The sequence below is a fragment of the Impatiens glandulifera genome, chromosome 7 (genome assembly GCF_907164915.1).
Source record: "Impatiens glandulifera chromosome 7, dImpGla2.1, whole genome shotgun sequence".
NCBI classification, from domain to species: Eukaryota; Viridiplantae; Streptophyta; class Magnoliopsida; order Ericales; family Balsaminaceae; genus Impatiens; species Impatiens glandulifera.
The window spans coordinates 3,381,556-3,453,644 of record NC_061868.1 but is presented as its reverse complement, the minus strand read 5'-3'; the positions used below and the strand labels follow the sequence as shown (position 1 = coordinate 3,453,644).

The 72,089-nt window shown below is 30.4% G+C and overlaps 4 protein-coding genes and 1 non-coding gene across 5 annotated transcripts in view; 2 read left to right on the top strand and 3 right to left on the bottom strand.

Annotated features, from left to right (window-relative positions):
- Positions 1-749: 749 nt before the first annotated feature.
- TRNAK-CUU lies at positions 750-822 on the bottom strand. The gene has a single exon. It is a non-coding gene; the product is annotated as a tRNA-Lys (tRNA).
- A 14,773-nt stretch (positions 823-15,595) lies between these two features.
- Positions 15,596-16,825, top strand: LOC124910258 (uncharacterized serine-rich protein C215.13-like). The gene is made up of 2 exons (XM_047450883.1): positions 15,596-16,081; positions 16,349-16,825. Exons 1-2 carry the CDS (start codon positions 15,771-15,773, stop codon positions 16,647-16,649), a joined length of 612 nt encoding a protein of 203 aa, XP_047306839.1. The 5' UTR covers positions 15,596-15,770; the 3' UTR covers positions 16,650-16,825.
- Positions 16,826-19,595: 2,770 nt separating this feature from the next.
- On the bottom strand, positions 19,596-21,182 carry LOC124944958 (protein IQ-domain 26-like). Its single transcript, XM_047485307.1, has 3 exons — positions 20,853-21,182; positions 20,365-20,574; positions 19,596-20,298 (listed from the first exon to the last, which is right to left on the bottom strand). The coding sequence occupies exons 1-3, from the start codon at positions 21,180-21,182 to the stop codon at positions 19,786-19,788; spliced, it is 1,053 nt and encodes a 350-aa protein (XP_047341263.1). The 3' UTR covers positions 19,596-19,785.
- A 25,454-nt stretch (positions 21,183-46,636) lies between these two features.
- On the bottom strand, positions 46,637-48,681 carry LOC124945618 (auxin-responsive protein IAA26-like). The gene is made up of 5 exons (XM_047486080.1): positions 47,831-48,681; positions 47,414-47,685; positions 47,163-47,319; positions 47,012-47,079; positions 46,637-46,928 (listed from the first exon to the last, which is right to left on the bottom strand). Exons 1-5 carry the CDS (start codon positions 48,244-48,246, stop codon positions 46,879-46,881), a joined length of 963 nt encoding a protein of 320 aa, XP_047342036.1. The 5' UTR covers positions 48,247-48,681; the 3' UTR covers positions 46,637-46,878.
- A 19,383-nt stretch (positions 48,682-68,064) lies between these two features.
- The window catches only part of LOC124946121 (lysM domain receptor-like kinase 3), a 4,588-nt gene continuing 563 nt past the window's right edge, over positions 68,065-72,089 (top strand). Inside the window, exons 1-9 of the mRNA XM_047486686.1 lie at positions 68,065-68,785; positions 68,870-68,956; positions 70,562-70,846; positions 70,912-71,057; positions 71,145-71,234; positions 71,322-71,427; positions 71,509-71,660; positions 71,744-71,841; positions 71,917-72,058. Of these exons, the coding sequence (XP_047342642.1) occupies positions 68,185-68,785; positions 68,870-68,956; positions 70,562-70,846; positions 70,912-71,057; positions 71,145-71,234; positions 71,322-71,427; positions 71,509-71,660; positions 71,744-71,841; positions 71,917-72,058 (1,707 nt within the window). The 5' untranslated portion in view covers positions 68,065-68,184. The remainder of the gene's footprint in view (positions 68,786-68,869; positions 68,957-70,561; positions 70,847-70,911; positions 71,058-71,144; positions 71,235-71,321; positions 71,428-71,508; positions 71,661-71,743; positions 71,842-71,916; positions 72,059-72,089) is intronic.

Sequence of the window (72,089 nt, the reverse complement as noted above, 5' to 3'; positions counted from 1 at the left end):
CAAACAAGACTAATAACATTTTTTTAATATAAAAGACTAGTATAACACCTTGTATTTATTATTTTCACTTCATTTAAGACTATCAAAATAAGAATTGAACTCGTTAATATCGAATTTATCTTAATATCTTAAAAACTATTATTATGACCTAACATCGAATTTATCTCCGGTTCTTGAAGCACCAAGAAGTAATTCCTTTTAACTTGAACCATGTTCTAGCATGGGTCGTCAAAAATCAAGATCATAAGATCTTTTATGGATGGGAGAAAGAAAAAAAAGATTTATATGAACTAAAATAAATATAGAAGAATAGAGATTAAAAAATAAAATGTTAAGCTTTTGTTCTTTTTCACAAAAAAAAAAAAATAATTCCTTTTAACTTGAACCATGTTCTAACTGTGTCAAAAATTAAGATTATAAGATCTTTTATGGATGGGAGAAAGAAAAAAAGGATTTGTATGAGCTAAAACAAATATAGAAGAATAGAGATTAAAAAATAGAATGTTAAGTTTTTGTTTTTTCTCAAAAATAATGATATATTTTAAAGTAAATGTAGACCTCAAGTAAATGTTGAATGATGTGTCACTAATTAGAGAATATAAGATCTTCCATGGGAGAAAGGAAAAAAGATTGGCCCATGAGGAAAGAAAGCCCAAATTGGAGGTAGAAGCTATATTGGCCCATTACCAAATATAAATATTTATCAATAAAATGTATTTAGTTTAAAATTAATCTTTTTAAAAAAACAACGCCCACCGAGGGGCTCGAACCCTCGACCACAAGGTTAAGAGCCTTGCGCTCTACCAACTGAGCTAGACGGGCTTGTTGAAAGGATTTGTAGAATGTCTAAATTTACATTTTTAAATATTCTACTTTTGGAACCTTTACCTTAATTCACTAGTTATTTAGTCTAGATAATAAAGTGATTAAATTGTGTTTACAAAAAAAAAAAAATCAAATTGCATTCATGTCAAAATAGTTATATTTAATTGTAACATTTATAAGGTGTATGACTAACCACGAAGTTGTTATCTTCAATCGAGTGATTAATTTAAACAAAAAAAACAAGAAATTTTATTGCGTTCTACAAAATTGAAGACTAATCTTCTACTTATTTTTATTTTTTTTTCCAATTAATAGTTTTGTTATAAATCATGCTTAGTTTACGAGCAATTAGCGAGACTCAAAGGTAGTTGATAGAATATTTTACTTCTTTAAGGCGTCACTAATGTACAAAGATTCTATTTTTTTTTTTTTAATACTAAGGTTCTTTCATTTCTTGATTAGTTCTAACAAAGCAAACTTGACTTTTATCTTAATTTATTTAAAGAACAATGATGTTAGTTAGCAAACAAGTTAAGTACTTTTAGGTGGTGGAGAATGAGTCATAATCAACCGTAATTCCGAATAAAAAGATTATCAATCGAATCAATATATAAAATTTTACATAAAAACATTAATAAAAGGTAAGGGGAGATAAAATCATCTTGTCTTAATTGTTTGAACTTTATATAATTTTAACTTTATAACAAACATAAATAATTCATTGTTTAACTTAAAGAGAAATTTTGTAGACAATTTTGTAAGTCTTAAGAAAACACAATAAGTAATTGTCAATTATAATGGAAGGCTTTTAAACTTATTCCCATTATGGCATATCCTCACAATTTTAATAAAACATAAATAGTAACATTAGTTTCCATTGAGAATTGTATACTATATATATATAGTCAACAATGGAAATGCACCCAAAAAATAATATATAGGTTACAATAACTTTTGACTTTCATTATAATAGTTTAATACAAGATAGAATAACCCACAATAGTCTTACATAAACAATCATATAGAAACAATTAGTTATATACATTAAATTTATGCCAATGGAATCTTATCGGAGTATCGTGTTCTGATTTTCGTTAAGTCTTTATTTTGAAATTGTTCTTTGGCCTCTTTTGACCGCAAAGGTTGTTAAAACAATGTTCACATTGACCTAACATATGGTCACTACCAACCCTTGATTTCAATTTATAAAAAAAAAATGAATAAAATTGGGTTTGGGTGAGATGATTTTTTGTTGTTTAAAAATTCTATGAGATAGATGCCTTAGGGGTGAGTCTATCATAACACATGGATTAGATTGGCTTGACTGGTCTTGCATAACGCGTTTTTCTGATTTTTTTTTTAAGAATTTCATATTGATATAACAATAAATAAGGTGCACCAATTAAAATAGAAAGAGTTGTCACTTTCATTAAGAAAAGAAGAAACATAAAAAAGAGTTGAGTCTAACATGATAACATTTATTTCAAATAAACAATGAGAGGTTGTAATTAATCTTACAAAACTTTTTCATTACTTGTTTGTTTAGCTTATTTAGAGTTACATCAAAGTTTTTTATATGTATTAGGTTATATGTTTATCTTGTCAAAGGTTTCTTTATTGATTTAGACTTTCATGATTGCACTCAATGTATTTCTATCTAGATGTTTCTCCATTTTTCGCCTCATACCATGCCCACTGTTTTCGGTCGGTTTGGATAAGCAATTTACATATACAAAAAGCTTTCTTTTTATATAAAAAAAAATGATAATGCTATTCCAATGTAATTGATTTATCCTTAATTTATAGCAAAATACATTAGTATTGAAGCAACAAATAAGTACCCTTTTTGCATCCAATTGAAAATAATAGAAAATAAAGCATAAAGGGTATGTGGGGACAATGACCTAACAAGCAAAAAGAGAGGTGTATAGATGGAGACTAATAGGTATGGGGCTCATATTCATCAATTTAATACTATAATATATATGTATATATATGTATAGACCTTATCTTGTCCCTTTCTTTTCTTTTCTCTTCTCTTTCTCATGATCAAAACAAAAGTCAAAGAAATGGAAAACCAGATGGGCTAGGCTAATAGATAAGATAACGTGGAATCCAAAGATAAGGCACTAAAATAAACCCCATATAGTACATGCAATGAATTAAGAAAACCCTAATGGGGTCCCCCTATACATGATAACCTCAACCATGCCACATATGTTCTATACTCCAATTCTTATCTATTTCATTGCAATATAAATCTAACCATTTTAGAAAAATAAAGAAATTATCCCTCCAAGATCGTCCAAAAGATCAACAATCGATGCACCTCACTGAAACAGTTGGTTTGTCATTTTGAATCTCCGTCAATGTTGTAATAAAAAACTTTAAAATATTTGATCGGACGAGTTTTGTTGTTCAACCGTCTTGTATTAAGGTTTATTACAATACTATTAATTAAAATTTTCTAAATTTTAAAATCATATGTGTTTTACCAGATTGCAACAACTATATATTAAAAGAAAGATGTCCTAAATTCAATGACTTCTAGTAGCTCACCACCTTATCTATATATAAAAGTAATTAGTAATTTATTAGCGTTTTAAATTCTTGTTGTTTTAAAGAAAAAGTTATTTTTTGATTATTTATAGTAATACGCAAGAGTTGTGAAAATTATGGAGAAACATTAATGGATAAAGATAATTTGTCACGAATTAATCACATGAACGAAAACAAAAATAACCAGTCATTTGAAACAAAAGTAGTAAGTGATAAAAAAAAAATCATTATATTATTAATACTAAATTTAATTCTTATTATAAACATAACAAATTATATAATATATATATTAGGTGGCAGAAAAAAGAAAAAGGAAATAATAAAAAGCGATTAGAATAGAGAAAAGTGGGAAGACATTAATGTCCATAAATCAGTACACATGATCTTATCCGATTGATTGTTTTTAATTAATTAATTAGCATATATATAGTTTCATGAAACACGTGGCGCCATTTTGACTGGTCACTAATGATAATACTATTAATTTTTATGTTAGAATTTTTTTTAATCATATTATTATTATTATTTTATTTTAAAAGAAATCATTATGGAGAGTATAAATCTCAAAACACATTTTCCACCACTGGTGAAAAAAGGGTCAAAACCGAGAGTTAAAACTCTCGGTTTTGACCCTATAACTTTCGGTGAAGACACCTTACCGAAGGTTTTAGTAACCCTCGCCATCCCTCGCTATTGACACTCTCGGGACTTCCATAAAGAGAAAAACCGAGAGTTATATGAAAACTTTCGTATTTTTCTCTTTTTGAAAAAACCGAGGGTTTTACAAGAACTTTCGGTTTTTCTCTTTTTGGAAAAACCGAGGGTTTTATACAAACCTTTCGGTTTTTCTCTGTGTGGAAAAACCGAGGGTTTTGCAAAGAACTTTCGGTTTTACCCGAAGAGGAAAACCGAGAGTTATATACAAAACTTTCGGTTTTCCTCTTCGGTTAAAACCGAAAGTTTTGTAAATAACTCTCGGTTTTCCTCTTCTTGTAAAACCGAGAGTTCTTTGCAAAACCCTCGGTTTTCTCCTTTTCAAGAAAACCGAAAGTTATATGAAAACTCTCGGTTTTACCCGAATAGGAAAACCGAAAGTTTTGTGAATAACTCTCGGTTTTCCTCTTAAGGATAAAAACCGAGGGTTTGTCATATAACTCTCGGTTTTCTCATTGGCTTAAAACCGAGAGGTTTCTAATATCTCTCGTTTTTTTCAAAAAGAGAAAAACCGAGAGATTTCAATATTACTTTCGGTTTTTTCCCCTAAATTTTTAAAAATGTGCGGATTATTTTGCTCGCAACCAAAACATAACCAAAACCTGTTCAGCCAAACCAATATATTAATGATAAAAGAAATGCAGCATACATTAAACGATCACATTAATTGATCGTGAACATTACAAAATTCGAAACCAAACAAATATTCCGAACAATCTGTTATAAGTTCAACTACTATAATGAAAACATGTTCATAATCGAAACAACCTTAGCTTGTGGGGGGAGGAGGTGGTTGTTGCCTCATATATAATTCGATTCTCTCCATTCTCGCGTTCATCTCTGACTTCTCCCTCTCCATTTTTTCGGTAATCTCTGACTTCTCCCTCTCCATTTTTTCGGTAATCTCTAACTTCTCCCTCTCCATTCTTTCCACAATTTCTTGCTTTTCCAATTGCATTTCATCCATTTTCCGCCTTCTTTCTTCATCTCTCTTCTCCAGTTCCTCCAGCTTGAGCTTCATTATTTGATTATCTTCTAACAATCGCTCATTGTTTCGCTGTGAACTGTTTCCACTACGACGATCCTCACGAAAGTGTGTGGGTCGGACGCCTGATCCCATTCCGAAGACGACCCCGTGTTTTTGTTGTCCGAACACCCTCTCCGTCAATTCAAAATCAGATATTCCCGGTTCGTTACTAACAACCTCCTCCATCTCAGCCTGCACAATTAAAATAAAATCTCATTTCTATAATAAAAAAACTAGGCATATTCAATTCACTTACAATTTTCTCTTGCACGTGTTCGTCCGGGACGGGTGTTGGGTTTTCTTGTGTCGGTTTTGGTGTACGGGTCCTCTTGAATACTTCAATTACAGACGGTTGCCGTCCCATTTCAATCGCCTGTTGAAATAAATGATTTATATAATTAATAACAATCTTTATATTAAGTTATTACAAATAATGTACTTACCAACTCGTCTTCAATTTGTGCAAACGGTCTACTTCCCATTCGATGTGGGAATTTCAGATTCTTCCGATTCTTCATATTTGTAGTACTGTGTCTCTGTATTTGAAATAACAAATGAAGTTAGATTAATTAATATCAACTCTTATTTGAATTATGAAACCGTACCTTAAACGTTTCTGTGAAGAAATGGTTGCGACACACAAACTCCCAATCATCTCGATCGTAGTCCGGTGGAGGATTAGCCAGTACCGCCGCCTCGTCTCCTTTGTGGACGCGGATATAATTCTTGTTCAAATCCGACCGCCATCTATCCCATATCTGATTGGCGTGTCCCAACCCCCTCGTTCGAAAAGAGTCAATGTCACCATTAGTCGCTTCGAACGGATCCTGAAAAAAATAACATCCAAATGTGAAAAATAATTATTTCATGACGTAATGTATAATCAAGTAATAATTATTAACCTTGATAGCAGTCCACAGTGAATCCAATTGGTCTGCACTTAAAGCCTTCCACTTGAGAAGACGGTGTGAGACGGCTGCGGGGCTCCGGATAATCGACCCCACATGTCTAGACCACAGTGTCCTTCCCACGTCTGTACCGCCTGGCCTCCCATCCTTCTCTCTAAACGTTAGAGGGATCCTCGTCCCCGCTAGCCTCTTAGACAGCGCAATATTCTTGTTCTTCCCCCGTCTCTTGCGGGCAGAAGATTCTTCGAAATTATCAAAATCTTAATTAAATATGTCAATCAATTGAAACACTAACTAATTTGTAAACGAAATACCTGTCGATGATGGGTCTGGAGTGCTCCCGTGCTCCTCCTCGTCATCCTGCTCCTCGATAGGCTCCTCAAGACCCTCGTCTTCAGCCTCATCGGTAGGCAGGTTATCAGCAGCGAATGTGCTCTCTATATACTCTGCGATGTCATCAATATCGTCTTCAGACTCGTATGTTCGGGGAGGCGCAGTAGCTATCGGGACCACAGGAATCGGTGGTTGGTCTCTCGAAGACGATCCTCGTTGCTTTAACGCCTCGGATTGGGCAAGTAGGTTTTGGTAACTCTTATCCAATTTCTTGGGTGTCTTCCTCATACTCTTCCAAACTGTTTTAGGACCTTCAGACATTCTTAATTCACACCATTAATAAAAATGAGTGAATACTTGAAATAAAGTAGTAATAAAAATGAATATAAAGTTAAAAACATAATTAAATCTACCTAATTAATTAATATGAACTATATGTTTGTAAACCGCGGTTTTATTTTTGTCACAATCTTCCAACCGGGTCGGGCTGACATATCAGGGGCGTAGAATACTTGTTTTGCTTGACTCGCCAATATATACGGGTCTTGACTTTGCGTTTTCAAAATTCGGTTTACATTTACACTTACGAAGCCATATTTATCCACTTTCACTCCTAGTTCCCCCGAGTGTGTATCAAACCACTTACATTTGAATAAAACAACTCGTTTGTGAGAATAATATTGTAATTCGATTATATCCGTCAAAACTCCGTAGTATGACATAGTTTCAGAACCGTTGTACCCCTCAACAACCACCCCACTATTTTGAGTTGTCAAACCTTCGTCGTGTTTTTCTGTACAGAATTTGAATCCGTTTACTTTACACCAAACATACATAGACGAGTACATACTTGGACCTTCTCCTAAGATCTTGAGGTCTCTTGATATGTCGTTCATTTCTGTTAAATGGGCGACCTATATATGTATCCGAAATATAGTTGTTAATATGAATAAAAAGAGTTAGGATATATGGTTTGTAATTTACTCACTCGATGTTTGAAATATGCGGCAAACGTTTCTCCACTTGACTCGTTGTTATAATCTCTGCAAATAGATCGAATGCTAATTAGTAACACTCTTTAATGCTAATTAGTAACAGCAACTTTGAAACTTACATGTAAAAAGGTTCTGCTTCGGGACAATTTTTCAAAATGTAAGAATGGGCTGTCACTCGATCTATATAATCCAAGTTGTATACTTTTCCGTTGGATAGGTCTTCCAATAATGCAAATATTGAAATCCCCGAGATTTCAGGTTGTGCATTTTCTTGATCTTGTTCCTCCATATACCTGGCACATAAGCTAATACTTTCGTTAACAAGATAGCTCTCGCTTATAGAGGCTTCGGGGTGGTTATTATTCCGCAAATATCTTTTCATTGTACCCATGTAATGTTCAAAGGGATACATCCATCGATACTGAACAGGTCCTCCAAGCAAAGCCTCAAATGACAAGTGAACCGGGAGATGCATCATGATGTCGAAGATTGACGGCGGAAAAATCATTTCAAATTTGCAAAGTGTCAATGTAATATCCATGTACAATTGTTCCATGTCCTCTTGAATCAACTCTTTGAAGCACAACAACCGAAAGAAACGAGACAGATTTACTAACGCATCATACACATACTCTGGAAGCATTCCACGAGTTGCTAAAGGAATTAGATATTCCAACAAGATGTGACAATCGTGACTCTTTAATCCCGAAAGTTTTTTCTCTTCCAAATTTACACAACCCCCGATATTTGAGCAAAACCCATCAGGCAACTTGAGATCTTTCAAGAAGTTACAAAGACGTATTTTATTCTCGGATGTCAAACTGAAAGGCGCTTCTGGATAATGAACAACTCCTTCATCATTTATAGGATGTAACCATGATTTTATGCCCAAGAGTTCTAAGTCTTTACGAGCTTTAGGACCATCCTTAGTCTTCTCTTTCACATTCATTATTGTTCCCAGCACGCTATCACAGATATTTTTCTCAATATGCATCACATCCAAATTATGTCTCAATAATAGCGATTTCCAATAAGGTAGACGGAAGAAAATGCTAAGTTTGTTCCAATTGTCGCCCCGCGTTTCATGATATATCTTGGTTCTCTTGCTCATATCCGCACTAAGAATAATGTCTTCTAGGTCTCGTGCTTGCTCATAACTTTCTTGGCCCGTTAACAATCTAGGGGGATCCCTATAATCAGTTCGACCATCAAACGACTCTTTATCCCTTCTGTATTTGTGCTTCGGTGGAAGGAAACGTCTATGACCCAAGTAACATTGTTTGGAACCATGGACCAATCGAAGGGATACCGTGTCGTTGTTACAACAAGGACAAGCAAATTTACCTTTCGTACTCCAGCCTGATAAATTCGCGTATGCGGGAAAGTCGTTAATGGTCCACAACAACGCCGCTCGCATGTTAAAGTATTGCGAGGTGTGTGCATCAAACGTTTTCACACCTGTTTGCCACAGTTCATGCAACTCATCGATCAATGGCTGGAGAAATATGTCAATTGCATCTCCCGGACTCTTTGGACCCGGAATTAACATAGATAAAATGAAATTGCTAGAATCCATGCAAGTCGTGGGTGACACATTATAAGGGACGAGAATTACCGGCCAAACACTGTATGATTTTTTCCCATTTGCAAATGGTTGAAATCCATCGCTTGATAAACCAAGTCTTACGTTTCGTGATTCTGAAGCAAAATCTGTATAATTTTCATCAAACGTCTTCCAAGTTAAGGAATCAGCGGGGTGTCTCAACGTATCACTGTCAACTCTTCCTTCTTTATGCCATCTCATCATTGGAGCCGTTTTTGAGGACATGTATAGTCTTTGCAGTCTTGGTATTAAAGGGAAATATCTCAACACCTTTTTTGGAATGAATTTCCCGTTTTGCTTCTCCCGAACTGTCCCACTTGTTTGGTCGACTTTCCATCTTGAAAGACCGCAAACTCTGCAAGAATCTTCATTTATGTCGTCCTTCCAAAATAGCATACAGTTGTTCTTACATGCGTCTATCTTGTCATATTTTAGCCCGATATCAGTAATGAATTTTTTACTTTCGTAGTACGAGTTTGGCAATTGAGCGTCAATCGGTAATATGTAGTCTTTAAGCAGACGCAGCAACATATCGAACGAAGAATTCGTCCATTGACATACATTTTTTATGTGAAGTAGTTTCAGTAGTGCCGATGATTTCGTTATTCGAGCACCTTCATACAATGGCCGTTTGCAATCATCTAGCAATTTATAAAATCTATGCGCATCTTCGACTGGTTCATCGTTATCCGGGCCGTCATTAACGTTGGGGAACATATCGTTTATAAATTCGTGCATATAACGTTCTTCGTTGACCTCTTCATTAACTGTATTATTCATCTCCGGTCTCGCATCGTTGAATTCCGGCACGGCATCCTCCGACTGATCATCGTCGTCATCATCATCGTAGTCATCGGCATCTTCATCGACATCTTCATTAACCACTTGAGTAGTACGTCTCTTTTCTCCATGAAAATACCAATACTCATAATGAATATTTATTCCATAAACGATGAGGTGAGTCTTGACTTCGTCTATTTCCATAAACGGCGTGTTCAAGCATTTCACGCAGGGACATTTCACGGTTTGTCGGGATGTATTCCTAACAGCATACTCGAGGAATTTGTCAACACCTTCCTCGTAATCTGGATGATCTCGACGTAAGGTCATCCAGCTTTTATCGGGTACTTCCATATTTCTAATAAAATGGAAAACAACCCGCATTATTAATTACTTAAATTTGTCTAAATTAATTAGGCGTACATAATGTTAACATAATTTCTAACTAATCTATCATTATCCAACCAAAATTCCACATAAACAAACAATAATAAAACCTAACATAAATCTAACTTAAATCTAACATACATATATTCTAACATTATTTCATTCATACACATTTCAAAACAATAAATTATAATTCAACACGTTAATTTCATACACATTTCAAACCTAATCTAACATAATCTAACATAAATCAAACATATTACCTAATCTAACATACTTCAAATCAAACATGAAAATCTAACATAAATCTAACATGAAACTAACCTAATCATATAATAAACCAACAAGAACTAACCTTGCACAAACAGAGCGACGAACAAGATCAGTGGATGTAGATCGACGGGCGGGCAGCGGCCGACTGAAATTCCCAATCCAAACCTAATAACAATAACCAACATTAATATAACCAAATTTTAATGAATCAAATCAAAATAACCTAATGTATAACATATCATTACTTAATCTAACCAACATTCAAACAAACAAACAATCAAACCAATCAAACCAACAAACAATAAAACCAAATCACAACAAAACCAAAACCTAAATCAAACATCAATTAAACCTAAATCAAAACTCAAATATTTAACCCAAATCAAAGCAACCAAAATCAAACCAATAACACAATCCAATACAATTTCTAAACTTTTTTAACAAAAATATAAACCTAATCTAACAATAATCCAACATAATCTAAGCAAAAACAAAATCCAACAACCAATTTGAAAAACCTAATCCAAATCCCAATCCAAAACCAAATCTAAAAATCCACTTCAAACAAATTCAATCCAAATCATACAAATTCCCAAAAAACCCAATTCTAAATTCAATCCAAATCATACAAATTCCAATCAAATCCAATTCAATTCTGATTTCATTCCAATTCTAACAAAATAAACCTAATCTAACCAAATATAACCAAATATAACCAAAATCAACATCAATATATGATTTAACCTAATGAAAATCATAAATTCCAACATCAATAAATTCCAACATCAATTTTGATTTCATTCCAATAACATAAATCAAAATCATATAACCTAATATATAACTTAATCTAACCTAAATCAAAATCATATAACCTAATGAAATTAGAACTGTGTACAATAAATCTAACCTAATAAACCTAAACAAAATAAACCTAATATAAAAATCTAACCTTCAATGGTGTTCTTCAGGCGGAGGCGGAGGTGCAGCGGCGGCAGATACGCAGTCGGATGGACGGAGGCGTCTTCTTCTTGGAGTCTTCTTCAGGCGGAGGCGTCGTCGTCTTGGAGGCTTCGTCTCGGCGTCGGCGGCGACTGGGCGGCGTGGTCTTGGCGGTTTCAATCGGGGAGGGCGGACGGCTGGCGGAAAAGAAAACGGGAAGAGAGAGATCGGGCAGAGCGGAAAAGAAAAGAGGCTAGGGCTTTTTAATTTTAAATATATCATTTCCGAAAGTTTTATATAAAACTTTCGGTTTTGATTAATGTCATTTCCGAAGGTTTTATATAAAACCTTCGGTTTTAATAAGGGTAATTTCCGAAAGTTTTATATATAACTTTCGGTTTTGATAACGTTCATTTCCGAAAGTTTTATATAAAACTTTCGGTTTTGGTGGTTAATTCCGAAAGTTATATGCTTAACTTTCGGTTTTATAATTTTACAAATTGTTAAATTATTTGGTTTCTCAATTTCTAATAACCATGAACAACATTAATTTAACACATTTGATATCCATAAAACATTTTGCAATCCTTATGATCAAACATTACACAAATACATAGGATAATCAAACATAAACATTCATATACACTTCTATATATAATCAAACACATTCATAAACATTTTAACATTAAAGACAATCTAAATTTTTAAAATAAAAACACACACTTGATTATATTACTTAGGAGTCTAAATTGGAAGGTAGAAAACCAATTAATTTAACAATTTTGTGAAATGATAATTCCGAAAGTTATATAATTAACTTTCGGAAATATCCATCAAAACCGAAGGGTTTATATAAAACCCTCGTTCTTGAGAAATGTAAAACCCGAAAGTTTATATAAAACTTTCGGTTTTGATGGTTATTTCCGAAAGTTAATTATATAACTTTCGGAATTAGCACTTGACAAATTGTTAAATTCTTTGGTTTTTCACCTTCTAATGACCTTTAACAACATTAATTTAACACATTTGATGTCTTTAAAATATTGCAAAATCCATATGATCAAACATTACATACATTCATAAGATAATCAAACATGAACATTCATATAGACTTCTCTATAATAATCAAACACAATCATAAATATTTGAACATGAAACACAATATAAATTTTCAAAATACAACACAAAAATGATTATATTAGTTAGAAGTTAAGATTAGTGGGTTAAAAACAAAATAATATAACAAACTCGTTAGTGTTAAAACCGAAAGTTATTTGAAAACCTTCGGTTTTTACCCGTAAAAACCGAAGGTTTATTTGAAAACCTTCGGTGTTAACCCTTCCCCATACTTAGAAAAAAATCTGATTTTTTTAATGTAAGGACAAAACCGAAGGTTTATTTGAAAACCTTCGGTTTTAACCCTTCCCCATACTTAGAAAAAATTCTGATTTTTTTAATGTAAGGTAAAAACCGAAGGTTTATTTGAAAACCTTCGGGTTTAACCCTTCCCCATACTTAGAAAAAAATCTGGGACAAAACCGAAGGTTTATTTGAAAACCTTCGGTTTTAACCCTTCCCCATACTTAGAAAAAAATCTGATTTTTTTAATGTAAGGACAAAACCGAAGGTTTATTTGAAAACCTTCGGTTTTTACCTTTCCCCATACTTAGAAAAAAATCTGATTTTTTTAATGTAGGGTAAAAACCGAAGGTTTATTTGAAAACCTTCGGTTTTAACACTTCCCCATACTTAGAAAAAAATCTGATTTTTTTAATGTAAGGTAAAAACCGAAGGTTTATTTGAAAACCTTCGGTTTTAACCCTTCCCCATACTTAGAAAAAAATCTGATTTTTTTAATGTAGGGACAAAACCGAAGGTTTATTTGAAAACCTTCGGTTTTTACCCTTCCCCATACTTAGAAAAAAATCTGATTTTTTTAATGTAGGGTCAAAACCGAAGGTTTATTTGAAAACCTTCGGTTTTTACCTTTCCCCATACTTAGAAAAAAATCTGATTTTTTTAATGTAGGGTCAAAACCGAAGGTTTATTTGAAAACCTTCGGTTTTTACCCTTCCCCATACTTAGAAAAAAATCTGATTTTTTTAATGTAGGGTCAAAACCGAAGGTTTATTTGAAAACCTTCGGTTTTTACCTTTCCCCATACTTAGAAAAAAATCTGATTTTTTTAATGTAGGGTCAAAACCGAAGGTTTATTTGAAAACCTTCGGTTTTTACGAAAACAAAATGGGTCAAAACCGAAGGTTTTCAAATAAACTTTCGGTTTTGGCGATGCGATTTTTTTTAAAAAAAAATATGAAAAGTCAACAAAACATAATTATTTAATAAAACATATTAAACCAAACCAAATAAACATAATAACAATAATTCATAAATATTAAAACATAACTGTCATAAACCCATAATAAATCCATAATAAATCAACAAATTAATTATTAGATGGGGTGGAAGGAGGGGGTGGTTCATTTAGTCGACTCCTCAACAAGACAAGTTCCTGTTCGAGATTCTCTAATCTCTGAGACATTTCGGCCCGGTCCGCTTTGATTTCACTGAGCAAACGACCTCTTTCGGCATCCCTTAGTCGAATTTGTTCCATTTCCAGCGTCATCTTTCTGACCTCTTCCTCACGTGCCGCAATTTCTGATTGTCTTATCAGATTCTGGTAACACGGATGCAGTTTCTCCGGTGTACGTCGAAGTCTCTTCCATGTCGAATCATCACCCATATCCTAAATGCATTTCAGATATATGTATATATATATATTCATCAAACAAAAAATCGTAAACTAACATAAATCTAGATCTACAATATATATATACAAACTTAAGAAAAATCTAAATCTTACAATAAACAAAACAAAAAAACTAAATCAAAAAAATTACCTGAAGAGAGGAGAAGAACCCGCGGCTTGGAGGAGAGGCAGGCGGCGGCGGAGGCGGAAGAGAGAGAAAGGAGAAAAGCGGAATGAAAAAGAGAAGGGTTAGGGTTTGTATTTATAGAGGTTGAGGCCGAAGGTTTTATAAAACTTTCGGTTTTGATATTCGTCAAAACCGAGGGTTTATTAAAGACCCTTCGGAAAAAACCATTTCAAAATTTATTTTTTTTTTAAATGAGCAAAACCGAAGGTTCTTTGTACAACTTTCGGAACTGAAATTTTCAAAAAAGGCAAAACCGAAGGGTCTTTGAATAACCTTCGCAATTAAAAAACCAAGGGATTTCAAAACCGAAGGTTTTTCCTAAAACCTTCGCAAATAACCCACACCCAACACTTAGAATTTTTTTGGGTTTTTTGGGAAGGTAAAAACCGAAAGTTCTTTGTAGAACTCTCGGTAATAATTTATAACCCCGAAGGTTTTACACCCCCCTCGGAATCTATTTTTAATACCGAAGGATTTGTTCCTCTCGGGAGTATTTAGGAGAGGTTTACAAAACCTTCGGGAAAAACCGTCGGTAAAGGTCCTTTTTTTACTAGTGCACATTACATTCAATATTTTCTAAATTTGTATAAAAAAATAATAAACAAAAAGAAAATGTTTGAATATCAATAATCTAATATGTCCTAATAAATTAAACAAGCAAATCTACAATTTCCCTTCTCAATTTAATCATTTTAATTATAAAATAGTCAAATAATACATATTTCTAAAAAACAAAATTGAAAGTCTTTGAATTTGGAATATTGACCCTCTAGCGATAATTAGTGTCCAAATATATTTTCATGAATGAATGAGACTCGTTCTAATGTTATACTAAATAATTTTTTCTACTAAGAATTTACGTTTTTAATTGAGGTGTGAGAGTTACTATTGTATTAATTGAGTTCAGAATCAAGATTAAAGCAGAAAAAATGAATAGAGACTTAAACTTAATAAATAAAAATAAGGGAAAATTTATGCATAATATAAACTTTTTATATTAAAAATCATTAATCTTTTATAAGTTTAAAAAAAATTGATACATAAAAGTTGAGTACTTAAATAATTATTTTTAATTAGGTTAAGTCTAGTACAATTCATTGTATATAATTAAGTGACAAAAGTGATTAGTGATAAAAGTGATTCATAAGACACTAAATCGACTCGATTCAAACTAAAAAAAACTTTAAATAAACTAAAAAACAGAACAAGTTAAAGAGTGTCATACTAATTTATTATGAAAAATAAATTATAATTTAAAAATAAAATAATAATAATTAAATTGAAATTGAAATTGAACTCAATCCTAATCCACACATAGAAGAGAGAGAAATGCAAAGAAAACTTGGGTAGTTATCAATGCATGTGTTATATATTCCCCTCATTTGACACCCCACACGTTTTATTCTCATATCCATCCATCTATCCATATTTAATTACATGTTTCATCTTTCTTCTTAGCATCTTCCAAATCAACAATTAATAGAGATCATCATGGGTAAAGCCTCAAAGCTTCGTATAGATCTTCCTCTACTAGACTCATCAAAGGATAATCATGTATATTTCAACAACATACACATACAAGATCTCGATAATGATATATCTACCATCAACACCACATCATCTTCGTCGTCGTCGTCATCATCATCGAGCGCCCTCGATGAAGATTCATCATCGTTCTCCGCCTCATCATCGTTGTCTACATCATCCGACATGGCTGACATGGCCGACGACGCATCTTCACCGTTGATCTCGGGGCAATCTTTGTATAATTTGTCGGACATCATGGCTCAATTACCCATCAAGTAAGTGTCTTTGATTTTCTAAAGTTTCATCAAGATTTTTGATCTTGTATCACATAGATGGCCTTCTTTTTTTATACCCTTTTGATTGATTGAACTAACAAACAAAATTGAATACAAATTTCCAAACTATTTGTTTGTATGATGACATAAATAGTGAAGGATTTTAGAAAATATTGAAACCTTATGTTTGTAAATTAATCATCAACTATAATTCAAGTATGTATGTGAGCTAATTATAATGTTTGGAATTTTATTATTCTTTTGCAGGAAAGGGTTATCAAAGTATTATGATGGGAAGTCACAATCATATAGCTCTTTATCAAAAGTTACAAGTTTAGAAGATCTAATGAAGAAAAACCCTCATGGAAGGAAACCAATGAAGGGATCTAAGAGCTATGGAGGTTGTCTAGATTCATTCAAATCTCATACTCTTCCGAAACCAACTATATCGAAGAGATCGTCGAGAAATAGGTTGTCAAGTTCATCTTTTCCGCCTAAAAGAGGTAGCTTGCTAAATAATTGCAAGCCTCCACTGGCTCCTCATCTTCAAAATAGCTTAAGATGTTAATTTTGTGAAGACTTGAAAGTAGAAAAAATATATAGAAATCTATGTACATAGAGAGGTATATGAATATAACATTTTCTTTGATTTTAGGAAAGTATTTTATTATGCAAATGGGTACATAGCTGTTGGATCTTATGTATTTGGTATGTCATTAATTTTGTACTCACTAGTTTGTCTTACAACATTGCTAATATATGTGTACTTGAATTAATAAACTAAAACTTTTAGATTCAATTTTCACTTAAAAACGATCGTATTGAAATGAGGTCACGATGAGCTCGTCACCCGAAATAAAAAAAAAAAAAGAAATAGCATTTCATCATTTGAAATCCAAATTCATTATCTTGGATGAATTACTTGATCAAATCTTGGAAGGATAAGGATGGAACACATAAAATCACATGTTTGGTTGGATCCTTAATTTGGTGAAGCCCTCAACTAGACCTAATATATGTTTTTTTAATTTAGATGTTTTTTCAAGAAGATTCAACATATTCATTATCACATTCTTCAACTTCTTTATTTTTAATTTTTTTGTTGGTGATAAGATGACAATCTAAAACTCTGTTATTTTGTTATGGTGTAAAGACCATGGTGCTAAGGGTTGTGTTAGTTTTTTTTTTTTATCAAAAATAAAAACTAAAAACTATATCTTCAAAGAAAAAAAAATGATTTTATTTTTGTCTTTATATTTAGTGTGAAAAGTAAATAGCATTGGATTGGATTAAATTAATTTAGTATAAATTGTTTTGTCAATTTTATATTACTTTTTATTTGGTTTATTTATTTATTTTACTTTTAAGAGCTTGTTTGATGCTGGGTTATTTGGAAATTGTTTTATGAAAAATAGGTTATTTAGGCTTTAATGAGTTGATTATATAATATCTTTTTATATTTAAAATTTAAACTTTATAATATTTTGGTTAATAAATTTAATAATTAAATAATTTTAAAATATGTAAGAATAATTTTTAATAATTGAAAAAAAACAATATCATACAAAGCCCTAATCAAGAGAAATCACAATTTATTTATTTTGGACTTTGGAAGAATGGGCCTAAATTTGTGCATAATTATTAGGTTGAAGTCCAGAAAATTTATTGATCACAAATTCAGCCCAATATATATAGATATATTTACTTTTTGTTTTCACATTTAAGAAAATCATTATGGTCATGGAAATTGTAACCTAAAATAGTATAGTAAGATCTTATAAATAACTAAAATTTAGATTAGAAAAACCAAAGAATATTTTCTTTTCAATTTTCTTTTATGAATTTATTTCGACCAGTTCAATTTAAGTCGGTTTTTAGTGAAAATAAACTCATTATAGTTAGTTTTAGTCAATTTTTTTTAATTTAATATAATAAATAAATAAGTAATATAAAAAAAGTACAATGATTTCCATACACAATTACTTTATCTAATAAAGTCATTTTAACTACCTATCATCAACTTACACTCATCATTTAAATATAGTTTTTATTATAATATCACTATATATTATAAGCATATATAAGTACTTTTAAAATGATGCATATATTGCATTCTAATTTGTAATTATATATATATATATATGTTTTTATTTCATAATAATATTAAAACTAACAAATAATGATGTGTATATATAAATATGTACACAAGTTTTCAAACAAATATATTGTATGATAGTTAAAAAGTTCATTAAATGATAACTTAATTTTTGTATTTATAAATATAAATTCACTTTATTTTTGTAAAATTATATATAATTTATCAAATTTATAAAATCATAAATTTAAATAATTAGTTTAAGAGTTTATTTAAATCTAACTCGTACCCTCTTATAATTGTTTTTTATTAATTAAATAAAACAAATAAGATAATTTATTCTATAAAAAATATTTTAATAAATTAAGTATTATTTGTACACCTAATTTTAATTTCAACATTTATATATAGTAAAAGAAAATATGAATTCTGTTTTTTTGTTAATGTTTTGGCACATAGAAATTTGGATATTAATATTATTATTGTGACATTTCAAGTCAACTATCAGTCAAATTGTCCCAAAATTGGTAATTTGAATTAATTAGTATTTAATTTTGTACAGTTTCTATAAAAAAAAAAAGTCAATAAACTAGTTTCCATATATTTAAGGACTCATCAACAATTCCAAAATTGTTCATTTTCTAAAAATCATAGAAATAGTCTAATTCCAAGATGGTCAAAGTCCTAAATTAATTACTAAATTTATATAATAATTTCTTCCAATACAAAATACCCACAAAGATTAGTTTGTTCCATTACCGATGACTTAATTTGCTGCTTAACAGTTTTAAAAAAATATATATTAAATATAAATTAAACAGAAATTATTCATACCAAACTAATTGTAATCATTTTTATTGACAATATTTGTGGCAAAATAAGAAAAAATTAATATGGCATTTGAATAAGGGTAAGTCTTCACATTCAAATTATATCTTGATTAACCCAACAATGAATGTTCAAATATTTGTTGTTCTCTATTGGAAATTGTTTTAACGAGTTATTTGAATAAATTTTAAATAATTGAGCATATTTTTACATATTTACTCCTCAATCAAAGTTATTAAATAAAATATTACACCGGCCTAATTTAAATACGAATAAATGCGATTTATATATTAGTTTTTTTAAATACACTCTTAGTCGAGCTTTTCAGTCCACCTAAGAGGTCTCTTTCCATAAAAAAATAACAAAGATTAAAATAAGAGATGATAAAATAATTTTTTTTTAAAATAAAATTGAAACAAACATACATTGTAAACAGATTATTGAGTCCTAACGACCAAATATTCTTATCTCGATCTTCTATTTGCATTTGAATGATATATTTTTATTTGAACCATAATCGATAGATTCAATTGACACGACAATGATCAACTACCATTAGATTTATGTTAAAAAAAGAATCAACATGAGAAATCAAATGGATATTTGAAATCCAAAGAAAATTGTTTCTAAAATCATAACCATTATCAACTCAAATGAATCATGAGTCATGACTCATGACACTACAATCACACCCTTGTCAATAATTTACAATAACTCACACAATTTCCATCCCCAAATGATAAAAACAAATAAAAACAACTTCAAACATTCATCAAACAACTCAAGAACAAGACGATCTCTTCTGCATCCCAACACCACTCAAACTACTCCTTCCCGCCATTATTTCATTCAAAGTCACCCTCTTCTTCAAGCAACTATCCAACCTCTGTTTCGGTACACTATGTGACCTCAATTTCGCCACAAACGATTCAGTATTCGCCATATACTTTGGAAAATCATTGTTCTTGCCCGGTGTTTGTGGAAGACTCAATCGACATGCGAAACGCGGAGTGCTCTGAGCCGTTGAGAACCTGCATTCATCGCCATTGAAACTCCACTCTGGTGGATCTTGAAGGTTTCTTCTTGACCATGGAAGTGGAGATGAAGTTTCTGGGTAATAACTGTCTGCATATTCAGATACTGGGTGATATCTGGATTTCAATTTGGGCTTGAAAGTATCGATCTTTACTATCTTAGAACTTTCGTCGAACAGGTTATGTGCATTCTCCATAGATTTTGAAGAAACCCTACAAGTTCTTTCTTCTTCTTCTTCTTCATACCTTAACAACATCTCCTATAAAAGGATTCAAGAAAACCAATTTAAGTTCGAATCAATAATTAAGATAAGGGTTTTCTTTACCGTTGATTTCCTAGGACGAATTTTGGGGAGAGATGGGTTTTGGGTAGTGATGAGACGATGCGATCTTTGCGATCGGAGGACGGCGGTCTGAGCTCTTATTAGCGATTGCATACAATGAAGAGTTGCGGCGGCGCGTTTTCGGACAAGGAAACCTCTAACGACAGCTTGAAGCTTCACCACTCCTTTTAATGCCCGTAGTGCTTTACGTGCCTGATAAACAAACATAGATAGATTAGAACAAAAATTATGTTTTTTTACAGTATTATGAACTACAAAAATTTTAGTATTAATTATTAATTATTTAGTATTTTGTTTTGGGTATGTTTGATTTCATTTTAGTCATTTAGTTAAATTTTATCTTTAAAAATTTTCAATTTTTCAATTCAAATGTATTTTAGATTTGAAAAGGAAAATTATATATATTTTTTAAATAATCTCAATCAAAATAAAGATAAATATGAATTAAATAATAATGAAACCACACATACCAAATACCCTCTAAAAACATTTTGAATCTTGACAGCAGCCAACCGCTCTCTTCCGCCGCGAAAAGTAACTCCTCTTTTACAAGTCAACTTCACCACCGCCGCCGCCGCCTGTGCCGCCGCCACCGCTGCATCTGCCGCCGCCGCAGACGCCGCCGCCACCGCTAATGCATGCTTGTTCTGATCCTCCTCTTCTTCCTTGAAAGCTAATAAGTATGATCTCAACCAATCAGTATTATCAGTTTTCAAAGGAATTCTCGTTTGTTCTTCATTTTTCTTCTTATTCTTCTTCCTCCCCAATAGACCCTTTAGCCATTTTGTAGCTTTCCCCATTAAAAAACTGTAGAGAGAGAAATGAAGAAAGTAAAAATCCAATCTTTATTAGTATTTAAAAAGCCTGCAATAAGAATTTCCCACCATTGATGAACTTGTCAAATTCAAATATGTAAAAAGGTTAATGATTTATGTTTGTGTTTCTTCCCCACTTCTTTAAACATGTAATAATTATAGCAAATGATGTAACAGAAGTGAAAAAGTTTGATGATTTACCCTGTTTCTAGAATCAATCAGGTTCTCTCTCTAGAATGCCTGAAATTGAATTAACTCTCTGCAAATATTTCTACTGCAAATGGGGTTCTTTAAACTACGATCTTGTGAATCTATTTATTTAATTTCCTATCTTAATTAATATCCGAGAAGAGAATTTGGTAAGGGTTATTTGATCTTGGGATTTGTATTTTTTTTTTAAATGTAAATAATTAGTTTGTTTGGGATTTTTTTTTATTATAAGTGTTGTTATATTGGGTTATTAAAAAATAATGAAAATAGCTTATATTGACTCGCATCACGCATGGTGCTTTCTATTTTTTTTTTTTTTTTTTAAATTAAATCATCATTTCAATGTCTCTTATCATATTTATCATTATTTATAAAATTATAATATGTTTGTAAATATGTCAAGAAGTGCTAAAAGACCAAAACTTGTTTCATATTGTTTTTTAATTAAAATTTAATATTTTCTTTTAGTTTGTATATTTCATTATTTATTTTATCTACTATAATATCAAAATTAATAGATGATAAAAAATAATTATTTAAAAATTAAAATTGAAACAAAACTTTTATCCAAATTATAAGATCAAAAGTCACATGTTTGGATTCTAACTTATCACTTCTAAGTAAATGATGTAGGATCATATTAACTATCTAACAAAAATTCAATATCAATCCTTTTCTTTTTCAAAACTTTAACATGTTTCACACTATAAATGTTTAATTGAATTTTTATAGATAAGTTATATATATATATATTTATGAAATACAAATGAATTTTTATAGATAAGTTATATATATATATATTTATGAAATACAAATGAAATGAAATGATTTTATTTTAATATTTTAAAAAATAATTCTAAACAAAACATTATAAAATACCAACGATCCCTTCCTATTCTACATCTTTTACCTTTATTTTATAAAATTACTAATCTTTTTATTGTCTTTCTCAAATTTACTTATATTTTTCTCTCTAAAGTATTTAGATTATCTTCGGGCTTATCGATGAATTGGTTATTTGGTTAAAAACCAGTTTTTATTTATAATCCAACGATCATATCATCAATCTAATCAATCTATTTATCTTTTAAAATACCAAAATTATCCTTTATTTTTTTAATATAAATTAATTATTAAATAAAAATCTAATGAGATAAAGAGTAATTTGATCAAAAATAAATAAAACCCAATTTTTCTGACTTTTTATCTAACAAGAATTTTTTGAAAAAAACTCAAATAAACTAAAAAAACCAATTTCTCAAACAAGTTCTTACCTACCTTTTTCATTTATTTTCACAAAATACTCATCTTTTTATTAACTTTCTCAATCTACTCATCTTTTTCTCTAAAATAGTAAACTTTTTTTGTTATAATTTTTTTTTTTTGCCGAAATGAAGACAGATTTTCACTTCTTCCCCTAGAAATGTAAAAACTATGAAATGGGTTGTCTTTAATTATTGTCTCTGAATAATAAGAACAGTCATTAAAGCATTTATGGATGAATTTGTTTTATCTCTCTGTTCACTACGTTTGTGTACCAGGCAGCAATAATAAGGACAGGGGAAGAGGGAAGATCTTTACAGTTTTGTAATGAGAATCTGAATAGAAATTTACCATTGATTTTGCAGGATCTCTAAACAGAAATCTCTGCATTTCTGTTTTTATTTTATCAGAGAGAGAATCCCTCAGAATGATTGAAGCTTTTCGTGTAAGAATTGATAAAGAAGGGGCATCCATAATCTCTGTACAAACAAATATCTGAATTATTCATTTTGGAAAGAATACAAACTTTACTCATTAATAGGAGAGCAGGGAATACCAAAATCTGTGTTTCGTGTCATCTTAAGGCCTTGTTTTGATTTTATCTTTAGTGTTAAATGAATCTCATTTTTTTATTCTTAAAAGTCATTCTATTATATTAGGTTTTGTTTGAGTTATTTAAATCATTTTGTTTGTTATAGAGTTATGAGAAGTTGAATTATTGATGAAAAGATGTTACAGGGATATTTGGTTTGGAGGCTAGTCTAGAATTGGAATAAAATTTTGTTTTTTTAGTAAGTTTAATGTGAATGAGTTTAGTCATTCCAATATTGTTGTTTGATTTATAAGCTAGAATTATGTATGATTACCAATATTGTCTTATTTTAATTTTGAGTGAATGTGTTGGTAAATGTAGCAAAAATAATATGTATCACATAAAAAAATGTGGTTACAAGGAGTTAACACATAACCTACAAACATACTTAATCATTTAACCAGACGCAAGACTTCGAACCCAGGACCTCTCAATGAGGTTAGGGATATTCAACTATTGTTGCCGCTAAACTAGTAAAATTGATAATTTGTATCACATAACATATACAGCAATGAACACATTTATTTTTTACATCAAAATGATATAATTGAATATTTTGAATTACTTTGCGTCTTTTACTAACAATAGAAATACTTGTAGGGATAAACCCGACAAGCCCACGGTCTAGGGCAGTACACTTTATAAGAACCCATTTAATAATAAAAATAGGGTTTTAGTAAAATTTATTAAATTCTTAACATAACAATATTTAGTTTAATGATTTAAGATAAAAAAGATATATATTCTCTTTACTTATGAGTTCAAGTCTTATCAAAAATATTTTTTTTAATAATTTCTTTTAACTAAAACTAAGACATTAAAAAATAATTCCATATTTTTCTACAAGTTCATGTCATTATCTTTTACATCAAATAAAGATATTAACATATTAGGTAAAACCTAATGTGATTGTCATATAAAAATAGCACAAGCTTTTACTTTTTAGACTCAACAGACTTAGTAGAAATAGTCATTCATAATTTCAGACTCTAAAAAATAAAATCCCTAAAGATGAAACCGCATATTTATCAAATTGAATTACTCTTTTGCTCTTTTGAATAGTTTCTGGATAGCTGTATTTCGATAGTTAAAGAATGGACAATCGAAAATAAACAAACTCAATCTGAACATCATAGAAAAAGTATTCAAAATTTGAAAAAAAAAGTGTAAAGAATGAAAAAAAAAAAATCAGGTAAAAAGATATATATTTTTGGTTTAATGGTTATTTCAAGTTTGAACTTGCGTCATTTAAAATAATAATAATAATAATTTTGTGAAAAAAAATACTAAATTATCTTTTTCTCAAAAATTCCCAAATGTTTTCTCACATTGTACATTTTTTTTATGAATATAGTAAACACTCAATTTTGTGCTATAATTCAGACAGTTTATATTTTTTAAATAATCTTGAATTAGTATTTTGTTTTCTTTCTAAAATTCCTATAGTTTGGATTTAAAATAAATAATTATTTTAGAAAACTCGAATAATTAAATTATAGATTATTTTCAAATAAAACTCAATATATATAATAAATAAATAACTAAGCAAATAAATAGACAAAATAAAATAAATATATTTATGTTGGTTTATTTATTACTTTTACATAAGTTAAAAAAATGGAGATTATTTAAAATTGTTAATTTATATTGAAGAAACTAAATTGAGCAAAATTAAACGCTACATAATCTGACCAAAATAAATCAATGAATTTGGTTTTTTAAGCTTTTTTCTAAATTTTATATTTGTGCAAAGTTGTTTGAGTGTAAGCTAGGTGTTTAAAAACATTCTAATAATTGTTTTTGAGATTTGTTTTTTAATTAAGGAAAACTCCCTATGCACACCTCAATTCATCGTAGCATCCACTTTTATTTAAAACCTTTCTAGTAAAAATACAAAAGGTGACATTAAGTCATTTTAAAAAGTAAAATAAAGGTGAATAGGAATATCCAAAATAAACAAGGCCTAGGCATGGGTCATGGGTCATGACCCAGTAGCGGGTCCTAGATAGCAAATTTTATTTTCAACCTCTATATACTATAAAACATGGATTGGTTTTTGTGATCATTTGGGTTGTCATCCTAAGTAAATCCATTTTTTTAATTTTAAATTAAAATTTTTTATATGGAGTGAATGGAATAAATTCAATTCAACCAAAAATTTCTAAAATCTTATCAACAATTAAATTTTTTTTATAAATTAATATATTACACTCAAATGTATTAAAAATTATTATTTATCTATACATAAAATTACATACAAGTGAGAGCTTACATTAAGTCTTAAATGCTTCGTAGAAACGAATAAAACTTTTAAAACACTTAGTTAACACTCAAACAATTTTGCACATAAAATTGGAAATTTGAACCAAACTTGAAAAACAAAAAATGGTTAGTTGATTTGATCGTAGTTCTTTTAGAAGTCCTTTATCCCTTGTCTTGTAAAGCTTTATATGGGTGTTAATGTGTCTTGTTATCTTGCGGCCAATTTTGGATAATTGGATTCCCCATATGTCGGTCAAAATTGAGGACTTGTGGCTAAGGAATGCCCACCACCAATTTGTCATATTTGCCCTATTATGTAGCATTTTTTCTTACACAATTTAGTTAGGAAATATCAATTTTCCAATAATTTTAATTTTTCCTCCTTATATGAAACAAGACAAAAAAAAAAAACAAATAAATCTAACATTAATATATATTTATTTTGTTTGGTCTATTTATTTGCTTACTTATTTATTATATATATAAGTTATTTGAAAATAGTCCGTAATTTATTTATTTTTAAAACAATTATTTATTTTAAATCCCGTGTAGTAGGTTTTAAAAATTTAAAAATAAATTATTAACTCGAAATTATTTAAAATTTATAAATTAGGAAACCGAGAATGAATACAATTTAGGAGTATATCTCCAAAACTAAACGGTACATAATTATGTTCTAAACATATACCAATTATCATTTTATTTTTATATTTGATAAATCAATTAAAAAAAAAGTTAATACTTAAGATGTTTTGTCCACCTAAGAAAATTGTCTCAAATGTCTAAATTGTGATAGCCAACCCATCTCACAAGTTTAATTTGATTTTTTATTAGGTGAAATTCAATTAATAATTGAGTCAAATTCTTTTAAATATATATATATATATATATATATATATATATATATATATATATATATATATATATATATATATATATATATATATATATATATATATATATATATATATATATATATATAAACCTATTTTTTTACTAGTTTTAAAAAACCAATCTAAAAGACCAAACTAAAACATGATCATACCCTAAAATTGTATAATTTTGGGTTGACCATATATTTGATAACATAAGTGGCTATATGAAGGCTATGTCTTTCTCAGATCAGTTTGTATTAATTTGTTCTTAGACTTTTTTTCTTATGATTTTAGTAAGAAAGATAGGGTACCTTAAGCATAGAATCCCGAGTGACATGTTTAAGAGACTAAATATCCAAGTTCCCGAGTGACATATTTAAGAGACTAAATGGTCCGAGTTTACGAGTGACATGTTTAAGAGACTAAATGTCCGAGTTCACGTCTTATATTTCGTTTCGTTTAGCTTAAACTATTCAATTTGTTTAGAAGACCAATTTTTGTTCTAATGATTAAGACTTGAACAATAAAATTGATTTAAATGCATGGGTCGAAACTTGTTGATAGGACTGAGAAATTGTGTGGGCTGGGTTTCCATTAACTTCTAGAGGAATCTCTTCAAATTTCTTCATATCATTTGATCCAATAATGTTATATTTTGAATTATTGATACACTAGTTTATTTTTTCTAATTAATTGTATAAAGGAATGGAGTTTCCATGATAAGGGATAAAGGCATAAAGCAAATGAAAAAAATACATACATAATATAAAGACATTTGAAACTTATAACCATAAAATCTACTAACAAGTAGAACACAATTTCATAAAGAAAATAACTATAAAGTATCAAACAAAATATATAATATATAGGAAAAAAGTTCACTTAGACGTATGTACTTGCACAATTAGCTCACTTAGACGTACTAATAAAATGTCATTTAAACATATGTACTATCAAAAATGGGCTCATTTAGCCTCTTTTAATAACTATGGTTAATTTTTATTTTTAAATTTATATATTTATTAATTAAATATTAATATATTTTCTCTCTCATTATTTTTCATTAATTAAACTAAGTAATTTATTTTAATTCTTAAATGTTTTATTATTTTAATATTAATTTCTCTTTTATATTTCATCTTATTTTTTTATTAGTTTTTATTTTTTATATTTCTTAAATTCTAATTTTTTTTTTTAAAAATTCAACAACTTATTTATGAATTTTATGTTTTACATTGAAGGATTTTTTCTTATTTAATTTAATATAATAAAAATAAAAAAGGGTTTTTTCTTATTTAGTTTAATATAAATAAAAATGAAATTAATAATTTTTTATTTAATTTTTATTCACGACTTATATTAGTAGTAAATGAATTGTTTTGTCTAATATTTGATTATTATTTTTTTAGCGTTTGATGAATGAGTTTTTTTTATTATTCAATTCTTAATTCTTAATTAATTTATTTTTGTGTTGAAGGATTTTTATTGCTGAAAGAATTTTCATTGTTATATTTAATTATTGGGATTAAACAATTTTAAAATAATTAATAATTAACGTGAATATAAAAAAATATATAAAAAAGAAGAAAAAATATAAAATTAAAATAATTAATGATGAATGCTTATATATATATATATATATATATATATATATATATATAAAATAAAATTAAAATAATCAATCATAAATACTTATATAGAAATAATAAAAAAATAGAGAGTTCATTTATTAGTAATAAATGAAATAATAAATGAAAAGTAATGAGAGAGAAAATATATGAATATAAATATATAAATTTAAAAATAAAGGTTAACTATGGTTACTAAAAGAGGCTAAATGAGCCAATTTTTGATAGTACATACGTTTAAATGACATTTTATTAGTACATACGTTTAAGTGAGCTAGTTGTACCAGTACATACGTCTAAGTGAGCTAGTTGTACCAGTACATACGTTTTTTTAGATTTGTTCTTTGGAAATGGCTCAGGAAGCAGATCCAATAGTATCCGACAAGGAGTTAATCGTTCTTCTAGAAGACTTACGAGCTCGATAACGTATTAAGTAACGTTTTTTATTTAATTTTTTATATCATGCTTTGTCGTTATTTTTAAACGATTTTTATTGTTTTTAATATATATGAACATTTATAAGAAAGTAACAAAAATAACATGAACAAAAACATCTCAGTTACGGATGTTCTTAGAAATCAAAACTGTGACAAATCAGTTTTGAAATTGTTTATGACGAACAACAGATTTATCAAAACTGAAATAACACAAATTAATAACAACACAATATATATAGTTCGGTCAAAATTGACTTACATCCATGAGATAGATAAGTTTCACTAAATCAAATAAAATATAAATAGTATAAACTTAGATACCCTACTCTCAAATAAAAAAGTGATTACTCTAAAAATGATTGAGATACTTCACAATCAAAAGCTCTTCCAACCTTTGTATCTAAATCAGCCAAAGAACAAGAAGAAATTAGAAAACCCTAGATCTGTTCACTATGTCTCAACTTTATTGTGTCTTAAGATTAACATACCACCCTTAACCCATTTTTATAATGGAAAACTCTAACCAATTTACTTACATGGAAGTTAAAACCCGACGACAATGGTAAGGAACACCTCAACAACTCTCCCCCTTCCGATCCATGGGAGAATATTGTTATAAACATTAATCATCGTGATGCCCCTACTAAAACCATTCCGACTTTGGCATAACATATTTCATGCTTGCCCCTTGGCAAGCTCTTTGTCATCATATCTGACATGTTCTCATCTGTATTCTTTTTCTTTGAATATAACCCTTTCTTCTCAAGCACTTCACAAATCCAATGATACATTCTTTTGATGTGTTTTGAACGTGAATGGAAACTTGAATTCTTGCTCACATATATAGCACTTTGTGAGTCACTAAACACCATAAACATGTCTTGTACTATACCTGTTTCCTTCAATAATTCATTCGTCCATCTCATTTCCTTACAACATTTAGTAATGACAATATATTCAGCTTTTGTAGTAGACAAAACAACACATTTATGTAGACGAGACTGCCATGACACAGCTCCTCCTCCAAAAGTAAACACATACCCTAAAGTTGATCTCATGTGTCAATATCACCACTCATATATAAATTAGAAAACCCTTCAACATGTGTCTTTCCAGTACCATAACACAAATCGTATTTGAAGGTCCCTAGAAAATATCTCATTAGCCACTTAACCGTTTGCCAGTGTGCCTCACTAGGATTTGAAAGGAACTACTTCAACCATATAAATTATATCCGGTCTTATGTAGACCATTGCATACATCAGACTGCCTATTGCTGAAGCATATGGAACCTTGCACATTTCTTCTCTCTTTGGGAGACATTGTCTTACTTATTTTCAAGTGTGTAACTAATGAACAAGTAATGGGTTTTTCTTTCTCCATACATAATCTTTTTATAATCTTCTCAATATATCTCTCTTGAGACAGCCATAACCTTTTCTTCACCCGATCATGAATGACCTACATCTTAAGAATTTGTCTTGCTTGACCCAAGTCTTTCATCTCAAAAAACTTGGCCAAATCCTTTTTCAACTCGACAATTTTGAGCTTGTCTCTCTCTATAATCAGCATGTAATCAACATATAGAAGTATAATAAAATCATTAGAAGAAAACTTTTGCACAAAGACATAATGATATGTAGACATCTTCATGTATACATGGATGGTCATTAACAACTAAAACTTAAGATACCATTACCTTGGTGCTTACTTCAAACCGTACAAACTTTTGACAAGTTTGCACACTTTGTTTTTCTCATCTTTCTACTATAACTTTCAGGGTGCTCCATATAAACATCTTCATCCAAATTACCGTGGAGAAATATAGTCTTGACATCAAGTTATTTAACCTCAAGATCCATACAAGCATATAGACCTAACACCCGGATGGAAGTCATCTTCACTACCGGTGAGAAAATCTCATCATAATCGATTCCATACCTCTGGCCAAAACCTTTGACACCAGCATAGCCTTGTATCTTGACTAGCTATCATCACCTTATTTCTTGATCTTGTACACCCATATATTTTGTAATACATTTCTGTTTTTTGGTCTTTCCATTAGTTTAAATGTGCCATTTTTCAGCAATGACTTCATCTCTTCATCCATGGCAGCTAGTCATTCTTCATTGTGAGCATCCTCGAGAGCTTCCTTATAGCATATAGGCTCCCCACAATTAATTAGAAGGACATACTCTGTACCCGGATACTTAAAACTTGATATTTTCATCTTAGTAGACCTCATAAGTACCTCTATTTTTTTATTATGTTGATTTCCATCTTTTTGTTAAGCTACAAAATCAGCCTCAATATTATCACCAAGATCAGCTTCTATATCATTTCCAAGGCCTACAGATTGACCTTAAGGAACATCATCATCACTATCTGAGTCTGAAGCTACATGTGACCTTGTCTCTTCAACATAATGAGATAGCTCAAGACCTGGAAGATCATGTATGTGTGCATCAAGCTTGTCACCATCTTCAAAATTCTCAATAGTCCGATCTTCAAGGAATACCACATCTCGGCTTCTCAAAACCTTCTTGTAAACTAGGTCATAACACTTGTATCCCCATTTTTCATCACCATACATTGCCTAGTTTTTGCATCTAGCTTAGACCTCTCATCTTTAGGAATATGCACAAAGACTCTACAACCAAAAACACGTAAATAGTCATAAATGACATTTTTACTTGACAAGACACTTTTTGCACACTTATTACTCAATGACTTAGAGGAAGAACATTTGATCACATACACTATAATGCTCATGGCTTCAACCCATAAATGCTTAACCAACTTGTCATGGGAGAGAATACTCCTCGTCTGTTCCAACATTGTTATGTTCATCCTCTCTACCACTTCATTTTGTCGTGGAGTCTTGGGCATTGTCTGTTCATGTCGAATACCCTGCTCTTTGCAATAATCATCAAATGAGCCTGTGTATTATTCCTCATTATCTAACCGCATTCTCATTAGTTTCATGCCGGACTCTCTTTCAACCAGCTTATAAAAGACCTCGAACCTTGCTACAACCTCATCCTTATACTTTATAGCATATGTCCAAACCTTCCTAAATACATTGTCTATGAACGTTACAAAATAATAAGCACCACCTATGGATCTAATCTTCATAGGACCACATATATCTATATGGACTAGTTAAAGGACATTATTTTTCAATTCCACCTTTGACTTACTAAAGGAAACTTTGTTCTGCTTATCCTTTAAGTAATGCTCATAGCTTTCAAGATGAGCATCATTGAGATTCGACAATTCATTCATTTTGATCAAAACATTCAACCTTTTTTCACTAATGTGACATAGTTTCTTGTGCCACAACTCACAGGATGACTCCATCATGATAGAATACGCTTCATCATAAATAAATTTCAAATTTGTCTTGTATAAGGAACAATATTTCTTACCTCGTGCAACAACCAAGGAAACCTTGCTTAACTTTCATGCTCCACCACTGAAAACATTATGGTAGCCTCCATCATCGAGCTTACCTTCGGAAATCAAATTCATTCTCAAGTCAAGAACATTTCTTACATCTCTCAAAGTCATGAAACAACTCATGTTTGTCTCGATTCTAACATCACCAAGACCGACTATCTTGGACACACCATTGTTACCCATGCGAACCTCACCATGATCACCAACTTTGTAAGACTGGAAGTAACCTTTATATGGAGTAATATGAAATGAAGCACCTGTGTCAACAATCCATGTTATTTCATTTGAAGACGTGCTACGACAGAAGTCTTAACATTTAGAAGCATATGTCAATTCACCATTCCAAGCATAAACATATGTATTTGCACTCTCTTCTTTCTTTTCCCTAAGCTTCACCGTATCTTTTGCTTTATCATTTTTAAATTTCCACTACTTGTTTCTCTAATGACCCATTTTGCCACAGTAATGACAAACACCATCCTTCTTCGAAGCTCTAGACTTACTTCTAGACTTGCCCCTACTCGAATCACTTCTATTATCCTTTGATCTTCTTTTATAAGTCACCAACATATTAAACTTAAAGGGTTTATCCCCCTTTCGATTCTTCTCATCAAGTAAGGAACTGGTGACAAATGTCATGTTGACTTTACAATTTGATGATGAGTTGTTGAAAGTGATAATAAGTGTCTCCCAACTCGTAGGCAAAGAGCTAAGGACTAAAAGTGCTTACACCTCATCATCAAATTTTATCATCATACTACTCAATTTATTCAAAATATTTTAAAATTCATTTAAGTGCTCATCAATTGATTTATTATCAATGTACTTAAGGTTCACCAGCCTTTGTGACAATATTTCTTTATTCCATGTTGACCTCCCGACGTTAAGAGCTTTTAGTTTGCTCCACACACCATACGTCGTAGTCTCGTTCTCAACATGGTGCACAACATTTACACCAACCCACGAACAAATAAAGTTACACGCCTTTCTATTTGTCTTTTTCCAATCATCATTTTTTGTACTCTCAAGTCTAACACCCTCATTTTTAATTGTTTCATGCAAATCATCTGAAATTAATAGATCGCTAATCACCAGTTTCTATTGCCTATAGTTTGTACTATTCAGACTCACCATATCAGGTCTAGATTTTCCCATTATTGCAGTCTTAATAACTAACGAAAACCCCAACAAAGAAACCAATTGATCTCCTCTTTGAATTTCGTCGAGTAACCAGCAGAACACTTTGCTCCAATTTTAAAACACGTAACCAACTAATACTACTCTGATACCACTGTTGGGTTTTGCATCAACAAAACCATGAATCTTCTTAGAAATCAAACATGTGACAAATTAGTTTCGAAATTGTCTATGACGAACGATAGATTTACTAAAACTGAAATAACACAAAACAATAACTACACAATATATGTGGTTCAGTCAAAATCGACCTACGTCCATGGGAAGGATAATTTTCACTAAATCAAAGAAATATCAATATTACAAATTTACATACTTTGTCTCAAATGAAAGAAGTGATTACTCTAGGAATGATTGAGATACTCTGCAATCAAAAGCTCTACATCTCTCTCTAAATCAACCAAAGAAGAAGAAGAAATTAGAAAATTCTAGATCTGTTTACTATCTCTCAATTGTACTGTTTCTTAGAAAAAAATACCAAAAAATGTATATATATCCCTTTCATAATAGAAAACTCTGACCCGTTTATTTACCTGAAAGTTAAAACTCGACCATAATGACAAGCTTTGTCGTTATTTTTAAACAAATTTTATCATTTTTTTTAATATATGTAAACCTTAAAAAATAAGTAACAAAAACAACCTGAACAAAAACATCTCGGTCAAAGAGATATTGGAAAGAAGATCACCCACAATTTTTACTCGTAAAATATATTTAATTTAACTGACCTTAAAAATTCAAGCTTGGTTTCTTCTTCTTTGTTATATTAAAAACTAAGTAAATTAAACAAAATTTTATATATGAATACGAATATACTGCTCTTCTAGAATGATTAATTGATTAAAATTTTATCTTGATTGATAAATTGAATAATTAAATGATTAAAAAAATAAGATGGATGTAATATGCACCAGTAAAAATAGGTTTTTTACCGAAAGTATAACCTCTCGGTAAAAGCCCTATATCTGTCGGTAAAAGCCTTTTCCCGACAACCCGTCAGACTGTCGGCATTTGTCGGTATTGCTCTTGTCAGTAAAGGTGTAGAGATATAAGCCGACAGATTTTATATCTTTCGGTATATCCTTTTCCGAAAGATTTATTGAAATATTTCGGAAATGCTTTACTTCCTTTACCGAAAGATTTATGCATATCTTTCGGATCTACTTTACTTCATTTACCGAATGATTTATGCATATCTTTTGGATCCGCTTTACTTCCTTTACCGAAAGATTTATGCATATCTTTCGGCTTTACTGTACTTCCTTTCGGCTCTGCTTTACTTCCTTTACCGAAAGATTTATGCATATCTTTCGGCTTTGCTTTACTGACTTTACCGAAAGATTTAGTGATATCTTTCGGCTTTGCTTTACTACCTTTACCGAAAGATATATGCATATCTTTCGGTTTTGCTTTACTTCCTTTACCGAAAGATTTATGTATATCTTTCGGCTTTGCTTTACATCATTTACCAAAAGATCTATGCATATCTTTCGGTATTTCCTCTTTATAGATTTTTAATATTTTGTTTGTTTTTTACATAACATTAACCTGTTTAATTATCATTCAAATCAAAGAAATACAATAATCAAAAAATTTCATTACATTTTCCAAAATTCTAAATCAATACGTATTACAAACACGTGTACTAATCCAAAAACATAATCCAACATACTTGTTCCAAACATGATAACATTATCCAAAAACTACATAATAAACGTACTAACTCGGCGGTGGTGGTTGATTCGATAACCTTGCTAATATTTCTACAATCTATTGTTGCGTTCTTTCGTTATTAACTTGAACTAACTCTTCAAGTTCATTGACCCGCACTCGGAGCTGTTGGTTTTCTTCTCTTCAAGTTCATTGACCCTCCACGTTGAGAATTGTCGCTCCTCCGCCGATCACCGTGAAAGCGTGATGGCCGGACGCCTGACCCCATACCCATCACATGCCCGTGTCGTTGGGGCTCGAAGACTTTCTCGGTCACTTCAAAGTCGGAGATATCGGGTGTTTCACTAATTATTTGCTCCATCTCCGCCTGCACATTTTAAAGTTTTATTGTATAAGATGTATATATAGTTCTATTAAATTTTCAATTAAACTTATTTATTAACTTACGATCTTCTCTTGTGATAATGGGTTCAACGTCGGGATCATGTTGTCTTTGGTGGGTCTCGGAGTTTGAGTCTTTCTAAACCTCTCTATGATAGTTGGTGGACGTCTGAGTTCAACCGTCTGTACAAATAATTTTGAGTTAATCAGTAAATTAGTTAAATTATTTATAATAGGTATAACTGAATAATGTACATACCAATTCTTCTTCTACGCGCGAAAATGGTTTACTGCCTGTATGGTGCGGAAACTTCATTTATTTTCTGTTGCCAATATTGATAGAGCTTTTTTTCTGCATTTAAAATAAAAAAATAGTTAAAACTAGTGTCGTTAGTACATATTTCAATTATGAAATTATACGTACCTTGAAATTCTCGGTGAAGAAGTGGTGTCTGTAGAGAAACTCCCACTCTGTTGGATCATAACATGGTGGTGGATTCGCAAGCACGGCCGCCTCATCTCCGTTATGAATCCGAACATAATCCCGACTCAAATCGGAGCGCCACCTATCCAACATTTGTTTAGCGTGTGCAATCCCGGCCTCTTTGAACGTATCTATAGACATATCTGTATTCTCAAATGGATCCTGAAATATAGAATCACCAAATGTTATAAAACTTCATTTGAATGTTAATTAAGGTTCAATTTTTTGTCGTCATAGCACGCCACAGTGAATCGAGTTGGTCGTTACTCAAAGCTCTCCATTTTAATTGGCGATGCGAGATGAGTTGAGGGTCCTGCACCATCGACCCCACATGCCGAGACCACATACGTCTTGCATCATCATCTGGCCTCCCATCGATGTCTCCGAAAGTCAGCTGCACTTTAGATCCTTGAGCCCTTAAAGCAAGCTCAATATTTTTATTCCGACCTCGTCTACGCGTGAAGGAAGAACCTGTAAAAGAAACAAATTAATATTATTAGGTCAAAAACATTATAAACAATAAATATTTATACAAATTTACCGAAAGATATATGTAAATTAATATTATTAGGACCAAAAACGAAAGATTTACCCTAAATCTTTCGGTATTCTTTAGCAAAACTGAAAGATATATGTACATCTTTCGGCTTTGGCCTTTAAAAACAAAAAAAAAACATGTACTTAGCCGTTTTTCTAATTTTTTTAAAAGTATCAAAACCAAGAGATATAGACTATATCTTTCGGTATATACCTTAAAGAAAATCATGTACTTAACCGTTTTTCTGAATTTATTTTGAAAAGGATCAAAACCAAGAGATATAGACTATATCTTTCGGTATATACTTTAAAGAAAATCCTATAGTTAGCCGTTTTTCTGGATTCATTTTGAAAAAGATCAAAACCGAAAGATATAGACTATATCTTTCGGTATAGACCTTAAAGAAAATCCTGTACTTAGCCGTTTTTCTGAAAATGTTTTGGAAGGGATCAAAGCCGAAAGATATATACTATATCTTCCGGTATTGTATCTAAATACCGAAAGAATTGCATCTACTGTCGGCTTTATTTCTCATTTGCGACAGATTTTTAACTTTCGGCACCTATACCGACAGATATATAAATTTGTCGAAAAAATATTTCGGTAAAACCCTATTTTTTACTAGTGATGAATTTTTGATAAAAAAGAAATCCCAAAAAACCCAACATTGAACTAGCTCCTAAAGTAGAGCATATAACATACTCATAATATTCTCTTCTACATAAATAAATAAATAAATAAATAAATAAATAAATAAATAAATAAATAAATAATGGATATCTGAATGCAAACATGTAGGGAAAAGAAACCATTTGTTATAAAAGTAAACTCATAATGACAACAATAATAAATAAAATGAAGAAAGTACTCCTTTTGATAGTTTATGCCCTGAATAAGTTGTAATGACAAATAAATCTTGAGTGCAGATATTAAATCAATCAAACCTATTAATATTTTTTTTTTGTTGACAGAATACTTTTGAAATTATAGAAAATATATAAAATTATAATTTTATCAAAAAATTAAATAAAATATAATATTTATATATAATGAAATCGGTTACAAACAACATAAATTAAAAGTCTTATAACATTTCCATCAAGTGATTATTATTTTCTAAAATACAACAAATCTAAAGGTAGTTTAGCACATAAAATAAATACACAACAAATTTGACAAAGGTCAAGTTAAAAACTTGAATACATATCTATCGTATACTAATAATTGAAAAACGAAATCACAGATATAACAATACACAATAAACTTGACAAAATATTTAATTCACAATCATCGAGTTAAAAAAATGGTCAACATAACCATAAGGTTCGTGCCTAATGACAAAAACTCGAATACTTATCACACATTAATAGAAAAATAAATCATTTATTAGAATTTAAGACATTATTAAAAATTATTAAAAAGAGAATATATATATATATATATTATTAAAAATTAAATCATCAAATAAAATTACCCATTAATCCACAATTAACCTTGATTGTCTCTTTAATATACTTACATTTTATTTTTATTAAAAAATACACGTTACATAATTTTTTTTAAAAATTTATTATTAATAATATTTTAAATTAAATAGCAACAAACTCACTCATGTAACATTAAATTAAACAATTAATTGTATTTTAAAATAATTAATTCAAATAAGTTAATTCAAATATACATTCGATCAAATTTCACCGTTTAATTCATGTTTGAAAAAAATGTTTTAGAGAAGTTGGAAAAATTATTCTTTCTTGCCCCTCCGACAATTTTTCTAGCATCGGAGGGACACTTATTTTTCTTTCCACCACTTTGATTTTAGTTGATATTGTGTTTTATTCGATGCAATATCTTATTTAGTTGGATCGAAATTTTCATCCCAGATTTTTGTGATTCGAATAATATTCACAATTTTTGATTGGTCGTTTCTGCTCATACCTTCCGATTGTGTTGATAATGTTTTTTTGAGTACGTGTATATGTTCCATTTTTAGCATCAAAAGATACAATATTATCGGATGTGGACTTGTTTTTCATTTTTTTCAATAATGAGTTATTTGATTTTTCATATAGAGATCCTTTTACATGTATCCTCCCATAATATGTACAAGTTTATTAATATTTCGGTCATATATGTAGATGGTCAATTATCATTTCGCATGACCTTTTTGGTGCTGCCGGATGATAATTTTAATTGTCGCTTAGAATATTTGGTAGAGGTTCTTCCGACATCGTTTTATTAGTTCGTTCGGCTTATTCTACTTCAACACTGATCGTTTAGAAACTCGAATGAGTTCGTTCTTAGATTGACACTTAACAAATTGTGTGATTGTTGGATTTGTCCAAGCGATTAAGATGAATTATAAGATCTTCATATCCTGAATCAAACTAAACCCAAATGAGCATTGCTTATTGCTTGCGCGCACCTTCAGTTGCTGCTTCATAGGGACATCAATTATGTCATTGACTTGCATATAAATAAAACTGTGGAAATCACCACAGCATAAAATGAACAAGTGGAGTACTGGATCTGAGCTGCCTGCATTATTGCTTTAAAGAATTTAAATAATTTTTGTAACATAATAATCATAAATTTTATTTTAATACGGTATTTTAAATAAAAATCGAATGTTATTGATTTAGTCTAAGTCGCTAATTAAGGTTACATTATACTTTAATTTGGACTTTAAAATTAGTCCAAATCTCTTAATATCGAGTAATTCCCAAGTGATTAATATTTTAAATCCTCAAATATTGTTTTTATTAATTGTTGTTGGTTTTACTGCTATTATTTTTGCTTATTTGTGTCTGTAGTCCAAATTGAAATGAATATATTTGTTGAAAATTCTCACAAGGGCTGAGGCTCTCAGCTCTCTTCCTCAAAAAAAAAACCCACTAGCTACATTTATATATAATATATATACCTACTTTTCTTTATTTCCTTACTTTATATAAACACATTTTTTTTAGAAAAATATATTTATTATAAATCATTAATATCGTTCATTCGATGTTTGTGAAGACAAGGCTTACAAATTCAAGATGGGATATAATGGTACACAATTGAGAAACTTTGAATTATGAAAGGAGAAGTTGATCAATCCTTGAAAGTCCTATCTAAATCAACCTAATGATCATTAGGATGATCTTGTTTTGGATATGGTTATAATTAAACTATAGGATGTTTTCTTCTTATTTTTGACTTTTTCAAATTTGGGCAAGTTAGGGTTTTGATCATGCATTTCTGAAATTGTAGGATGACTTTTGTTGGTTTTTTGGGATGAGTTGCAAATTGCATTATGGTTTCTTGTCGTAGATTTAATTTAATTCAATTTTCGGATTAATAGACATTTCACTAGTTGTTAGCTAGGGTTCTCCTGAAAATTTGTGGTAAGTCGTGAATTTTTATCTTAAAACTTAATTAGTTATCATTTATTCATAAAATTACTTTCTTAATTTGTAACATCCATGTAAGTCAAATAAAAATAGTTTAAACATAATGAAAAAACAAATAAACATAGTTTAAAACTAAAAGAAAAAAGTTACAATTAATTGACTCGAAAGTCTTTCATTAAAGCATTGAGATTTTCATTATGACTAAGTTTTTATAATGTTCTCCAGTTTTTGTATAGACAAGATAATTAAGATAATGAAAAATCATTATGACTTAAAAATAGGATTGACAGAATTAATATCTCTAATTAAAAATTAATGACAATAAATGTTTTGAGAGCACCAATAATCTTTAAGAGTTGATTAATAAGACTTAAATGCTTGTGTCTATAATAATAATAATATATAATAATAAAACTTACAAATAAATAAATTTGGTGTATTAATATCAATTGGACCTAGATTAATGGACCCAATATATATAATATTGAATAATAAATGAAACTGGCATACTAGTCTATAAAGATTGAAGGAGAGTTTTAACACCATTAACCTACTCTCTATCATATATTCATGTTTTACTCTCTACCTAATGCCTGCAATGGAGTCAGGTTGGTGGGTTTGGGCAGAACACAAAGTCTTTTAAATTTCTATTTTACTCTCACAATATGCTCTTCTTTTCTTCTTTATGGGGTGGGGGACAGATCAACTTAAAGAGATCAACCTAGAGATATGTCTTCCATGTAAATTATAACCAAGTTTTGATCAAGCTTTTCTGGGTTTCTTTCCAAATCAAATACCCAGATCATAAATCCTACTTTTTTTTCAATTTCAATAATGGGGAATTATGAAGGAGCTTACCCCGCCGCCTCCGCCGCCGACAAAACAACCATGAGAAGCAAGCAGCAGCAGCACGTGTGGCGGTTGTACCATGAATATGATGATGATATTGGTCTTTCTTAATTGAACTTTCGTCTTCTTGGGTAAATACACGGCACACAGGAGTAAGCCAGGCAAAGTGGTGGTGGGTAAAAGAAAGAAAGAATTTTTATGTACATTCTTGATCTCTTTTACTGTTTTTCTAATGTCTAAAGTAACTTATATAGTTTCAACTATATCTCTAAGTCAAGTGGAAGACCTAATTTGATTCCTAGTTCTTTCCATCTTGTTTTAATGTAATGCATGCATGATGGGTTTTTATGATTCTAATTGAACAATTAATGTATTAATTCAATATTATTGTTTGTAATGATATATTATTTTGGCTTTATGGATAGATGATTCTTTTCTCTTATTTCAATTGCGACTCGATGATGCATGTATTTACGAAGAAAGAATGCATAGTGAAGAAAGTTTGGTGGAATTCCTTGATAAGATCCATAAAAATCAAAAAGAATTTGATATTGGTAGAATGAGATCGAGATATAAGATTTTAGTTAAATTTCAGTACATTTAAGTCTTGAGATTGTTTTTTTTTTGGGACAGACATTTATTAGCACGACTCAAATTTCATTCCCTAATTAAAATTAGGGTTTTAATTAGGAATTGAATGTTAGGTATGACTTTTCTGAATCTTATGTGTACTGATATTTAATGTGGCCCAATATTTTAATTGAAGGTTATCATGTTTGATTTTTTTTATTTATTTATAACAAATCACAGCTCTTATCATAATTTGTATCAAATTTATTTTGTTTATTGTTTTCACCATAATTTGATAATGTCCTTAGAAATGTGGATCAACTAAATAATATAGTATTTTCAAATAAGTAAAGAAGAAAAAGAAGATGAGTGGGTAGCCTTATAGTTTATGACTTATAAACAATTCACTAAATAAGGAAGCTAGCACGAAATCTCACAACTCGATCATACTCTTATTTCATTCTTAATGGAATTCGAACACGAGATCTGGCTTAAGAATGGCTAGTTTGAAGAGGCACTATGATAATTTTGATGAATTGTTGCTTCTGGTTGGATTTGACACAATTGAATGAACAATAATATTCAATTCGATCGTCGGCAGGGATGGTGGTAATTCAGTTTGAGTGATGAATGGGTGAGAGGAAAAATAAGCATATTTGAGAAAGAGGGTAATGATGATGTCGATTTCTAATGTCTATTTTCATACCCCACTTAGGTTTGTGATGTGTTACTTTATTTTATTTTTTTCATTTTCATGAACTTTATTCACTTAACTTCCTTATATGCTTTGATTGTCATGGAAGAAGAACAAGAACCTTCTCTTAACAGGTGGGTTGTCAACTCTAGAGTAGTAAATTACCATTTAGCCCTTTTGGTTTTTCCCTCAAGTTTTAGATCTGGTTGATTGAATGAATAATGTTGATGACAATGGATAATGGGGATTTGACATATATAAAAAGGCCTACCTTGTATCATACCCTCTAGTCTTTGTTTTCATATGTTGCAACTAATAATTAAGGAAAATTCCATCAATGTTTGTTTGGAATAATGTCAAATTAATGTGTTATATATTTATATTTCCATGTACAACAACTTTGTCATTATTTAACAAGAAAAAGAGTTGAAATCAAACTTAAACTCGATTTCTCTTTTAGATCATTTTGGGCGTGATTGATTGATGCTCATTTTTTCTTAACATCACTCGTATATAAAGTCGGTACATCTCCTTTTTAGATTTATTTTTCAATTTGTATAAGTCTTCCTAATAACTTCTATAAAAAAAAATGTTCATTGATGAGTTTGGGCAAAAGTTGAAAGTCAAATTTCTTTATTATCATGATTTTTTCATGTCATTTTTTAGCTGAGTTAAACTTTTTTATTTTTGTTAAATTATTCACTTTAATAAAACTTTCAAACTCATAAACAACCAATATAACTATAAAAAAAACTAAAAATAAAACAAAACTAGAATGACACATAAGAAATATCCAGAACTGGATATGGGTTTAAATTATTATTTTTTAAAAATTATTTCATATTGATTTAGATTAAATAATGTTATGCAATATATATATTAGTAAATTTAATAACATTTTTCATTCAAATTTAACTCCATTTTAGTGTGTTTCCATGCCCATTGTTATAACAGAAAAATCACTCTGAAATAACTAGAAGCAAGATTTTGATTAGGTCGCCCATTTAACAGAAATGAACGACATATCAAGAGACCTCAAGATCTTAGGAGAAGGTCCAAGTATGTACTCGTCTATGTATGTTTGGTGTAAAGTAAACGGATTCAAATTCTGTACAGAAAAACACGACGAAGGTTTGACAACTCAAAATAGTGGGGTGGTTGTTGAGGGGTACAACGGTTCTGAAACTATGTCATACTACGGAGTTTTGACGGATATAATCGAATTACAATATTATTCTCACAAACGAGTTGTTTTATTCAAATGTAAGTGGTTTGATACACACTCGGGGGAACTAGGAGTGAAAGTGGATAAATATGGCTTCGTAAGTGTAAATGTAAACCGAATTTTGAAAACGCAAAGTCAAGACCCGTATATATTGGCGAGTCAAGCAAAACAAGTATTCTACGCCCCTGATATGTCAGCCCGACCCGGTTGGAAGATTGTGACAAAAATAAAACCGCGGTTTACAAACATATAGTTCATATTAATTAATTAGGTAGATTTAATTATGTTTTTAACTTTATATTCATTTTTATTACTACTTTATTTCAAGTATTCACTCATTTTTATTAATGGTGTGAATTAAGAATGTCTGAAGGTCCTAAAACAGTTTGGAAGAGTATGAGGAAGACACCCAAGAAATTGGATAAGAGTTACCAAAACCTACTTGCCCAATCCGAGGCGTTAAAGCAACGAGGATCGTCTTCGAGAGACCAACCACCGATTCCTGTGGTCCCGATAGCTACTGCGCCTCCCCGAACATACGAGTCTGAAGACGATATTGATGACATCGCAGAGTATATAGAGAGCACATTCGCTGCTGATAACCTGCCTACCGATGAGGCTGAAGACGAGGGTCTTGAGGAGCCTATCGAGGAGCAGGATGACGAGGAGGAGCACGGGACCACTCCCGACCCATCATCGACAGGTATTTCGTTTACAAATTAGTTAGTGTTTCAATTGATTGACATATTTAATTAAGATTTTGATAATTTCGAAGAATCTTCTGCCCGCAAGAGACGGGGGAAGAACAAGAATATTGCGCTGTCTAAGAGGCTAGCGGGGACGAGGATCCCTCTAACGTTTAGAGAGAAGGATGGGAGGCCAGGCGGTACAGACGTGGGAAGGACACTGTGGTCTAGACATGTGGGGTCGATTATCCGGAGCCCCGCAGCCGTCTCACACCGTCTTCTCAAGTGGAAGGCTTTAAGTGCAGACCAATTGGATTCACTGTGGACTGCTATCAAGGTTAATAATTATTACTTGATTATACATTACGTCATTAAATAATTATTTTTCACATTTGGATGTTATTTTTTTCAGGATCCGTTCGAAGCGACTAATGGTGACATTGACTCTTTTCGAACGAGGGGGTTGGGACACGCCAATCAGATATGGGATAGATGGCGGTCGGATTTGAACAAGAATTATATCCGCGTCCACAAAGGAGACGAGGCGGCGGTACTGGCTAATCCTCCACCGGACTACGATCGAGATGATTGGGAGTTTGTGTGTCGCAACCATTTCTTCACAGAAACGTTTAAGGTACGGTTTCATAATTCAAATAAGAGTTGATATTAATTAATCTAACTTCATTTGTTATTTCAAATACAGAGACACAGTACTACAAATATGAAGAATCGGAAGAATCGGAAATTCCCACATCGAACGGGAAGTAGACCGTTTGCACAAATTGAAGACGAGTTGGTAAGTACATTATTTGTAATAACTTAATATAAAGATTGTTATTAATTATATAAATCATTTATTTCAACAGGCGATTGAAATGGGACGGCCACCGTCTGTAATTGAAGTATTCAAGAGGACCCGTACACCAAAACCGACACAAGAAAACCCAACACCCGTCCCGGACGAACACGTGCAAGAGAAAATTGTAAGTGAATTGAATATGCCTAGTTTTTTTATTATAGAAATGATATTTTATTTTAATTGTGCAGGCTGAGATGGAGGAGGTTGTTAGTAACGAACCGGGAATATCTGATTTTGAATTGACGGAGAGGGTGTTCGGACAACAAAAACACGGGGTCGTCTTCGGAATGGGATCAGGCGTCCGACCCACACACTTTCGTGAGGATCGTCGTAGTGGAAACAGTTCACAGCGAAACAATGAGCGATTGTTAGAAGAGAATCAAATAATGAAGCTCAAGCTGGAGGAACTGGAGAAGAGAGATGAAGAAAGAAGGCGGAAAATGGATGAAATGCAATTGGAAAAGCAAGAAATTGTGGAAAGAATGGAGAGGGAGAAGTTAGAGATTACCGAAAAAATGGAGAGGGAGAAGTCAGAGATGAACGCGAGAATGGAGAGAATCGAATTATATATGAGGCAACAACCACCTCCTCCCCCCACAAGCTAAGGTTGTTTCGATTATGAACATGTTTTCATTATAGTAGTTGAACTTATAACAGATTGTTCGGAATATTTGTTTGGTTTCGAATTTTGTAATGTTCACGATCAATTAATGTGATCGTTTAATGTATGTTGCATTTCTTTTATCATTAATATATTGGTTTGGCTGAACAGGTTTTGGTTATGTTTTGGTTGCGAGCAAAATAATCCGCACATTTTTAAAAATTTAGGGGAAAAAACCGAAAGTAATATTGAAATCTCTCGGTTTTTCTCTTTTTGAAAAAACGAGAGATATTAGAAACCTCTCGGTTTTAAGCCAATGAGAAAACCGAGAGTTATATGACAAACCCTCGGTTTTTATCCTTAAGAGGAAAACCGAGAGTTATTTACAAAACTTTCGGTTTTCCTATTCGGGTAAAAACCGAGAGTTTTCATATAACTTTCGGTTTTCTTGAAAAGGAGAAAATCGAGGGTTTTGCAAAGAACTCTCGGTTTTACAAGAAGAGGAAAACCGAGAGTTATTTACAAAACTTTCGGTTTTAACCGAAGAGGAAAACCGAAAGTTTTGTATATAACTCTCGGTTTTCCTCTTCGGGTAAAACCGAAAGTTCTTTGCAAAACCCTCGGTTTTTCCACACAGAGAAAAACCGAAAGTTATTTGTAAAAAGAAGAAAACCGAAAGGTCTATATACAACCCTCGGTTTTTCCACAAAAGAGAAAAACCGAAAGGTCTGTATAAAACCCTCGGTTTTTCCAAAAAGAGAAAAACCGAAAGTTCTTGTAAAACCCTCGGTTTTTTCAAAAAGAGAAAAATACGAAAGTTTTCATATAACTCTCGGTTTTTCTCTTTATGGAAGTCCCGAGAGTGTCAATAGCGAGGGATGGCGAGGGTTACTAAAACCTTCGGTAAGGTGTCTTCACCGAAAGTTATAGGGTCAAAACCGAGAGATTGAACTCTCGGTTTTGACCCTTTTTTCACCAGTGGAGACTTATTACAATAAAATTTCATATTTGATTCATATTGAAAAAAGTTGACCCAATTTGAAAAATATATAAATCTCTCAAAATTAAGAATTAAAAATCACATAACAAATTAACAGTTATATCAAAAATCAAGCATGAATATGATTATTCTCAAATCTTGTTCTTCCCAAATTTCAAAATCAAGATTTACACTATAGCTGTTTTTCCCACTTTCTCTAGTGGGTTTAGTCTAAACCCCCCAAAAAAATTATTACCTACTAATTCATGCCAAAAATTATATAATCTTATGTTGAAGATCCAAAATTTTAATTTTGAATCTAACCCATTTAAAGTAACAAGCTATTTTAATGAGCCCATTAGAAAACACTTTTATTAATTTTTTTTTGTCTGCATCTTTCATCAATTAATTTATTTGAAATTTATTTGAAAAGAGATTAAGATGGATTGCTTGGCGACAAAGAGCATCGATATGCACGAAAAGAATTGATCATTTCATCTCATAGAAAATGACTCCTCTTGAGAATGGACAAAATGATGCTGTCCATTGTGTCCATGCTCAGGCTCACTTAAGACAATGACTCATCAACAATGGGAGGATTCATCTTTATTCCCATTCACAATATTATGTTTATTCATAAAAAAAAAAAAAAAAAAAACATTAAAAAGAACAAGATAATGGTGTCCTTTTTCATACATCCAATATTCTCAAACATCCACCCAAATTCATCCACAAAACAAACAAGACTGCTTAAACCATACATTAGAGTATTAGAAACTTAGAAAAGCATAAAACAAAACAAAAGTCCAATTGTTTCTTCTTTCCTTCATCCAAATGTACCATTGATTGTTGTTGTTTTTCCATGTTTATTCCCAACTGCCAAAGATAACAGCATCATACATAAATTTAACTGGTTTTTTCGATAAAAAATTTCATTTACTATAGGAGAAAAACCTTACCAAAGAACAATTTTGGTATGTCGGAGCTCTTAAGGACTCGAAGTCTTTTAACAGATGAAACAAACATGCTGCCCAACAAACATGAAATTAGTCATCTGATCAAGATAAATGAATCAAAATTAGAAATTATTGAATGTTTTTAAACACTCACTGCCAAGGAACATCTCCAACAAGAACTCTATCACCTTCATTATCCTCATAAACAAGGGTATATTCTCCAGTTCCATCCAACAAACCTGTAATCATTTTCCCACCTTCAATTTTTTCTTTGATCATCCTATCAGCAGAGGAATCACTTTGAGTTTGAGCTGTATGTATCAAAAACAAACATCACATGTCAAATAGTGTTTTTTTTTTGACATAGATCAAAATCCTTAACCTTGTTGGAAAACAAAACACAACCTGCAAGAAGACCTCTAAACAATTCATCAACAGCAGAAGACAACTTATCATAGCTGTCATAAGCTTTAAGATCAATTTTCCTTCCTATGGGCACCCCATCCATGTTAATCTTCACAAAGAAACCGTTCTTGGTGTTTTCAACTTGTTTTCCGATTGCTTTATCGGTTGGCTTTGAACCTTGTTCCTCAGAAACTGGCTTTGATGAACAGTTGGTTGAGAGATTCTTCCTAAATGATCTTATTGGAGGCCATCCCACTACTGGAGCAGCACTTCTATTCATGAAGAAGAAGAAGAAATTTGAAATAAATTAAAATATTATTTCACAATCAAAACACTGTGCAGAAACAGAATCAAAATGAGCAGCAGTTGAATATCCTCTGTCAAGATGAAAGAGAAAAGGAAAAAAGCTGAAAGAACCTTTTCTGTGAAGAGCTGGTAGGAGGAACAACAGCTGTAATATTTGCAGGAGATGGTGAAAATGGATTCTTCTCATTTGCTTTAGAGCTACAGGGCTGTTGCTGCTGCTGTGAGGATTCCATTATGGTTTTTGATTGATGAAGCTGAAGAAATGGGGGATTTGTCTTCTGCCATGAATTAAAACTCTGGTTTTGTCCTCCTCCACCACCATTTCTATCTGAGAATACCCTTTTAGCTCCTGAAGTATTGTTGTTCTTCAGTCTCCAATCTTCTTCTACTTCTTCTTCAACTGGTGGACCAAGCCTTAGGACTAATTTTTTCTCTGCATCATCATAGTTTTTTTCTTCATCTTCTTCAAGAACCCATTTTTTTTCTTTGGGTATTAGATCCAGTAACTGTGGCGCAAAACCCTCCATTGTTTTTGAACTAGAAATCCACAGAAAGCTATGAATTGAAATGGGTTTTGAGGAAATGGGATGAGGGTTGTTTTGAAACAGAAAAGAAAAGCAGGAAGATGGTAATGGGATGAATAATGGGTAGCAGTGAAATTAGTAGGCGAAATTGGACGGGAACAGGAAGGAGGGAACAGTAGAGAGGAAATAGGAAGAGATTCGCTTTTCCTCCCAAAAATGGAACAGGATTAGACCGTAATGCACGCAACACTTCTCTCTTTTCCTCCTCCTTCAAAATTTAATGAAATTACACCTTTGTTTCGTTTAGGAAGCAAAGACTGTAAACTAGCTATGGCTAGAGCTAGCTGATGACCTATTCTCTCTCCTCTCTTTTCTTCTCTGTTTAAGAAAGATTCTCTCTTTTGATCTTTCTCAAACCATAATAGCTCTAGCTAGCTTTCTCCTATCTTCTTAATTTATCTGTAATCTCTCCCTCACAGAGAATACTATTAAATATTTTAAATTGTATATATAAACCTATTTGGATGCTAGGGCCTGGTTATGTTTTTCTTTCCAAAATATATTTAAACAAAAACTCTATTTTTTCATTAACTCTCTTATAATTAAGTAACTTAATTTACTAATTTCAATAAGAAATTTTTCATTAAATACTAATACAATTGAATTTCGCACTATATTCATCCCCGAACTCAATCGAGTATTTTCTCATTATCATGCCCAAAACTCCGACTCATAACTCAGTAATCGGATATCTACATGTATTGAGTATACGAGAGGTAGGGGTTGTCTGCTCCCAATTTTTCTCATGATTTTCTCTCCTGTAAAGAAAAAAAAATTTTAAAATGATTATTTTATCCTTTTATGTATGAAGAAAATGAGAAATTAAAAAATTAGGAGCAAATAATCATATATCCGAGTACTATTGTTATATTAAAGAGTGGGTTATTTTTTATGAAATAATTAATTATAAAAGTATATAATTTTATAAAGTAAATTAAAGTATTTTTACTTGATAATTTAAATCCTATTATTTATAAATAAATTAATAATAAAAATTATATATTATTTAAAAATAATAAAAATGCAAGAATGTCTATTTATTTATTTATAATTAAATTAATACATTTTTTTATGTGTTTTAGGAATTGCTGATTAATAAAAGTTGCAAGTTATAATATTTTCTTAGTTTTTTTTAATCACATACAAAAATGAGACTTATGTTATTATAAGTTAATTTTAAATAATTTAAAATAAGAAGATTTAGTGTAATTATGATATTAAAATGTTTTTTTTAATGTTATTGATTTATTAACATTTTTTTAAAAGGCCAAAATATTTAAGATCATTCTGATTAATAAAGCATTAAATTAAAGTAAGCTCAATGACATCATGATATGATGTGGCACACCTCAATACCACGTCATAACAAAGTGTATTTCGATATATCATGTTAGCTCATCAAAAGAAGAGACAAACAATTATCACAAATCTCAATAATATGAATAAATACTGTGTCCGTGAAATTATAAAAGTATTTAGTTTGTATAATAAATGGTATATCTCATATTTTATACTTCTGAAAATGTTATAAATTAATAACATCCCACACTTTATAAAAGTTATTAGTTTTTTAATTTTTTTAATTATTTTTTATCCTATTTTCTAATATTAAAATTACTTGTTTATTTAATTTTAATTATTTTTTAATTTCAGTGTATATTACTTTTTTTTAAATAAACTACTTTATAAATTTTATTATTTAAAATTTAAATAATTGAAAATTTTATTTTTTTTAAAAAGAAAATTAATATTTATTTAATAATTAGTAGTATAAAAATATTAATTATAATTATTTGCTTATTAAATATTCATTAGTTCAATCATTTTAAAAAATATATAATTTTTCATATTTTAAACTAAATTATAAAATACTTATTATTATTTATTTTTATATATTATTAATAATTTAAAATAATGAGGTAATTATATTATTATTTATTTATTTGATATAATATTTAAACTAATATTTAAAATAAATTTTAAATAGCATTAAAATAGACAATAAAATTAGTTAAAAAAACATTAACAAAAATAAAAATTATTTTATTTTTATACTAAAATTTTATACTATTCACCCAACAAAAATTTATAAACTTATATAATATTTTATACTCTTAACCAAATAATATATATATATATATATTTATTTATTATAATATAATTATTTCCAATAACACATCATCAAACAATCCCAACTAATGAGATATCTTTTTAGATAACTTTCAATCTATAAAAAAATTAGAAGATATAATATTTTGACATGTAAAAGTGAGTATGTATTATATTTTAATTACAGAATGTTCTATATTTTTGTTTAACTAATTAACTAACTAATGATGTCATTAAAGTTATAATCAATCTTTGTCTGATCAGTGGTGGCTTGATATCGTATCAACCCACTTTTACCTTAATTAATAATTTTAAACCATAATCATCCTCTTAATAAAATATTTGTTTACTTTTGTGTAAAGCTTGTTATTAGTATCAACCCACTCTAATCTCAAATAAAAATAAATTAATTAAAATTTTAAATTTATGATAATATTTCATTTTCAACATAGAAACAGTCATTTTTACTATTAAGACTTTCACTTTTATTTAAAGTGTTCTAAAATTTATAATAATTTTTTATTTAACTTGATTTAATTTTTAAGTAAAAGATATAAATTCACGGTAATTGTGTATGGTTTATATAATATATTAAAATGAAAATAGATAGTGTATTCACCTCTTGAATTGTTTTTGTCTATTATTTGTTAGAGCAATTGTTTTTTAAGGAAATAATATTTTTTTATTTATGCATGTTATACTAATATGTCTTTAAATCAATTTATTAGTAAACCAATGTTAATATAAGTAATGACATGATATGTCATAAAATAATTATATAAATATTATCTAAACAAGACATTCAAAACAAGTCTACTTTATTAACCAAATGCAAATAAAACAATTTTCATGTTTAATTTGACATTTTTTTAAATATGATTGTGATTGTTATCAAAATATTTTCTTTCAAGATTTTATAGGAAAAAAAATAAAAATTAAGAAAGAAAAAAGAAATCGAAGAGCACAAATTCTAAATGAACAAATTCAAACTGGAAAATGATCTTTCTGATCTCGAATTGAGGGGTAAGGAGATTACACCAATAGAAAATGCATCACTAGCGACGACATAAATCGTTGCTAAAAGCCTGAATGTTGTCACTAATAAATATCAACGACGACGAATAAAATTGTCGTCATTCGTCGCTAAAAACGTCATCGCTGAAAGACATTGACTTTTAGCGATGACAGATCTCCATTTGCCGTCGCTGATAGTTAATAATATCAGCGACGATAAATCCTCATTCGTCGTCGCTGACAATCTTTGCTATCGGGTTTTTGACACATTTTTTTTCCACATTTTTGGCCGAGAGAAACCTGTTTTATATCTTATTCAACTACGATTAACAAAATAATCATTCATAAATAAAAATCAATTCGTATTAATACAAAAATCTCTAATCGTAATAATACAAAAATGTCAATAAATGTATATTATTGTTGATCGGGAGGGGGGCATTCTAGACATAATCATAGAGATATGCGCTCGTAGAGCATCTTGTTCTGTGTGCATTTCTTCCATCGCACATCCAGATGCCTCACACATCTACTCCATCTTGTCCCGTAGCGTCTTGTTCTCCTCGCGCAACGCTTGTGTCTTTTCACGCTGTGAAACCCGTGGATTGTTACTAACGCTCGAGAAAGAACTTCCCCGTTGATCTGCTCGGAAGTTCGTTGGACGTACTCCGGATGCCATAACGATCACTCATCCGTGTCCCTGTGCTCCAAAAGCAGCCTCAAACACTTCGACCGACAACATATTAGAGTTTTCTTGAAGTCGCTCGCGCATCACAGTCTACAAAAATTTACAATACTGTTAGTAATTTTAAACTTAGACATGCAAACTAAACGATAGAAAAAATTAGAACTTACCACTTTCTCCTGAACTTGCGGAGGAACCACGGAGTCGGATCATCAACGATCCCTCTCTTGCTACGAGTCTTTAAGAAGAGATTTACATAACTAGTGGGTGTCTAGTAGCCCTCTCCTGTACAAATAACATATATAGTTGGACATTATGAAAGTTTAATACTCTTAATTAAAGTGCTAAAACATACCATATGTTGTTCCATTTATGAAAATGGTCTATTGGTCGACGTAGTGAGTGTATCTGAGATTGACTTTGTTACTAGCATTGGTCACACTTTTTCTTTGCAATTATAAGACTGTTGTTAGTTTATAGTCAATTAAACATATAATGAATTAAAAATGACTATTATACCTTAAATTCATTTGTGAAGTAATGATGGTCTAGGAGATAATTCCAATCTAAGTGGTTGAATTCATGAGGAGGGTTTGCTCAAATTAGCTGGTCATTGCCCTGATGTGTTTTGATGTAGTCATTGTGGTTCTTACATCTCCACCTATCCCAGATTTGCTTTACATGTGCCATCGATCTAACTATGTAGGTGTCAATGTGATGGGGCACGACTTCGAAAGGATCCTGAAAAATAACAACGATTTTAGGATTATAAAAACTTTAAATTATAAGATAACTCGTTAAAAATTATCAAACTTACGGTAATGGACCGCCATAAATTGTCTAACTAGGCATGTGACATATCAGACCAATGTACTAGATGATGTGGCACCACTATAGGATCAAGATAATGGTGCCAATATGCCTCGACTAGTAGGTAGCGTTATCGCAATTTGGTTTTCCATCCACCTCTCTAAACTCTCTAAACTCCAACCGCATATTCTACCCAATTGGCAGTTTCCTGATAGCAACATTTTTGTTCTTCCCTCGCCCTCTCCTCCTTGATGAAAATTCTACAAAATTACAATGAAACGAGATTTGTTAAAATTTATATAATCATTTAAATATCACATATAAGTTATAATTAACTACATGTCTTAGTCTCCTCCGGAGTGGCCTCAAGAATGGTGGAATCCGGATCCCCTAGCCCCTCAATGTCCGGAAATGATCCCATAAAGGTTAGAGGATCTCGGACTGTACGTCATCAGTAAGTTAAAATTTTATAGAGGTTGTCATATTTTATTTGACACAAATTAACTTTAGATATTCGAATAACAAGGATTTATCTTTGTGACAATTTTTAATCTAGGTCTAGATGCCATATATATAGCTTAAAAAACATGGTGTGCTTGACTTGTCATTACAAATGGATCATGAATATGAGTTCTCAATGTCCTGTTCACATTAAAACTTACAAACTCATACTTATCTATTTTTATACCACAGTCCTTGGAATTTACACTTGAAAAGAATTCCTCGGTTACTACCAAAATACTAAACTTCTATGATATCTGTGAGTACTCCATAGTAATTTATCGTATCGATCCCATTGTTGACAATTACTAAGACACCACTATTTTGCGTAGTTAACCATTCGACATGCTTCTCGGTGTTGAACTTGTACTCGTTTATTTATACTTCTTAGTATAAATTGTTGGGTCACTCCCAATAATCTTTAGACTCAAAGTTCGATCTGATTCATTTGTCAATTGCCCCCACTTTCGTCTTCAAAAATCTTACATAAAGTTTATCGCGTTCAAGATTAGAAAGATTGAGTCCTCTTGTATCGGTCAACTCTTGCGTGAATTCGTTGTATATAATGAAATTTAATTGTAATTAGTTAATTACAAAATTCACACTTAGTTAGTAATTATCTTTTGAACTCTTACTTGTAATATTGTTCGTCTTCGAGACAATTTTTCAAAATGTATACGTGAGCACGCTCCCGATCACCCGGTTCGTAAGTTTAAAGTGTTCCAATTGATAAATCTTCCATTACCAAGAATATAGTTGAAGTTGGTTGTACTATTAACTCGTGATCTTCTAAATATTGAGCACATAAACTCATACTCTTGTGCAAAAGGTAACTCTTAGTGATTGACCTTTCAGAAAAATTTTTATTCCAAATGTATTTTTTCAAGGTACCCATATATTGCTCAATTGGATACATCTATCGATACTATTCAGACCCCTAACAAAGCCTCAAAGGTCAAGTGTACAAGCAAATGTACCATTATATTAAAGACTAGATGGGACATATATTTTCTAATTTACAAAGGGTCAAAACAATGTCATCCTGCAACTCTTCTAATTCATCTCGATTTAAGGATTTTTAGCACAACAATCGAGGGACGTTGTAAGGGATAATAATAACATGCCAAATGTTATAAGAAATCTGTCCATTTGTAAAAGGTTAGAACTTGTTACTTACGAGAGAAACTCTTACTTGTCGTCACTGATATAGGTCGTTAATAACCCTTATTCCACTGCTGTTAATCATGAGAGATCTCGTGTTCGTACTAGAAAGTCTCATTTTTTTTTATCAGAATAAGAAACAGAAAAAAAAAAAGTCACTAATTTGATTTGAGGAGAAATAAAATAACAATTATTTTCTCAATTTAAATTGATAGAACATTTAGAAACAAAGAGATTTAATAGAAAATAGTTACAAAATTTTATTGAAGTTCAAATAAAAAAAGAGTCAGATTTCTAATTATGGCTGCCTTACTTTCATATTTTTTTATTACTATTATACAAAAATCTTCTTTACTTTCTATTTATCTCACTTTTATTTTAAAAAAATAAGATTAGAAAGAGATACTCATAAATAATTAATATAATTATAAATAACTCTAAAAAATATATTATTTAAAAAAAGAATTTACTGATCATTTTCTTTCATATTATTTTTAATAAACATAATAAATATATTTGTTTTTAAATTATAAAATGTGAGTAGACTCATTTTGACATTTACATTAAATCGTTTATTAATTTTAATTATAAACATTGTTTCAATTTCTAAAATAATATATATATATATAGTGGGGAGGTGTAATTTGAAAGAGACTGTAGAGATATAAGAATATGCATTATCCCATGTTTTTTTCTGCACTTAAATAATGCCAATTTGATAAGTTCAATAAAATAATTTGGGGGTAACATACCCTCATTTAGGTCTAATGTTTGCTTACCTTGTTATTAATTAAGTTTCAATAAAATTTGACTACTATTGGAAAATATTCCTCATTTTGAAGTAAATTAAAAATCCATATATCAAAATTATATTCGTTTCTAATTTCTATATAGTAGCTAAAATAGTGATTTGGAGTTTGAAATTTGGATCGATATAATCTCGTTTTGACTATATTTTGAGACGATTGGTTGAAATCGAATATGTTCCATCGAATCATCACCGCGCTAATGTGCATATGCTAAATTAATTGCATCGATCACAAGATTGCGATTGGAGTAACTTTTTTAAGATATATTATTGAAGACTAAACTTAAGCAACACTTCAAAAGAAAAATGAACTAATGTGAAAATTTTGAAAGGTAACAAAGAAAACGTATTCTAAATGTTCAAGAGTTAAGAAAAGAAACTTATTACAAGGAACTATTGTACACATCTTTTGAATTTATTGTCAATAACCCAACATAAAAACGGCTAACTTTTCAAAAGACAAAAAGACTCATGTGCATAAATGGACCAACAAATAAATGTATAAATTCAAACAATTAACACAAAATAGCAAATCAATAGTGGTATTCATATTGTTATGTATTTTGATATTATAACTATGAGAAATTATAAAATATAATTGTTGTTTTGTAGAACCTAGATCTGTTCGATGTATCCCATTAATAAGATTTTTAGTTAATGGATCATAGACAAGATTATTATAAGTAAAATTTGACTTTGATAATATGTAGGAACATGAGATATCGATTTAATTATCTGTATATATATTGTTTGTGAATCCAAACTAAAACAAGCAACTAAAACAAGCAAAGTTAAAACGACCAAAGGCGATATCATTTTAGGTAAACTTTATCGAGTGGAATTAGAAGCATCGATTTAACATGGATATACCGAATACGAGACTAAACTATAAGACATGCAAGGTGAGATCAACTAGTGATCATGATTTGTTGCTTTAATGTAGGGTTTGATTATCTTTCTTTGCATGTGATTAAAGTCCAATGTGACATGATACCTATGAGTTTTGTGGGTGCATGTCTAAATATATGAATGAGAGAATGGTGGTCAGTCAAAGAGCACTAACACAAGATAAATATATATCTCTAGCAAATGTAATCCCACAAATATTAACAATTTATTTGTTAAATTCATATTAAAAAGTAAAAGATTTTCAAACACTCTAATTGAAGGTCTCACAATTATATTAGGTTATGATGCACTATCTTCTTGGCACAACTTGAATATTGTAAATTTGAAGTTTAAAAAGATATCAATCTCAATTTATTTGTTATTGCGGTCTTGAGAAGATCAATTGAAAACACATTGAATCTAAAGAATTAAATGGTCTATTCCTTATCGCTTGTTACAACAAAAATGGCTTTAACTCGGTTTCACAAAACAAGAAACATAGGAGGTTTCCAAAAGAAGCACGCCTTTGAATTTGTGGCCAACAATTTCTTACACGTTTTCAACATATTCTCTATGAGTAAATCTTATCTTGTCTTCACCAATATCTCTTATTTATATAACCTATCTAGGGCCCATATGCATAGCTAATACTTTTAGTTGATTTAATTAGGTCCCTTTAATAAGTATATATTCAAATTGATCATATACTATCAAAAGTTGATTTCTAAAGTGAGATTCTATTTACACTTACAAAGAACATAATGAACATTAATTACTCATACTAACTATTACAAAACTAGGAATGGATAACTCAACCAAGGCTCGGTGAGTTGGTGGCCCGGTGGAAATAGTTGACCTAATTTTCATTTTATATATAAGAAGCCATTTTTTTTTATCGAATTCATGAAGTTTGCTCGTAAACATTTTTTTTGTTAGCATACCTCACAGCCATGACACTCCCTTTAATTTAAGACATTCTTAGTAAAAATTGAACCAGTCACTTTTGATCTTTTAGCAACTACTCTTGTCATTCGAAGTACCTTAATGAGTTTCGTAAACATATTTTTATTGGTTAATCATAACCGCGTGTTGAGTAAAAACATGTCTTTAATGTCAACAAAAGGAACAAGAAGAAGGAATGGGTGCATTAATGAGAAGAATATGGAGTAAGTGTAATAAGCATGAAGTGAATGGATAACTCACTATCAAACATGATGTGCGGGCCACAAGAACAGCCACAGCCTAACTCTTTCCACTTTGTTTCCACTTTTATGGCTATTTTCTTATTTTCATCATCATCACTCTCACTTGTGATCATCTTAATTAAAGAGATGCTTTCATTTTTATATGCATCTCCACATTTTGTAAATGATACTCACTAGTTGTACACAATCACACTGTCAAACATGCTATGCCCCACTAGCCGATTTCTAAATAGTGATCATCATCTGGACTCCTATAAGGCTATAAATATATATTTCCTTTTTTTCTTTTCTTTTCTTTTCTTTTACTAAACATTGGTTCTATCCTTGTTGGGCTACAAATATTAGAGTTTCATGAATACTAATGTAGAAAAGTACGAGATTTCATTCATTTTCATTCTCGTCGCGAGTCTCCTTTTGTATTAACGGTTAGAGAGATTTAGAAGTATGTTTATAAAATGTGCCAATTAGTTTCTTTAGTATTTTGTCTATATATATTTTGATTGTGAAGACCAAACAATTTCCTATATAAATCTAATGCCACTTAACTTACTTCCCATATGTTTCATGGAAATTTTTGTGATAAACATATATCCTAAGTAACTATAATTCGGTTGTTGCTTTCTCTTCCACATTTCTTCTTATATACATAGGTTTATTCAATTTTGAATAAAATCACACTCTTTGATCTCATATGATGTAACAATAATGTTTGCCTTAGTAGGAATATGTCATTCAATAAATAGTTTGGTGATAAAAGGGCATGTCGCCCAAAAGACTCTGGAAACGTTGTTGAACTGATAATTAATGATAATGATAGATCGTTATTGTAATTAACACTTTTGCATTGTGATGCACAGAGTAGATCAATTCACTAAGAAATTATTAGTTTTCTCTCAGAAATTTTTGAAATTCATTGCTTAAATGTTCCTTTCATCGATTTAATTAATGTTTTTAAGTGAGAATCGAATCGAAAATTTTTCCCCTTTATCTAAATATACAGATAAAGTCCCTTTAGATAAAAACAACCTTCACTTAAACTACATACCATATTTTATAAGGCAAAGTCCTCTTAAATCTTTTCCCCTTTATCTAAATATATATATAGTTGACTCCCTTATCATGTTGGGACTTGGGATGGTTGTCTCAATCTTATTAGTCTAGCTTGTTTAGTAAAATTATGAATAAGTTAAGGTAATGAATGCAAAGTTAAGTCAATACTTAAATCACTATCCATAGCCCATCAATGTATCTCAATATCTCTCGTGCATGAGTTGCCGAAAAAGAACCCTAGTACATTTTCGAATTGAATAACAATCTCGATACTTTGAATCTCCCGTTTCACGATTGTTCATCAAAAAGCTCTTTAAGTGAAACAATACTACCATGTAAGTACCCATATATTTATGTCATGATATCATATACAGATCAAATATTCATATACCTAATGTCACTTGAAATATTGTTACACGACACTTTACACAGCTAAATATATGTTTATATATTATATTGGTGTAACAAAAATAAGTTTGATGTGATTAAGAATATAAATATAATTGCATACATTGGTTACTCCTTTTTCCTTTTTTTGATGGGATCCTCATGATTATATTAAGGTTCAAGAAAGCCTGTTTCTCATCATTCTCCACTTTTTCTTTTTCATTTTCCAACTCCCATTCGACTGACTCCTTCGAGAATCATAAGACCTTTAACTTAAATTTCTACAAAACATTAACCTAAGGGAGAGACATATATATGGTCTTATTTGAAAATTAGAACCTTTTTAATGGATTTATTTAGTTGATCCAAATAATGTCTCGTTACATGTAAATTCAAACTAGAAACCAAGAATTTTTCTTAAAACCAAATAGAAGATTGTAAAGTGACAATTTGAGTATTAATTTCATTGTTTTGGTACCCTCTTTTCAATAATCGATTTTTATTCCTCATATTGTTTTCTTTAATTTTCTTTACTTTTTATTGGGTCCGTTTCTAATGAATACATATAATTGGGACATGTTTGTATCATGATGTTCAATGATCTCCTTAATTCCTCCAAAGAACGTGACTAATTGAATCTAGACCTATAAATATTCCCAAGTTGAGTATTATAATTTAATCATTATTAATATTCAATCATTTTAATATCTCTTTTTCCCTTTCTTAAAGAGAAACCCCAACTACCCTCTAAAGCCAAAAATCTTAACCCCCAACTACCCATTTAGAAAGGGCAAAAAGTGTTGCCATTTTCCCATCATATAAGTGTGACAGTTAAAAAAAATACAATAAAATAGAAAACTAAGAAATTCATTAGTAGTTTTCCATCATGGGTTGCAATAATGAAACATGGATATTGTTCCTTATTTTGGTCTAGATCCATTATGTTTTATTACCAAAATGGATATTGATTTCAATTATTATAGAGAGAACCATATAGCTTGATTGTAATATAAGATCAAATATCGGTCACCTCGACTGGTTATGAGTATTTTCTCACCTAGTTGTATAAATGTTGACCGTGTTCTCCGGTGGCAACTATCAATGATATTCTTGATTTGCTCCATATAGCTTTAAAACGAAGCCCGCGTTAACCTTATTGAAACATTAATCATGCATATTGAAACATCAAGAGACGTGACGATGTCTCACTAACTCAAGAGCCGCGTTTTATGGGTTATTAACATTTATTGTTACGGGTTATTGGTTTTGTATGATGTTTCTTTTCTATTTTTTGTTAATGGTGTTCTTTAACAAAGTTAGATTTTGTTGTAATGTCTTTTTCTTAATTATTAATTTGTTTGTTTTATTTGAGAACTATATATTTAGATTCTTAAGTTTTTACTAAATTTGGATCTTTTATGAGCTTTTAAGGTTTTTAAGTTTATTATTACGAGTCATGTATGTTTTTGATATGAGTTATTGTAAATGCTTTTGATCTTTTTATAGTTAGACTTAAACAACACTTGTAAATACATAATATATCACTTCATTTTTAAAAACCCACTAACTAAGAAATCAAATATTTATGTTTCGATTCTCACCCATAACGCTCTAGGTTGATGTGAGGTCAGGCCCGGACCTGCTGTGTAATAAGTGAGGCAATTGTCTCCCGCCCAAATATTTTTTGGGCACCAAACTCTTAAAAAAAATTATAATGATATATTAATGGGCTTGTTTTTAAAAAGCCCATAAATAATAATTGATAATCTATCAATGATAAGGCCTAACTTAATTTCTATTCAAAAAAATAATAAAAAAAAAACACTATCTAAAATTGGAGAAAAGAATCGCACGATTCTCATTTATCAACAAAATCAAGGAAAAAAAGAACAAGCATTCTGGAAAAAGAAAAGGAAACACTTCCCCCAAACCCTAAGCCCGTCGTCGATCCTCCAGCTTGCCGGAATTGGAGCAGAAAATTCGGTCGTCTCCTTCACCGAGCTCTTGGGCTTTTTTCGCTCGTTTCAGCCTTGTTTCTCGGCACTGCGCCACTGCCCACTAGAGTTTTGATGATATTTTATTTCTAGAATTAATGTTACAAATACTATTATATTTAAATCGATAAAAAAAATATATGTATGAATATTAAGCTTTGAGAGCAACAAGTTTTGTGCTCGCCTTAGACCTCGAAATCTCAGGTCCGGCATTGTGTGAGGTCATATATTGTCCACGACGTGAGTGAGAATTCAGTCTTATGTTATTAGTCATTTTCTCGTACTCATTAAAAACACTTATTCCTTTTCATTTGTCATGCAAAATAATGAAACACATGTTTTGAATGAGTTAGTTAAATTGGAGAATGTGATGAATAAATGGTTGAATTGGTAAAAGAATGTGGAATTGTGAAAACTAATTAGTGGAAGATGATGACTGAACAAATCAATTTTGAAGGATATGGAAAGAAAGAGGTCATGATGAAAGGATTTCACACATGGAAAGCATGTAAATTGAGAAGAGATATAATGAAGGACATACCTACTTTAATCAAGCCAATGACTTAGCAGATTGATGCTACTCAAGCCATTATTCGATCCCCAAGTTTTTTTCTTTTTAATACTAATTTTATAACTACTATATTAAGATTTCATACCAATTTCTTAACAATTGGACTAATACCAGGAAAGAGTAGTCTCCACGATTCTTCTTTTTAATTTAAGTGTTTTTAATCTGAATATTCATATTTATGTAGTTTAGTCATTTAGTAAAAGAACAAGACTTTTGTTTTGCGACGAGAGTTTACCATCCCAATTGTGAGAGAAATCGTTGAACTTTCAATAATCGTCAGTGACGGAACCAAACTGGGGTAAGCATGGACTTGTGCACCGGCTGACTCCTGAATTTGTAAGATAGAAAAAACATGATAAGTTTATGTAGCATCAAGTAGTTATAGTATGGTGGTAATTAATCTCGCATGTCACATGAGTGACCCATGTTTGAGCCCTGGCAATGGGTTTTTTTAAGCCCATGTTGATCGTAATTGTCCGATGCGTATAATTCATAATGTTATTATTATAACGATTTCTAATATTCGTTCTAAAAAATTGGTGGAATAGTTTAAGGAGTTATTCGTTTTTTCTTAAAGATCTACGAGATTGATACTCGATTAGGGAACGTGTTTTTATTATTTTCTTCTTTTCATTTTATTATTATTATTTTGCCGTTGTGCTTAAACGAATTTTTATCATTTTTAGTCTACAATTTGCCATTTTCAAAAAATAGCATAACACGTGGAAATCAAATTTGAGACTACTTTTTTAAAATATTTTTTATTTTAATTTAAACTACCATAATGAGTTAAAGACATTCCATTTGTTAAAAGAGTAGTTATCAAACTTTGAAAGGACAAATAGTAAAAGAATTAAAAAAAAGAAAACTTAACAAAATAATAGAAATAACTCTCAAGAACTACAAATAGACTTCAGCTAAGGTGTTTATCATCTCAATTGTAATGATTTTTTCTTTTAAATTAAAATATTTTGAAAGAAATATGATTATTGCAGGAAATTTCAATGGGAGAAAATAGGAATATAACCCACAGAAGTTGTTGGGCTTCATTGGTGATAAAGTAACAAGCCCATGTGGAAACAACAAAGTTCAAACCATTTAATGACCCAAGAATCAGCCCAAAACTGAAAGGCATGGTCTAAGTCACTTTAAAATAGGATTTTTGTACTTAATATGAAAATTATTAAATGAATAGGATAAAATTTTATTAAGCCAAATTTTTATTTTTATTTATGAATACACAAGACTATGTTATTGATTGAACTTTAATATTGTTTCCATTTCAATTTATAGCGTTCTAAATGATATTTCATTTCTTTGACACCGAATTTTACAACTTGAGTTAAGTGTTTACGGTTATTTACTTATATGTTTAAACTTTTATCTAACATTTGACATTGTCGAGACATTTTCATGCCAAAATTATCCATCACTAGTGCTCAATTAGGTATATATTCCCAATTAGGTCTAGATTCCACTCCAAATGTAATAGTGTCCTTTCTCCTTTCATATACATATTATTTTTCATTGTCTGCCACTATTTCTCTCAAAACATAAAGGCCTGGTTGTGGATTTTGATAAGATGAAGTTGGATTTTGGTGTTTTGTTATTTGGAATATTAGACTTTTTTTTGGAATAGTTGGAAATGTGTTTGAATAAGAAAACATGTATACATCTTTTTGGAAATACTTAATTAAGCATTTTATTTTGATGTTGATTTTAGATGAGAATATTTTGAAAAATAATTTAATTGTATAAATATTCATAAATTTATTTACGTTTTATTGTCTAAAAACTCGAATATATTCTTGTTGGTAAAGAGTTCAATGATATTAGTGTAAAGCAAGGCTAGTTTGATTTTGGATTTTAAGATTTCTATGGAATTTTGTAAAAAATAAATTATTTGATAAAAAAATAAATTATTTTAAAATTGTTTTGTATAAATAATTAAAATATTTTTGTATTTAAATTTAATAAAAGTAAAGTAACTATTTTGATTTTTTAGTTGATAAATTCAATAATTTTATGTTAAAAGAATATTATTTAATAAAACTATAAAAAAAAACTTTAAAATATTTTATTAATTTGAAGGATGACAATGTAATTTAATGGAGCTTGTCATTGAAAATATGTAAATATATTGCATTACAAATTATAGCCAATATCATGCTTTTTAAAGAAGATAATGAAGTTAAAAAAACAGCGTTTCATCAATCTTCGACATACGACTTAGAGATGGGCGGGGTACTCTTTTCTGGAATGACTCGTAGTTTCGGAGCTAACCACTTATTGATAGAGATGAGTTCCGAGGTTTGAGAACAAAGAGAGACTATGCGGCTGCCACGGTTAAAGATATACATGACGGGCTTTGGGATTCTATCATTAAGTGTGGGTTCCGGAAGGTAGAAGGGTACTTGATCATTTGAGCGGCGTCCAATTGAATGATAGGGCCGATGTTCATTTATGGGATGCCGAGGAAGATGAAAATTTAAAGTCTAGAAAAATTTGGAATGTCATAAGGGAGAGGGGTCAAGTTGTTGAATGGGCAGCCCTTGTTTGGTCGTCTAAAGTCATTCCGAGACATCGCTTCATACTTTTGTTGGCTTTTCGTGGTAGATTTAGCACTCGAGATCGAATTCAAGCTTATATGAATATTCCTGATGTTGCTTACTTTGGGATGGAAATGTGGAGTCAATTGATCACTTACTCGAGGGTTATTCGTTTGTCAAGCTTGTGTGGAATAAGTTTACTTCGACTATGGGGATTGCGCGTCTACCGGGAGCATGGGAGGAGATCAAGGCTGCTGCCCAAATCAAAGTTAAGGGTAGTAATTTTCCAGCAAGCGTCTTCAAATGCAGGTTTGCGTCTATTGTCAACCACATTTGGGCTGAGAGGAACGCACGGGTCTTCAAAAAAGTGCGTTGAAATGTTGACCAAGTTTGGACCGATATTATTTTTGATTGTGAGGCGTTAATGAGAACTTAGAGACGGATTCCTCAAGGTGAAAGAGAATGAGAATTGTGCTATAAGTGGAATATCTCATACGAAAAAATCACGAGTTTTGAAAAGGTTAAAGCGAGATAAAACTTTAAGTGGTTGTGTTTCTTTATTGTAATTCATTGAACTTTTAAGTTTGGATGTTTACTTTTCTTGTATTTTATTTTTGAACTATTCTATCTTTTTTTTTTTGTTAGAAAGATAGAGAAATTATGTCCTTTTTTTCATTTTAAGAATTTTATAATAAAATAACAATAAATTGTTTTTTTTTAAATAAAAAATTATAACCTATAAAAGATTTTATAGCAACAATATTTCATATAATTAATATATTAAATTTGGGTTTCAGTTATCGAGGATGAGTTTACTGGTAACCCGAAACCCAATCACGTACCTTCACTTTTTTTTTATTATTTTTTTTTTTTTTTATCGAGGATATTAATTTTCATGTAAAATAAAATGGATAAATAGATTATATTATATTTTTTTATTTGTTCAAGTCATTATTTACTAATTCATTAAATTATTAATTATAATATTAAAAAAAAATTATTCTTTAAAATAGTAAAAAGATTGCAATTATTTATTTGAATAAAAATTAAACATCTATTAATGAAACAAATTATATCAAAATAACCCAAAACAAATAAGTTGAATAACCTTAATTATTAATAATACAAAATTAAATTATAAATAACTTTATATGATGACTTCTTGCCAAGTCAAGTCATGTGACACTAATCTTGTATCTTGCATAATTAGGATAATCTAGTTATATTATATTGGTATTCTAGTAATATTTAATTTTGTAATATATTTATTTTTCTTTCAATAATTGACATTTTATAAATATGTAACAATAATGAAATTTAGACTCGATTTTATTTGAATGATTTGAATAACTAAAATCTAAAATATAATTTTTCATTTCTTCTCTTATGTCATTAATTAAACTATTAAAATATAATTTATTTAAAATTATTATTTTTTATTTTATTATTATATATTTATACCTTTTAAGTTTTTTTTATCTAAAATTATTTTAACTTTCTTAAAATCATTACTAATTATTATTTTTCAAACAACTTAAGTTTTTTTTTTTAAAAAACTCTCATCCAAACAATTTTATTATACTTGGACTGATTTTATTAATATTTAATTTTGTTAAATAAACAATAAAAGTTAGTAATGTTGAATTGATTCTAGTAATACAACTAATTTGTTTTTAAATGAACTATTTATATGATATAAATATATATATTTGTTAAAATATTTTGGTGATAAAAAATTTTCCTAAAAAAGATAGAATAAAGATTTTGGATTTGATTACTAATAAAAAAACGTATTAAATTAAAATAAAAAAATGATTGTAAAAATCATCTAGGTTTTTCAAATAAAAAGGAAATATTAATGTTTAGCAGTCTTAATCTACAGTAAGTTCATTTTTCTTAGACAAATTTTATAAAGTTTAAATAAATTAGTCAAAATGAGTAGTAATTAAACATAAATATTTTTAACAAATAATTTATTAAATTATCATAATCCATTCACTTTCTTCTAATTAATTTTATAAACTTTCCTGACCAGATTTTTTTTTACTTTTTCCTTTCACAATTCCTTCCTCTTTTGTTTGCCTTTATTATATTTTTTTTACTTTTCTTTAAATAATTGCAATTTACTAATAAGTAAAAAAAATTCTTAATTTTTATTTATAATATTCAAAATAAATTTGTTGGTTTTAATGGCTTAAGCCTTATTATATTTTGATAATTATATTTTAATAAAATCAATGAAATTATCAAGGATAAATTATCATATGTTTAAAAAATATCTTCCCAGAAAATTATGCTTTCAAAACATTTCAGTCCATTTGAAATCGTTCATAGATAATTTTTAGTTAAAATAATTAATATCAATATAAACTATTTAAATAAATAATTTTTATACTCTGTTGATTGAACTTTTAAATTAAAATTGATGGTTAGCTGAAATTTATACAATTTCTTTTAAATCTTATCATTTAATTTTTTTGATAGTTAAAATCATACAAAACAGAAATTTATTTTAACGATTTTAAATGATATTAACTTATTATATACGTAGTATATATATATATTAATTTCACTAATTTAAGTATCGACTATGAATTAATAATTTTGATGTCTATTCTCTAAAATTCGTAATCAAAATCACTTTAAATTCACAGTGACTTAATTAATTAATTTATTTATAAATATCATATTATAAATTAACAAATTACTAATATAAAAACTCGTTTCGTATAACTTTAATTATAAGTCATCATATTGTAAGGTTTAAAAAAATGTCTACCCCAAATAAGAAGAGTCCTAATTTGATATTTTTTTTAATTAAAGAAATTTTAAATTAATAACTTACATTTATTTTGTGTCTTTTTTAAGCATAACTATTTTTGGAAGATAATCTATTGTTAATATTTAATTTAATACCTAATATATATATATGTCATTCTCTATCTCTTTGCTGGATACAATATTTTACAGTTGTTCTCCGGGCCCACGTGGGGTTTTACTTCTAGTCAACGAAAAGTCTCACTTTCTTCCCATAGACTATTAACCGTCCAGATTACAAGTGTATGTTATCTAAAATGTGAGCAAAGTAGACAAACATATCTTTTTGACCAATAGTCCATGTCTTCGCTGATTTTAGTGTGTTTGCATAATAATTTTTTAAACGAAATAAATTAACACAAAAATTATAATAAACATATTTTATAATGAAATATGACAATTTGAATTCGTATCATGGTAATCGAATTGAATTGTCTCGTTTAGGACAATTCTCACCGGTTTAACCAATAGTTGATCGAGAATGAGACGTGGATAATGTTTGTGTACTCGCTCCAATCTTACCCTGATTCTGTTCAAACACTATAAACACAATTAAATATAGAGGAATGATAAACTCAACGAAAGCAAGTCTACGAATCCGACATGTCCTTCCAGGTTGTCCCCACGTTCCGAAAGCGCTTATTTTGAGTCTCGAAACCACTCATTTTGGGTTCCGAAACAGTCATTTCGGGAGAAAAATAATTTTTTTGTCCCAAAATGGCCGTTTCGGGACCTAAAATAAGCGTTTCGTGACCTGAAATAAGCCTTTCGGGATATTTTGAAAAATTTCTCTCTTACCCAAATGTCATGCCACGTTGATTAATGGACTTACTTTCGTTGAGTTTATCATTTTTCTTAAATATATTGTTATTTAAATTTATTTATTTTAAAATATAATATAACGATGCCCAAAGAGATTTTTCGAAACCAAACTGAATGAGAATGGTAGTAAAATAAAAACAAATCCCTTAAAGTAAAATAGGAGTGCGGGCATGGTAAATAAATTCTCTATTTTTCGTTTTAAACCGCCACATTATCATTCCTAAGTTCGAGTCATAGTCGCAATTTTCTTTTCGAAAAAAAAAAAAAAATTATTGCCACGTAGGATTCTTGCCAGTTGAATAATGGGACCCACGCCAACTGTCATACTTCTTCTCTCTCGTCAGTCACTTTCCTGTTTACTATCGTCAAACAGCCGCAGCAGCAGCAAAATTTACAGGCAGCTCAGTTTCCAGTCCCGAAGAAAAATGGCGGAATAATCTCTCATCATCTCATCTCTCATCTAATCATCGTTTTCAATCCAAGATTACTGAAACCAAATCGTTTACCGCCATGAATCTATCTCAAAACTCCAAACGGATTCATCTCCAGTTCTTTCTCTTTCTTCAATTACTCTTTCTCTCTTCTTCCTCCCAAACTCCACTCAACTGTTCCGATTCATCTCGACTATGCTCATCCTTCCTCGCCTTCAAGCCAAACGCAAACGACACACTTCAACTCCTCCAATCCATGTTCGACGTTCTTCCACACGATATCACAGTCGAAGGAAACGGTCGAGATTACGTCTTCATCCGTAAGAACTGTTCCTGTTCTCCGTTATTAAATAAGTATTTGACCAATACGACGTATACAGTTAGACAAAACGGAGGATCTCTTCACGATATTATGATCGATGCATACGAGGGTTTAGCTTTTCTACCTAATTATACTAGGGCGGCTAGAGCTGGTGCAATCGTTTCGTTAAAGCTGTTTTGTGGATGTTCGAGTGGACTTTGGAATTATCTGATGAGTTATGTGATGGGAGAGAATGATAGTATTGAATCATTGGCTAGTAGATTTGGGGTTAGTATGGCTAGTATTGAATCTGTTAATGGAATTGTTAATTCTGATAATGTTACTGTTGGATCTCTATACTATATTCCTTTAAATTCAGGTATGTATCAGTATTATCATACTTTTTTATTTCTTAATCTATTATTGCTTGATTGAAAGTTGAAACAGAGTTGAATGTTTGCAGTTCCTGGTGAGCCATCATATCCTACAGAGAGTGTTGTTCCTCCAGCTCCTGCTTCTGTTCTAGCACCGCCTGTTGATGATGTTGCAGGTATGATCAGTTCAAGAAATAGCCAATGCGTAGTTAAATAAATAATTTGTGTTTAGTGCTTGAAAACAGTAATAGTTTCTGTTTATAGTTGTTTTATTGGTTTTGTGATGCTTTGGAGTTGAGAAAATTTTGTTAAACCTGTTGTGGAAGCTTGTCTTCATGACTTCTCGACTAATACAAACTTGAATATTTTTTTAAAATGGAAATCTATTAGGTTTTTGTTTTCTGTAGCCCATATGGAATGTATTTTAGAAAATCTTGAGGTGTATCTCCAATTGGTAATTGTCAAATTTGTAGTTGTGTTGATTTTTGTTTGGTAAAAAAGTATGTAGTTGGTTGTGATTTGTGTGGAAAACAAATTAGATGTAGCTGGTCCTGTGTTTCATTTTTTCACTAGGATGGCCCTTTGTTTGGGATCACTAATGATTTGGGTTTTGTTTCGGTACAACAATGATTGATCCACTTGGTGATGGTAATGAAAAGTGAAGCATGTGACTAATGCCTATTTGGAACTCTACAGTTCCATTATTTATTTCGGTTTTCCTTTAGTTTGTGCTTTAGTGTATTTGCAAATGAAGTTGTTTTAATACAGTGTCTTGTTTAAATAATAAAATAATTTACCTAAATTTCAGTTTGAAAATTTTGCAAGTTTTTGAAGACTGTTAGTTTGTAAGACTGCCCTCTAGCCCTTGGTTCAGATTTACCTCAGTGAGCTTTAGATCTATGTTAGATCACCAATCTTATTGGTCAATGTCCATTCCTTGGAATTCATTCATTTCTCCTGGAAAAGAAAGATGCTTCAGTACTTCCATAGATTGGAATTTGGATAGTGTTAAGGATTTATCATATAATCAATATTATCTTCTTGAACATAAGACTTTTTAAAATAGTATTATAGCCATGAGTAAAGTGCAAAGTTTGACAAAGTCTCAAGCAATAAAGTGTTTATAAATGAACCCCTAAATTTTAGCAGAAGGTGTAAATTAATCATTGAATTAAAAAAATAAATGTACACAATACCAATAGTATTTTACCAAATCACTGCTATTTCAGCCCAATATGAACACTAATAACTAAGTTGGTTAAATATAAATGTTCATAAAATGACTATATTTAAATATTTATTCTGCCCATCTCAATTACTATGTTTACATTTTAATGTTCAAGGCCTTATTTACACATAGTGAAACTTTAGGGCTATTTTATCATTTCTTACAAGTTTCTGAAATCTGTTTATGGAACCATTTGCAAAGTTGTTTTGTTTGTTCTTGTGTCAAATATGTAGAAATTAATCTGGATGAGATCATGTTTGGAAACAAAACTTAGGCAGACATAGATTTAGAAGTTTATTGGTTGTTTCTTATCTAGTTAGTTATAGAAATATAAAGTGTTTCCAAATGAGTGGTTGAGGGATAGAAAGGTTGAAGAATATCTATCTAATCGTCTTAAGTTCGATTCTCACTTGAAAGTACCTTGATTAAAGTGGGGGTCATGGATAGGATATTGCGCTAACCTTCTCTAGCAACAAAACCCTGGTGTAAAAAAAAGCTTGAAGAATGTAAATTGGCTGACGTTTTTTACTTTGTTGACCCTCTTTCAAAACAGAAAAACAAGCAAAGAAAAGCGAGTCTCATATACCATATGGGTGGATTCTAGGATGCTTAGGAGTTGGTTTGGCTGTGATTGTTGTTCTGGCTCTCCTTCTATGCATTTGCATGAGGTCATCCATTTGTTTTGGTGAAGACCGACGTAACCTTTCAAATAGTCCAAATGGGAATGTTTCTCACAAGTTCCATATTCTTTTGGGCACAAGTTTCTGCTGCAAATCATCTGTCGAAGTTAAGCAAGCAAGTGGTGAACCGAGCAACCGCCATATAAATGTTCCCAAAGGTACAATTTTTTTTTTCTCTTTTTTTGAATTATGTGAAATTTTCATCATCTCTTTGTTTCTGCAGGTGTGATGAATGATGTTTTTGATATGGAAAAGCCTTTGGTTTTTACTTATGAAGAAATTATGTCATCTACTGATGGTTTTTCTGATTCAAACCTTCTGGGACACGGGACATATGGATCAGTGTATTATGGTGTTCTTCGGAAGAAGGTCGTCTACATTGTTTGAATAAGCATGTCTTTTTTCTTTCTTTTTCTTTTACTTAATTTTTTTAACGAGTCTTGCAAACTCTTTTAGGAGGCTGCAATAAAAAAAATGACCGTGACAAAATCTAAAGAGTTTGTGGCTGAACTGAAAGTTCTTTGCAAGGTTCATCATGCAAATTTGGTATGGGAAATTGATTGATATCTCGTAAATTAAAATTTTGCAATCTCGGAAATTCTAATGCGTTTTGCCTTCTTTTCTTTTGTCAAGGTAGAATTGATTGGCTATGCTGCAACAGATGATGATCTCTACCTCATTTATGAATTTGCGCAAAAAGGTTCATTAAAAAACCATATACACGACCCTCAAAACAAAGGTGCGATTGTATTCCTTTGCATGAATGTGTTGAAATATTTGTTTTTACTTTCTCAATGGTTTCATTTTTGTACAAGTGTAGGACATACATCCCTTTCATGGATTATGAGGGTTCAGATTGCACTTGATGCTGCTAGAGGTCTGGAGTATATTCATGAGCATACCCGACCTCACTATGTACATCGAGATATCAAGGCAAGCAACATCTTGCTGGACGATTCCTTCCGAGCAAAGGTACTTTTAGAACTTTTTGTAATCGTTTTCTTTATAAGATTTTGCTTGAACTAATGAAGATCTCTGTTTGTATGAATTTTAAGGTTTCAGATTTTGGGCTGGCAAAGCTTGTTGGAATGCCTAATGATGGTGAAGCTTCGGTGACACGAGTTGTTGGAACTTTCGGTTATGTAGCGCCAGAGTGAGTGATCGAGAGGCTCTTTTATGAAATGTAAATAGCAGCCTTTATTTATTTATTTATTTATTCGGTTTTTAGGTACTTGAGGGAAGGTTTGGCGACCAAGAAGAGCGATGTTTATGCCTTTGGAGTTATTCTTCTTGAAATTATATCAGGAAAGGAAGCGGTCACAAGATCAGATGAAGTTATGAATCCACAAAGGCGCTCGTTGGTTTCTATTGTAAGTTTTCACGAATTTGTTGTTTTAGATC

Bases quoted from the DNA above. Each gene is read 5' to 3' on its own strand.
- LOC124945618 (XM_047486080.1), bottom strand. From the start codon at position 48,246: ATGGAGGGTTTTGCGCCACAGTTACTGGATCTAATACCCAAAGAAAAA. The intron at 47,686-47,830 runs GTTCTTTCAGCT...CTTCATGAATAG, and splicing joins ACCAGCTCTTCACAGAAAAG to AAGTGCTGCTCCAGTAGTGG. The intron at 47,080-47,162 runs GTGAGTGTTTAA...TTTGTTGGGCAG, and splicing joins GTTGGAGATGTTCCTTGGCA to CATGTTTGTTTCATCTGTTA.
- LOC124944958 (XM_047485307.1), bottom strand. From the start codon at position 21,182: ATGGGGAAAGCTACAAAATGGCTAAAGGGTCTATTGGGGAGGAAGAAG. The intron at 20,575-20,852 runs GTATGTGTGGTT...TTTGTTTATCAG, and splicing joins ATGTTTTTAGAGGGTATTTG to GCACGTAAAGCACTACGGGC. The intron at 20,299-20,364 runs GTAAAGAAAACC...ATCCTTTTATAG, and splicing joins TTCGTCCTAGGAAATCAACG to GAGATGTTGTTAAGGTATGA.
- LOC124910258 (XM_047450883.1), top strand. From the start codon at position 15,771: ATGGGTAAAGCCTCAAAGCTTCGTATAGATCTTCCTCTACTAGACTCA. The intron at 16,082-16,348 runs GTAAGTGTCTTT...ATTCTTTTGCAG, and splicing joins ATGGCTCAATTACCCATCAA to GAAAGGGTTATCAAAGTATT.